At 44.5% G+C, this 60948-nt stretch overlaps 1 protein-coding gene and 1 pseudogene across 1 annotated transcript; one reads left to right on the top strand and one right to left on the bottom strand.

Annotated features, from left to right (window-relative positions):
* Window positions 1–15816: 15816 nt before the first annotated feature.
* LOC123427212 (receptor-like serine/threonine-protein kinase ALE2) lies at window positions 15817–20060 on the bottom strand. Its single transcript, XM_045111204.1, has 8 exons — window positions 19805–20060; window positions 19058–19174; window positions 18842–18931; window positions 18368–18739; window positions 18003–18254; window positions 17358–17741; window positions 16944–17184; window positions 15817–16840 (listed from the first exon to the last, which is right to left on the bottom strand). Exons 1-8 carry the CDS (start codon window positions 20055–20057, stop codon window positions 16102–16104), a joined length of 2448 nt encoding a protein of 815 aa, XP_044967139.1. The 5' UTR covers window positions 20058–20060; the 3' UTR covers window positions 15817–16101.
* A 15663-nt stretch (window positions 20061–35723) lies between these two features.
* On the top strand, window positions 35724–37556 carry LOC123428637 (annotated as a pseudogene).
* Window positions 37557–60948: the final 23392 nt, after the last annotated feature.

The raw sequence follows: 60948 nt of genomic DNA, 5'->3' as shown, positions 1-60948 counted from the left end.
CACCGCAAAAGAAGATTACATCGGATAGATCTCCATGAAGATCATGGAGAACTTTGTATTGAAGATCCAAGAGAGAGAAGAAGCCATCTAGCTACTAGCTATGGACCCGTAGGTCTATGGTGAACTACTCACGCATCATCGGAGAGGTCATGGTGTTGATGAATAAGCCCTCCGTATCCGAATCCCCCCTCCGGCAGGGCACCAGAACGTGCCCAAGATGGGATCTTGCGGAGACAGAAGCTTGCGGCGCCGGAAAAGTATTTTCGATGATCTCTTGATTTTTTATGGGATTTTAGGGAATATATAGGCGGAAAACCTAGGGCAGGGGAGCCATGGGGAGCTCACAAGCCTGCTAGGCCCCCCCTAGGCCGGGCCTGGTGGGCTTGTGACCTCCTCCGAGGTCCCCTGCCTTGGTTCTCAAGTCTCCCGCGTGTCTTACGTTATGGAAAAAATCATTCCGCGAATTTTATTCCGTTTGGACTCCGTTTAAAATTCTCCTCTGAAAAGGGTCAAAAACACGGAAAAAATAGGAACTCGCACTTGGCACTGAGTTAATAAGTTAGTCCCAAAAAAGATATAAAAGGCATACAAAACGTCCAAAGTTTGACAAGATAATAGCATGAAACCATCAAAAATTATAGATACGTTGGAGACGTATCAAGCATCCCCAAGCTTAACTCATGCTCGTCCTCGAGTAGGGAAGTGATAAAGACTGAATTTTTGATGTGGAATGCTACCTAGCGTAGTTGTCCTTTGTAACTTCTTTCACGTGACATGAATGTTTAGATCCGTAAGATTCAAAACAATAGTTTGCTATTAACATGAAAACAATAATACTTTAAGCAAACTAGCAAAGTACTCATGAACTTTCAAAATAACAAGGCCAAAGAAAGTTATCCCTACAAAATCATATAGTCTGGCCATGCTCCATCATCTCACACAACTAATTTAAATCATGCACAACCCCGATATTGGACAAGTAATTGTTTTCGCACTCTTACTTTCTCAAACTTTTTATAACTATCACGCAATACATGAGCGTGAGCCATGGATATAGCACTATAGGTGGAATAGAGTGTGGTGGTGGTTGTGAGACAAAAATGAGGAGATGGTCACATTGACTCGGCGTATCAAAGGGCTATGGAGATGCCCATTAATAGATATCAATGTGAATGAGTAGGGATTGCCATACAAATGATGCACTTGAGCTATAAGTATGTGAAAGCTCAAAAGGATAACTAGTGGGTGTGCATCCAACTTGCTTGCTCACGAAGACCTAGGGCAATTTTGAGGAAGCCCATCATTGGAATATACAAGCCAAGTTATAAAATAAAGATTCACACTAGCATATGGTGGTGATGAAACGAGAGGCTCTCAATCATGAAGAACATGGTGCTATTATGAAGCACAAGTGTGGAAAAAGATAGTAGCATTGTCCCTTCTCTCTTTTTATCTCTTCTCTTTTTTTTATTTGGGCTCTTGGCCTCTCTTTTTTTGGGCACTTTGGCCTTCTTCTTTTTTATTTCCTCAGACGGGACAATGCTCCAATAATGATGATCATCACACTTTTATTTACTCACAACTCTAAGCTTAGAACAATGATGACTCTATAGGAAATGCCTCCAGCAGTGTACCGGGATGTGCAACGATCTAGCTTGGCGTATGATGTTGAAACATCTCGTTAGCTATCTTACGATCATGCAATGGCAATATGAGAGTGGCGGCACAAGTCATGAGACGGAACGGTGGGAGTTGCATGGCAATATATCTCGGAATGGCTATGAAAATGCCATAGTAGGTAGGTATGATGGATGTTTCGAGGAAGGCATATGGTGGGTTTTTGTACCGGCGAGAATTGCGCGGTACTAGAGAGGATAACAATTGTGGAAGGTTCTACTACGACAACAGACCTTCCCTGTTACGGCGCCAGGAATCCTGCTGCTACGGCTACGCCTTTAGGGACTTCCTTGGCAAATATACAAAGGATTTCCCCCGCGGCCTTGGAGCCTTGCGTTGGTGTTCCCTTGAATAGGAAAGGGTGATGTAGCACATCGGCGTTAAATATTTCCCTCAGTTTTGAGAACCAAGGCATCGAACCAGTGGAAGATCTCGTCAAGTCACAAGTACCTTCACAAACACAAAGAGCTTGCACCCAACGCTATGAAGGGGTTGTAAATCCCTTATAGATCGTTAACAAAGTGATAACTGAAAGCTACAAAGTAAACAAGCAAAGTAAAAGTGAAAGTGGAAACGATAGTTGTGAATAGACCCGGGGGCCGTAGTGTTCACTAGTGGCTTCTCTCATGAAAGCAAGTAGACGGTGGGTGAACGAATTACTGTCGAGCAATTGATAGAACCGCGCAAAGTCGTGACGTTATCTAAGGCAATGATTATATCTATAGGCATCACGTCCAAAACAAGTAGACCGACACTTTCTGCATCTACTACTATTACTCCACACGTCGACCGCTATCCAGCATGCATCTAGTGTATTAAGTCCAAAAGAACAGAGTAACGCCTTAAGCAAGATGACATGATGTAGATGGACAATCTCATATCTACGATAAAATCCCATCTTGTTACCCTTCATGGCAACAACATGATGCATGCCTTGCTGCCCCTTCTATCACTGGGAAAGGTCACCACACGGTATGAACCCAAAACCAAGCACTTCTCCCATTGCAAGAATCATAGATCTAGTTGGCAAAACAAAACCCAAGTCTCGGAGAGACTTACAAGGATATCAAATCATGCATATAAGAAATCAGCAAAGACTCAAATATAATTCATAGATAATCTGATCACAAATCCACAATTCATCGGATCTCGACAAACACACCGCCAAAGAGGATTACATCGGGTAGATCTCCATGAAGATCATGGAGAACTTTGTATTGAAGATCCAAGAGAGAGAAGAAGCCATCTAGCTACTAACTACGGACCCGTAGGTCTGAATTGGACTACTCATGAGTCATTGGAGAGGCGATGATGTTGATGTAGAAGCCCTCCAACTCCAAAGTCCCCTCCGGCAGGTCACCGGGAAGGGTCTCCAGATGAGATCTCGCGGAAACGGAAGCTTGCGACGGCGGAAAAGTGTTTTCGTGGATGCCCTCATTTTTTCTGGATTTTTAGGGAATTTATAGGCCAAAGACCTAGGGCAGGGGAGTGTCAGGGGGGGCCACAATCTTGGTTGCCGCGGCAACAGGGCTTGTGGGGCCCTTGTGGGCCCACTGCCTTGGCCCTCAAGCCTCCCGATCTTCTTCTGTTCTGGAAAAATTTATTTCAGGGATTTTATTCCGTTTGGACTCTATTCCAAAACCAGATCTGAAAAGAGTCAAAAACACAGAAAAAAAAGGAACTGGCACTTGGCACTGAATTAATAAGTTAGTCCAAAAAAAGATATAAAAGGTAAACAAAACATCCAAAGTTGACAAGATAACAACGTGAAACCATCAAAAATTATAGATACGTTTGAGACGTATCAGAAGGTGAAAGTGCATCTATACCATGGACTCACATTAGTCATGAAGAACTCACATACTTGTTGCAAAAGTTTTTATTAGTAATCGAAACAAAGTGCTAAACGCATATCCCTAGGGGAAGGGTTGGTAGGTGTTAACCATCGTGCGATCCCGACCTCAACACAAAGGATGACAATCAATAGATCAATTATGCTCCGACTTCCTAACATAGCAGTTCACCATACGTGCATGCTACGGGAATCACTAACTTCAACACAAGTATTTCTAGATTCACAACACCCTACTAACATAACTCTTAATATTACCAAATCCATGTCTCAAAACTAATTGAGAGGAATCAAGACTTCTCTTTGTACTCAATGCACATGAAGATGGAGGTTTTTGTATCCTCTTTGGGTACCTATCACCTTCGGGACTACTTTCATAGCATAAACCAACTACCAAGTAACGCACCACCGTGCTCTAAAAGATCTAAGTGAAGCACAAAGAGCAAAATTATCTAGCTCAAAAGATATAAGTGAAGCACGATGAGCATTCTAGCAAAATCACGATGAGTGCATGTCTCTCTCAAAAGGTGTGCAACAAGTATGATTGTGACACAACAAAAGGAAAGGACTCCTAAGATACCAGACGCTCCAAGCAAAACACATATCATGTGGTGAATAAAAATATAGCCCCAAGTAATGTTACCGATGGATTGAAGACGAAAGAGGGGATGCCTTTCCAGGGCATCCCCAAGCTTAGGCTTTTTGGTGTCCTTGAATTTGGCTTGGGATGCCTTGGTTATCCCCAAGCTTGAGCTCTTTCCACTCCTTATCTCTTTGTCCATGAGAACATCACCCAAAACTTGAAAACTTCACAACACAAAACTTAAACAGAAACTCGTGATAACATTAGCACAAGAAAACAAACTACCACTTCTTTAGGTACTGTAGCAATCTTGATTTCTATTTATATTGGTTTTGGGCTACTGTATTCTCACTTTCCCATGGCTAGTACCCCCCGATATCACGAGAACACGCCTTTTGAAGTCATTCATGTCTACCACGAATTTGGGCGGTTCTTTCTTTGCTCTCACTCATGGAAACACGCATAGCTTTCAAAGTTTCATCCATATTGATCTTGGGAGGATCACATCTAACTTTCAAAGCATCAATATCAACGCTCTTAGACAAATCTTCAATTTTGAGTAGTTTTTCCTCTATGGACGCATTGAAAAAAAATTGCGAGTTGATAAACTCTTTGATATTACTCTCTAGATCAGAGGGTAATCTATTGTAATTTCCATGAGTATTGTTGTAGGAGTTGCCAAAGTTATTAGATGAGTTACTAGGAAAAGGCCTAGGAACATAGTTTCCTCTAAAAGCATTGTTGTTGCCAAAATTATTCCTACCAACAAAATTAACGTCCAAGCTAGCGTTGCTACTCTCAGTCAAGGAAGAGAAGGGCATATCATTAGGATCTAAAGGAGCGCTTCTACTAGCAACCAAATTCATTAACTCATCCATCTTAGCACTTAACGAGTTAATTTCTTCTATAACGTGTACCTTCTTACTAGTAGGTGACCTTTCAGTGTGCCACTGAGAGTAGTTCCTCGTGATATTGTCTAGGAGTTTTGTGGCTTCTCCTGTTGGAATTATGCCCTAGAGGCAATAATAAATATAGTTATTATTATAATTCTTGTATCAAGATAATCGTTTATTATCCATGCTATAATTGTATTTTCTCACCTTCACTGACGATTTGAGTAGATATGGTTATGTCTACTTAATGAAGCACAAGTCTGAAACATTTGAAAAGTTCAAGCAATTTCAGAGTGAAGTTGAAAATCATCATAACAAGAAGATCAAGTTCCTACGGTCTGATCGTTGGGGCGAATATCTGAGTTTCGAATTTGGTGCTCACTTAAGACAATGTGGAATTGTTTCACAGTTAACACCGCCTGGAACACCACAGCGTAATGGTGTGTCCGAACATCGTAATCGTACTTTATTAGAGATGGTGCGATCTATGATGTCTCTTACCGATTTGTCATTATCGTTTTGGGGTTATGCATTAGACACTGCTGCATTCACTTTAAATAGGGCACCATCAAAATCAGTTGAGACGACACCATACAAACTGTGGTATGGCAAAAGGCCAAAGTTGTCATTTCTTAAAGTTTGGGGATCTGATGCTTATGTCAAAAAGCTTCAGCCTGAAAAGCTGGAACCCAAAGCGGAAAAGTGCATCTTCATAGGTTACCCAAAAGAGACAATTGGGTACACCTTCTATCTCAAATCCGAGGGCAAAGTGTTTGTTGCTAAAAACGGAGCTTTTCTCGAGAAGGAGTTTCTCTCGAGAGAATTGAGTGGGAGGAAGATAGAACTTGATGAGGTTGTCGAACCTCTCATCCCTCTGGATGGTGGCGCAGGGCAAGGGGAAACCCCTGTCATTGCGACGCCGGTTGAGGAGGAAGTTAATGATGATGATCATGAAACTCCGGTTCAAGTTCCTATCGAACCACGCAGGTCGACGAGACCACGTGCTGCTCCAGAGTGGTACGGTAATCCCGTTTTGTCAATCATGTTGTTAGACAACAATGAACCTGCAAATTATGAAGAAGCAATGGTGGGCCCAGATTCCAACAAATGGCTGGAGGCCATGAAGTCCGAGATAGGATCCATGTATGAAAACAAAGTGTGGACTTTGGAAGTACTACCTGAGGGCCGCAAGGCTATTCAGAACAAATGGATCTTTAAGAAGAAGACGGACGCTGACGGCAATGTGACCGTTTATAAAGCTCGACTTGTGGCAAAGGGTTTTTCACAAGTTCAAGGAGTTGACTACGATGAGACATTCTCACCCGTAGCGATGCTTAAGTCCGTCAGAATCATGTTAGCAATAGCTGCATTTTTCGATTATGAAATCTGGCAGATGGATGTCAAAACGGCGTTCCTTAACGGTTTCCTTAAGGAAGAGTTGTATATGATGCAACCCTTAGGTTTTGTCGATCCTAAAAATGCTAACAAGGTATGCAAGCTCCAGCGATCCATTTATGGACTGGTGCAAGCATCTCGGAGTTGGAATAAACGCTTTGATGAGGTGATCAAAGCATTTGGGTTTATACAAGTGGTTGGAGAATCTTGTATTTACAAGAAAGTGAGTGGGTGCTCTGTGGCGTTTCTAATATTATATGTGGATGGCATATTACCGATTGGAAACAACGTAGAGTTTTTGGAGAGATAAAGGATTACTTGAATAAAAGTTTCTCTATGAAGGACCTAGGAGAAGCTGCTTACATTCTAGGCATTAAGATCTACAGGGATAGATCGAAACGCCTGATAGGACTTTCACAAAGCACATACCTTGATAAATTTTTGAAGAGGTTCAAAATGGAACAGTTCAAGAAAGGGTTCTTGTCAGTTTTACAAGGTACGAGATTGAGTAAGACTCAGTGCCCAGCAACTGATAAAGATAGAGAGCATATGAGCACCGTCCCCTATGCTTCAGCCATGGGATCTATCATGTATGCAATGTTGTGCACTAGACCGGATGTTAGCCTGGCCATAAGTATGGCAGGCAGGTTCCAGAGTAATCCAGGAGTGGATCACTGGACGGCGGTCAAGAATATCCTGAAGTACCTGAAAAGGACTAAGGAGATGTTTCTCGTGTATGGAGGTGACGAAGAGCTCGTCGTAAAGGGTTACGTCGATGCAAGCTTTGACACAGATCCGGACGACTCTAAGTCGCACACCGGATAGACATTTATTCTTAATGGGGGTGCGGTAAGCTGGTGCAGTTCCAAGCAAAGCGTCGTAGCTGATTCTACATGTGAAGCAGAGTACATGGCTGCCTCGGAGGCGGCTAAGGAGGGTGTTTGGATGAAGCAGTTCATGACGGATCTTGGAGTGGTGCCAAGCGCCCTAAATCCAATAACCTTGTTATGTGACAACACGGATGCCATTGCCTTAGCAAAGGAACCACGGTTTCACAAGAAGACCAGACACATCAAACGACGCTTCAACCTCATCTGCGACTACGTCGAAGGGGAGGACGTAAATATATGCAAAGTGCACACGGATCTGAATGTAGCAGACCCGGTGACTAAACTTCTTCCACGGGCAAAGCATGATCAACACCAGAACTGTATGGGTGTTAGATTTATTACAATGTAATTCACATGGTGATGTGAGGGCTAGATTATTGACTCTAGTGCAAGTGGGAGACTGTTGGAATTATGCCCTAGAGGCAATAATAAATATAGTTATTATTATAATTCATGTATCAAGATAATCGTTTATTATCCATGCTATAATTGTATTGAATGAAGACTTATATACATGTGTGGATACATAGACAAAACACTGTCCCTAGCAAGCCTCTAGTTGGCTAGCCAGTTGATCAAAGATAGTCAGGGTCATCTGACTATGTACAAGGTGTTGTTACTTGATAACTGGACCACGTCATTAGGAGAATCACGTGATGGACTAGACCCAAACTAATAGACGTAGCATGTTGATCGTGTCATTTTGTTGCTACTGTTTTCTGCGTGTCAAGTATTTGTTCCTATGACCATGAGATCATATAACTCACTGACACCGGAGGAATGCTTTGTGTGTATCAAACGTCGCAACGTAACTGGGTGACTATAAAGATGCTCTACAGGTATCTCTGAAGGTGTTCGTTGAGTTAGTATGGATCGAGACTGGGATTTGTCACTCCGTGTGACGGAGAGGTATCTTGGGGCCCACTCGGTAATACAACATCACACACAAGCCTTGCAAGCAATGTAACTTAGTGTAAGTTGCGGGATCTTGTATTACGGAACGAGTAAAGAGACTTGCCGGTAAACGATATTGAAATAGGTATGCGGATACTGACGATCGAATCTCGGGCAAGTAACATACCGAAGGACAAAGGGAATGACATACGGGATTATATGAATCCCTGGCACTGAGGTTCAAACGATAAGATCTTCGTAGAATCTATGGGATCCAATATGGGCATCTAGGTCCCGCTATTGGATATTGACCAAGGAGTCACTCGGGTCATGTCTACATAGTTCTCGAACCCGTAGGGTGTGCACACTGAAGGTTCGACGTTGTTTTATGCGTATTTGAGTTATATGGTTGGTTACCGAATGTTGTCCGGAGTCCCGGATGAGATCACGGACATCACGAGGGTTTCCGGAATGGTCCGGAAACGAAGATTGATATATAGCATGACCTCATTTGATTACCGGAAGGTTTTCAGAGTTACCGGGAATGTACCGGGAATGACGAATGGGTTCCGGGTGTTCACCGGGGGGGCAGCCCACCCCGGGGAAGCCCATAGGCCTTGGGGGTGGCGCACCAGCCCTTGGTGGGATGGTGGGACAGCCCAAGAAGGCCCTATGTGCCATAGATAGAAAATCAAAGAGAAAAGAAAAAAAAGGAGGTGGGAAAGGAGAGAAGGACTCCACCTTCCAATCCTAGTTGGACTAGGATTGGAGGAGGACTCCTCCTCCCTTGGTGGAGCAGCCCTTGGGGCTCCTTGAGCCTCAAGGCAAGCCTCCCCTCCCCTCCTCCTATATATATGGAGCTATTAGGGCTGATTTGAGACAACTTTTGCCACGACAGCCCGACCACATACCTCCACGGTTTTACCTCTAGATCGCGTTTCTGCGGAGCTCGGGCGGAGCCCTACTGAGATTAGATCACCACCAACCTCCGGAGCGCCGTCACGCTGCCGGAGAACTCATCTACCTCTTCGTCTCTCTTGCTGGATCAAGAAGGCCGAGATCATCGTCGAGCTGTACGTGTGCTGAACGCGGAGGTGTCGTCCGTTCGGCACTAGATCGTGGGACGGATCGCGGGACGGTTCGCGGGGCGGATCTAGGGACGTGAGGACGTTCCACTACATCAACCGCGTTCACTAACGCTTCTGCTGTGCAATCTACAAGGGTACGTAGATCGGCAATCCCCTCTCGTAGATGGACATCACCATGATAGGTCTTCGTGCGCGTAGGAAATTTTTTGATTCCCATGCGACGTTCCCCAACAGTGGCATCATGAGCTAGGTTCATGCGTAGATGTAATCTCGAATAGAACACAAAAGTTTTTGTGGGCGGTAATGTGCGAATTGCTGCCCTCCTTAGTCTTTTCTTGATTCCGCGGTATTGTTGGATTGAAGCGGCTTGGACCGACATTACTCGTACGCTTATGAGAGACTGGTTTCATCGCTACGAGTAACTCTGTTGCTCAAAGATGACTGGCAAGTGTCGCTTTCTCCAACTTTAGTTGAATCGGATTTCACCGAGGAGGTCCTTGCATAAGGTTAAATAGCAATTCATATATCTCCGTTGTGGTGTTTGCGTAAGTAAGATGCGATCCTACTAGATACCCATGGTCACCACATAAAACATGCAACAACAAATTAGAGGACGTCTAACTTGTTTTTGCAGGGTATGCTTGTGATGTGATATGGCCAACGATGTGATGTAATATATTGGATGTATGAGATGATCATGTTGTAATAGATAATATCGACTTGCACGTCGATGGTACGACAACCGGCAGGAGCCATAGGGTTGTCTTTAACTAACGTTTGTGCTTGCAGATGCGTTTACTATTTTGCTAGGATGTAGCTTTAGTAGTAATAGCATGAGTAGCACGACAACCCCGATGGCGACACGTTGCTGGAGATCATGGTGTGGCTCCGGTGACAAGAAGATCGTGCCGGTGCTTTGGTGATGGAGATCAAGGAGCACGTGATGATGGCCATATCATGTCACTTATGAATTGCATGTGATGTTAATCCTTTTATGCACCTTATTTTTCTTAGAACAATGGTAGCATTATGAGGTGATCTCTCACTAAAATTTCAAGACGAAATTGTGTTCTCCCCGACTGTGCACCGTTGCTACAGTTCGTCGTTTTGAGACACCACGTGATGATCGGGTGTGATAGACTCAACGTTCACATACAACGGGTGCAAAACAGTTGCACACGCGGAACACTCGGGTTAAGCTTGACGAGCCTAGCATGTGCAGACATGGCCTTGGAACACATGAGACCGAAAGGTCGATCATGAATCATATAGTTGATATGATTAGCATAGGGATGCTTACCACTGAAACTATACTCAACTCACGTGATGATCGGACTTGAGCTAGTGTAAGTGGGTCATGAACCACTCAAATGACTAGAGAGATGTATTTTTTGAGTGGGAGTTTAGCAAGTAATTTGATTAAGTTAAACTCTAATTATCTTGAACATAGTCTAAGTCCACTTTGAATATATTTGTGTTGTAGATCATGGCTCACGCGACAGTCACCCTGAATTTTAATACATTCCTAGAGAAAGCTAAGTTGAAAGATGATGGAAGCAAATTTGCAGACTAGGCTCGTAATCTTAAGTTGATCCTACAAGCTGGGAAGAAGGATTATGTCCTTAATGCTGCGCTAGGAGATGAACCACCCGCTACGGCTGATCAAGATGTTAAGAACGCTTGGTTAACACGTAAGGAGGACTACTCAGTAGTTCAATGTGCAGTCTTGTATGGCTTAGAGCCGGGACTTCAAAGTCGCTTTGAGCGTCATGGAGCATATGAGATGTTCCAGGAGTTGAAGTTTATCTTTCAGAAGAACGCCCGGATCGAGAGGTATGAGACCTCCGATAAATTCTATGCTTGCAAGATGGAGGAGAATTCGTCTGTCAGTGAACATGTGCTCAAAATGTCTGGGTACTCAAACCGTCTAGCTGAGCTGGGGATTGAACTCCCGCAAGAGGCTATCACTGACAGAATTCTTCAATCACTGCCGCCAAGCTATAAGGGCTTTGTGTTGAACTACAACATGCAAGGTCTGAACAAGTCACCCGGCGAGTTGTTTGCGATGCTGAAAGTCGCAGAGTCTGAACTCCGTAAAGAGCATCAAGTGTTGATGGTGAATAAGACCACTAGTTTGAAGAGAAACGACAAAGGAAAGAAGGGTAATTCAAATAAGAGCGTCAAGCCTGTTGCCAATCCGACGAAGAAACCCAAAGCTGGACCTAAGCCTCAAACAGAGTGCTACTATTGCAAGGGTATGGGTCACAAAAAGCACAACTGCCCCAAGTATCTGGCTGATAAGAAGGCGGCCAAAGAAAAATCAGGTATATTTGATATACATGTTATTGATGTGTACTTAACCGGCTCTCGTAGTAGTGCCTGGGTATTCGATACCGGTTCTGTTGCTCATGTTTGCAACTCGAAACAGGAACTGCGGAATAGGCGAAGGCTGGCGAAAGATGAAGTGACGATGCGCGTAGGAAATGCTTCCAAGGTTGATGCAATCGCCGTCGGCACAGTTTCACTTCAGTTGCCATCAGGATTAGTTATGAACTTTAATAATTGTTATTTAGTGCCTGCGTTGAGCATGAACATTATATCTGGATCTTGTTTATTGCGAGACGGTTACTCTTTTAAGTCAGAGAATAATGGTTGTTCTATTTCTATGAGTAACATCTTTTATGGTCATGCACCCTATGTGAGAGGACTGTTCATATTGAATCTTGATAGTGATAATACACATATACATAACATTGAGACCAAAAGAGTTAGAGTTAACAATGATAGCGTCATGTTTTTGTGGCACTGTCGCTTAGGTCTTATTGGTGTAAAGCGCATGAAGAAACTCCATACCGATGGACTTTTGGAGTCACTTGACACGTGCGAACCATGCCTCATGGGAAAGATGACTAAAACTCCGTTCTCCGGAACAATGGAGCATGCCAGTGACTTGTTGGAAATCATACATACCGATGTGTGCGGTCCGATGAGCGTGGAGGCACGCGGCGAATATCGTTATTTTCTCACCTTCACTGACGATTTGAGTATATATGGTTATGTCTACTTAATGAAGCACAAGTCTTAAACATTTGGTGAAGTTGAAAATCATCGTAACAAGAAGATCAAGTTCCTACGGTCTGATCGTGGGGGTGAATATCTGATTTACGAGTTTGGTGCTCACTTAAGACAATGTGGAATTGTTTCACAGTTAACACCGCCTCGAACACCACAGCGTAATGGTGTGTCCGAACGTCGTAATCGTACTTTATTAGAGATGGTGCGATCTATGATGTCTCTTACCGATTTGCCATCATCATTTTGGGGTTATGCATTAGACACTGCTGCATTCACTTTAAATAGGGCACCATCAAAATCCGTTGAGACGACACCATACGAACTGTGGTATGGCAAAAGGCCAAAGTTGTCGTTTCTTAAAGTTTGGGGATGTGATGCTTATGTCAAAAAGCTTCAGCCTGAAAAGCTGGAACCCAAAGCGGAAAAGTGCATCTTCATAGGTTACCCAAAGGAGACAATTGGGTACACCTTCTATCTCAAATCCGAGGGCAAAGTGTTTGTTTGTAAAAATGGAGTTTTCTCGAAAAGGAGTTTCTCTCGCGAGAATTGAGTGGGAGGAAGATAGAACTTGATGAGGTTGTCGAACCTCTCATCCCTCTGGATGGTGGCGCAGGGCAAGGGGAAACCCGTGTCGTTGCGACGCCGGTTGAGGAGGAAGTTAATGATGATGATCATGAAACTCCGGTTCAAGTTCCTATCGAACCACGCAGGTCGACGAGACCACGTGCTGCTCCAGAGTGGTACGGTAATCCCGTTTTGTCAATCATGTTGTTAGACAACAATGAACCTGCAAATTATGAAGAAGCAATGGTGGGGCCATATTCCAACAAATGGCTGGAGGCCATGAAGTCCGAGATAGGATCCATGTATGAAAACAAAGTGTGGACTTTGGAAGTACTACCTGAGGGCCGCAAGGCTATTCAGAACAAATGGATCTTTAAGAAGAAGACGGACGCTGACGGCAATGTGACCGTTTATAAAGCTCGACTTGTGGCAAAGGGTTTTTCACAAGTTCAAGGAGTTGACTACGATGAGACATTCTCACCCGTAGCGATGCTTAAGTCCGTCAGAATCATGTTAGCAATAGCTGCATTTTTCGATTATGAAATCTGGCAGATGGATGTCAAAACGGCGTTCCTTCACGGTTTCCTTAAGGAAGAATTGTATATGATGCAACCCGAAGGTTTTGTCGATCCTAAAAATGCTAACAAGGTATCTAAGCTCCAGCGATCCATTTATGGATTGGTGCAAGAATCTCGGAGTTGGAATAAACGCTTTGATGAGGTGATCAAAGCATTTGGGTTTATACAAGTGGTTGGAGAATCTTGTATTTACAAGAAAGTGAGTGGGAGCTCTGTGGCGTTTCTAATATTATATGTGGATGACATATTACTGATTGGAAACAACGTAGAGTTTTTGGAGAGCATAAAGGATTACTTGAATAAAAGTTTCTCTATGAAGGACCTAGGAGAAGCTGCTTACAATCTAGGCATTAAGATCTACAAGGATAGATCTAAACGCGTGATAGGACTTTCACAAAGCACATACCTTGATAAAGTTTTGAAGAGGTTCAAAATGGAACAGTCCAAGAATGGGTTCTTGCCAGTTTTACAAGGTACGAGATTGAGTAAGACTCAGTGCCCAGCAACTGATAAAGATAGAGGGCATATGAGCACCGTCCCCTATGCTTCAGCCGTAGGATCTATCATGTATGCAATGTTGTGCACTAGACCGGACGTTAGCCTGGCCATAAGTATGGCAGGCAGGTTCCAGAGTAATCCAGGAGTGGATCTCTGGACGGTGGTCAAGAATATCCTGAAGTACCTGAAAAGGACTAAGGAGATGTTTCTCGTGTATGGAGGTGACGAAGAGCTCGCCGTAAAGGGTTACGTTGATGCAAGCTTCGACACAGATCCGGACGACTCTAAGTCGCAGACCGGATACACATTTACTGGTGACGAGCGATATGTACTGATCCAATTTACTGGTGAGATCTTTTTTTAACACATTTACTGGTGAGATGGTGAGCAGTATAGCTCACACCGCTTCCATCTTGTTCTCTAGTATACGAGTCCTAAGGGTATTTTGGGACGTAAAACTTTCAGCCCGCCGGCGTGTGTGTCGACCTGGCCTACCCCGCCCTCTTCCTCCTGCCGCAAACGCAAGACACTCGAAAAGGACTCGCCGCCCAACACCTCTGCTCCCCTGGACTGCTCTCTCCGGGTCGTCGTCTTCATGAAGGTCCCTGCCTGCGCCATGCGTCGGAGGCCGGGGAGATGTGCGCCCGTCTACTCCGCCGACCTGCCCTAAAGTAGCACACGCCGCCTCACCCCAGGTTGGCCACCTCGTCGACTACAGCCCCCTCGTCTCGCCCTCGGCTACTGGACGGCTGGGCCGGTAAGGTTCACGACCTCTAAATTGACGTCTGCCAGGGGCGGAGCCCAATGGGCCAACAGGGTAGAAACTCGGGAGCAACTAGTTAGGGAGCGCTCCCTCGCGAGCCTTTCAGCGATCGCTTCCGCGCGCCGCCACTTGGAGCGTTTCCAGCCGCCGCCACGTGTCGCGCTCTGAGCGTTTTCTTCAGATTTTTTTTTATTTTTTCGTACGCGTTTTTGCCTTTTTTGAATGGTTTTTTTCCGATTTTTTTAGTGTTATGGTTTTTCACCGGTCTTTCGTAGCTTTCGGACGAAAAAAAATTATTTTTCCTCGCGAAAAAACGTGCTTTTTTTACGTGAATTTTCTGTTTTTTTACGAGAGGCACGGTTTTGCCTTCACGAGAGGCACAGTCGTGCCTCTCGGAAAGGAAAAAAACGCGTTTTCATTTTTCTGCGAGAGGCACGGTTTTGCTTTCACGAAAGGCACTCCCGTGCCTTTCGGAAAGAAAAAAAAATGTGTTTTCTGTTTTTTACGAGAGGCACGGTTTTGCTTCCGCGAAAGGCACGGTTTTGCCTTCGCGAGAGGCACGTCCGAAAGGAAAAAAAGCGTGTTTTCTGTTTTTTTTTGTGAGAGGCACGGTTTTGCTTCTGCGAAAGGCACGATTTTGTCTTTGCGAGAGGCACGCCCGTGCCTCTTCCGAAAAGGGGAAAACGCGTTTTTTGCTCTCTTTTTTTCCGCAAGAGGCACGGTTTTGCTTCCGCGAGAGGCACGGCTCTCGGAAAAGGAAAAAAGCGCGTTTTTGTTTTTTTTTCTATCACGTGAGGCACGGTTTTTTCATCCGGTTTTTTTCTTCCTTTTTTTCATAAAAAAAAGTTCGTCAAACCTATCAACATGGAATCTAGTTTTGAAGATCTCGACACGAGAAAGTCAACGGTGAAAACGGTTCGAGATTTGAACGCACGATTTAGGAGATAAAACATTTTGAAAATACGGATCTACGAAAAAAAGAAAAACTCACACGTTGCATAAATGACACGCATGCTGCGCCACTTGTCACTACCTGTGATGGTGGAAGTGATCGTTGAAAGGTGTATTCGCTGACTAGTGATTTCGTAGAAACTCAGTGTCCTCGTCTGAAGCTTTAACTTTGCAGCTCCTTGAAGAGTGAGGCAAGGTGCTTAGTTTGCGCGCTCTCGGAAAAGAAGGAAACAAACCTCTGGCCCAAAACGCATGCACGACGCATCATCCACTACTAGATTAGAAAATGATCTAGAACCAGTGCAGGGGTTCTTGGCATCAAAATCGGATGGGATCGGATCGGATCGAGAAGAAGCATCACCTAGCGCGGGCTATACAATTACAGAATGGGATGGAATCGCTACATCCAGTCGCCCTCGACGCTGCCGTCGTCGGAAGGGCGGTGGCCGTGCTCGCTAATGCTGCCCCTCAGCCGGTAGAAGTTCCTCGCCCTGGTCCTCAGCGGGCCGGACCAGTCGTACGCCGCCAGGGACTCGATCCTGTCCAGCACGGCGCTCGGCGTCGACCGCGGCCGCCGCGCCGCCGCCGACGACGACGACTCCTCCGCGGGGTCCGAGCTGTAGCCCGCGACCGCGCCCGGGCGAGGCGCCCCGGGGACGCGCGGCCAGGACGGCGCGTCGCTGTCGCCGTTCCACGAGCAGCTCCCGCCGCCGTCGTTCCACGGGGACTCCCCCTCCTCCTCCGTGGGCGTGGCGCCGCCGCCCAGGGAGCCGCTGCAGGTCTCGTCGTTGCCGCCGCCCCCGCCGCTGTAGATCAGCTTCAGCGCCTGCACCACCTCGCCCATGAACGGCCGCTGCGCCGCCTCCACGTGCACGCACATGGACGCGATGGCCGCCGCCTTGCCCAGCTTCTCCATGTCGCGGCTCGCCGGCGGCAGCGACGGGTCCACCAGCAGCTGCAAGCCTTCCCGGTTCGTGAGCAGCGGCCGCGCCCAGGTGACCAGGTTCTCGGACCCCGACGGCTGCGTCATGTCCACCGGCTTCCGGCCGGAGAGGAGCTCCAGGAGCACCACCCCGTAGCTGTACACGTCGCTCTTGACAAGAAGATGTCCCGTCATTGCATACTCCGGGGCAACGTACCTGCAAATGATCCATGATCCGTTTCAAAACTCAACAAGGATTCAAAGAAACTTAGCGCGGTGTACGACTCTACAACGATGGCAGTAACAGCAGGACATCTTACCCGAAAGTTCCCATGACCTGAGTAGAAATGTGCTCGATTCCTTCTGATGCTTCCTTTGCCAACCCGAAATCTGCAACCTTGGCAGTGAAATCGTTCTCGAGTAGAACATTGCTAGCCTTGAAATCACGGTGAATAACATGGGGATTGGCGTCCTCATGCAGGTAGGCCAGACCCCTTGCTGCACCCAGGGCTATTTTCATTCTTGTGTCGAAGTCAAGTGGGCCATATATCTTATCCGAACCTGAAATATCGAAACAAAAGTATATTACATGTTTACAGTAGAAAATTTTCTGAGGTTTTTATATGCCAACAAAAAATACCAGATCATATGTGCATATGGTGTTGTACACTTTGGAGGTAAAGTTTCTTCAACACTACGAAGTGATGTTATGCAGATTAACATAGTTCACATACCATGCAGGTGAGACTCCACACTTCCGTTTGGCACAAGCTCAAATACTAGGCATCTCGTCCTCCGTTCAATGCATATACCAATCATCTTGACGAGATTGCGGTGATGCAAACGACTCAGCATCTCAACCTCTGCAATGAACTCACGATCTCTGTTTTGGTGTTTCCCTGTGAGCAATTTGACAGCAACCTCAACCCCATCTTGAACTATGCCGCGATAAACACGCCCATACCCTCCTTCGCCTATTATCCTGTTGAAGCTAAATTTGTCTGTTGCCTTCTCAAGCTCAGAAATTGAGAATGTCTTAACCGTGGGCGGGCAGGTCGCTATCGTCGAAGGAAAAGATGCTGTCGAGCTAGTCCTACTGGAGAATGATGACCTCATACCTGAAACAGTCAGTTAGTAACAAGGTGTTATAACGAACATTATCTGGACACTAAACGATCTGAAAATTAAGCTTTATTGTCCCTGGTGCATATTCGCTAGGAAATTGTAGCAAGATCAAAATTTATAAATTCAAGGCTTGGTGTTTAATTTTCAGCTTAACTAATTTAAGTACAAATTGCTATAATACAGTACAAAGTGTAGTGTATTCCTGAAACAGACAGAAATTAGAAGTGTAGTTGATGAGCTGCTACCAAAATTACCTGTTTTTCTGGTGTTTGACGAATTTGAATCATGGCCAATTCCATGAGGCTTTCGGCGTCCTTTGTATTTGCATATGATGCAGATGCCGAAACATGTCAAAACAAGCACAACAGCTGACAGAGCAATTATGGTGACAATTTTGGAGCTAATCTTCGGATGACTTCCATTGTGTACATTTGCACCAAAGGGATACTCATTGCTGCTTATTGGAGCCAAGGATCCTGGGATATTAGGTACTGAAGAAGGAAGGCCTGCAATGTTTTTGTGTTTTTGTGATTAAAATTTTAATCACGAAACATATCTAATGGGCCATTATGCTAGCGAAATGGACGTGTCAACACTCAACAACAATCATGTCACTCACCTGGATAATGAACATATGTTATGTCATAATCACCAAAAATAGATGGCTTTATAGGAACTTTCTTTCGCAAAAACCTGTTGCTAATCAGTAAGGCCGAAGTCCTATCGAACTTCTGACCTAGTGGCACCAAATCAATGGTGACCGTGGTCTTATCCGGATCTTGAATACTTCCCCCAGCCCCCATTATCCGAACTTGACTCTGTTTCAGGAATGTACCTGCTGCAATCTCGATTTCTAGCTCATCAACTCTAGGGAACAGCTGGTACGGTGCCACACTAAGATCGAGCTGGATTTGCATAGGATATACACAACCACAAGGGGAACCAATTGGAGTAGAAGTGAGCGGAGCGTAACAAGTTATTCCACTGCAATCTGTTCAATTTTCAGTGACAGGCAGGCATATTAGTGTTGTCTCATTTTTCAGTACTAATAGTAAGATGTGGTCTCTATTGGTCTTAGGAGAAAAAGTAAAACCTTGTCTTTCAAATGACGGCGAAGAAGACGGTGGGGCAACACGAGGTCGTTTTCTGTGATGCCTATGCACTGGGTGGTTAACAGAGGCGCCTGATTATCCAAATGACAGATGGGTTATACAAATGATTCTAAATAAACACAGAAAAGTATGTGATTGCTATGCTGCACCTGTAATTACCATCAATATGCAGAGACCTCATGAGTAGTCCTATTTACCTTGAGGTCCGGGAGAAGGGGCTGGTGCAGGGGAAAGATCCGAATGCCGATGTGTTCTACTCCATAATCCAAGTAAGTAGGCCGTGATGGTTGTTGAGCTTGCGGTTCCCAGCGGCACTGCACAGGGCAATGTGTTTAATGGACTCGAAAACGGAAACGCAGGCGTGTTCTCCCCATCGGTTGGAGCTTGGCATTATGCATAAAGTCGAGTGGGTGCCGCGGAGTGCAATGACAGCTGCTGTATGCAGGAAGATGAGGACCGACCGAACGGAACCTGCCAAAAAGGCCAAAACCCCTCGCCAGCATTGCACCAAAACCTAGAAATTTCGGCACCGACGCCTGCTGGCACCGCCGATGCAAGAAATCCGAACCGCAAATTTTTGCGTCGAAATTACAAGTTCGATGTACCAGGCCTGATTTGGTTCATGGAAAGCAGAGAGAGGGGGGAGGCAGGAGACGGCCATCTCTGCCTTGTCCGGCCAGCCTGGATTCAGATGCGCTCAGGCAAATCGCAGGAGGAGCAGCTAGCTCCATGAAGCAAACGGAAAAACCTTTTCCCCGCGCAAGTGGGGGGCTTGCGACGCACGCCATGGCCGCCGCTTTTCGCGGGCGATCCCGCTGCAGGGCCGGCGAGCGCAGGCCAGAATTCCACCCGGCATTGCGGCTCGAATCCAAGAAAAAGGCAGCCAAAACAACCCGCGCAAGAAGAGCAGAGAGGGGAGGGGAGAAAATCTCGAGCGCACATACCATACACGGAGGAGAGCGCGGCGAGGAGGAGGAGCAGGGCCGCCCCGCGCGGCCGCATCTCCGCCGGAGCACGGTGGGCGGCGCGGGCTCCCTCAGGGCGCCGCCATGCGGGGATCCCGCCTCGCGCCGCTAGCTCTGCTGCTCTGCTCGCGGCCGAAGCTCTCTCTGTTTTTTTCTTCTTCTCCTCCTCCTTCTGGGCTCGGGTCTTTTTGGTTCTTCGCATTGAAGTGATGCGCTGGTCCCGAGGGGGCATTAATTGGCGGGTGGGAGATGCATCGGGGTCTTTGAACCCTTTTCCGAATGCGCGTGTGTGCGTGTGTGTGGGTGTGTGTTTTACTGTTGGATGGATGGGTTTGAGTTGACTGGCGCGGCCGCACGTCACCTGCTCTTGCCGTCCACAGTAAATTCTCTTCTCGTTCGAGATTCGAAAATTTTCATCTTGCGCCAGATCCTCCGCTTTCGACGGCTCTGGTGAGAGCTGGATTGAGGGGTGAGGAATCAGGAGTTACTCTGAAGCCATCGAGGCGGGATCTATGAAACTTGGCATAGTGTCATTGAGAAGGGCGTTTTCGTGGTCGAGCTTTATAAAAAAAATTATTTGTTAAAAAAATTTGAAATTTTGATTTAAAAAAATCTAGAAAAGTGCAATTATATAAAGATGAAATGTATATGTGTGTAAAAATTCAGGATGAAATAACTTTAGGTATGATATGTAAAAAAAATCTGGACTTTAAGGATACATAGTATCGTGAGTTAAAAAGCCTTAGATTTTTTTTTTGCACGGTCTTCATTTCATCGTATTTCGTCCTAAAATTTTACACACATGTGTCTTATGTCTCCATGTATATCTTTATTTTTCAGATTTTTTGAATTGTAAAAATATGAATTTTGAGTTTTTCAAAAACTCGCCTCCATGAAGGCCGAGCTCCAAAAGGTATTTTCGAGTGGCATTGACCTATTTATATCTAGGCTCCTCTAGATGGGATTGCATACCTTGTGTATTCACTATTGACACCATTCTTCATGGTACTGGTAAAAGTTTTGATGGGAGTCAACATTGTGGAATTTAAATAGTGACAACAATGTTCCTTAAATTGTTTGGATGACATGAATTCAATCTTAGATTTTAACCATGGTTCCATGAGGATCCGTCAAGACTAAAAGATCACATGCACCACATCATATCTAACACCTCTGATCTATCCAGAATCTTATTGCCACTCTTATTACAACAATTAAAAAAAACACTTTAATAGTATCTCTTCAGCTATCTTGTAGGCAACCATCACCTTTTCTTCTTCTTCGTATGCTCTATCGTCCATATCGCAGGAAGTCCATATAGTTTCGCTCTTACATGCGATCTCCATTTTTGGTGTGATATGAAAAGGCTTCATGGACTTCCGCAAACTCTTTTCTAATATCTTCCACATTGGTGCCACGAAAATAATTACTTGACCGTTCCATCCCCCTCTAGCTAACTTGAGTGTCTCCAAGACACAACCAAACATGCCCATTGATGGGTACTATAATTATCATGTGATGATGGTTGATGTCGAGCATTGTTCACAAGCATCGGTTTCATGTCGTCCGTCAGCTCTAAACATGGTTACGTTCACGACTCCAATCACCGCCATCATACGTTTGACCACCATCCTTGACCTTCATTCACTGCCATCACGTTATTTCAGTTCATGGATTTCATCCTCAGTTTTTATCCGTTGTTCTTATCCTCATCCTGTTTTGAAGAATTATAAGATGACAAATAGATCAACGTTTGAACTCGAGTTGAACATGTTGCAAACTATTGTTCACAAATTCTAGTGGCGCATCCGAGCAGAAATGCACCTCTCACTCATATCTAAAAATGTAACCCTTTTATCTTGCCACTTATCTGTAACTCCTTATAATTCAAGGAGTTAAAGGGTGGTTGTTCCTAGTTGGTCTCTTCAATTTCACTCCTTATAAGATAAATTGCTCAATTCTTCATACATTTCAAACAATTGCACCATATTCCATCAATCTTTCAAATGATTCAAATTCACATACACACCAAATCAATCATAAACATGCATATAGTTCATATCATTGAGCAATTCAAATTAAAAGACATATGCATGGAGTTCATCTAAAAGGCAGCAAGTCGATAACTTTGATCCAAAATCACTACAACATGGCATGTCTTGTCATCGATGGGTCCCTACCGAATGCACACTACAGGAACTCAAGCACCGTCGCCACCAAGGAAATCAACGCCATCTCCAAAGCCACCACCATCATCTCCTTGTCCACCCCATCCCCGCGGCCACCGCCACCATCCCCACGACCAGCACCACCATCCCCCGTTTGGTTCATGATCTCTACATGAGTGAGCTTAAAATACTATTTTGTAGGATCCAAAGTATGTCTAGAGGGGTGATTAGGCTACTTGACCAAATAAAATTTTAATATTTTCTCAATTTTATCGGTTGACAAGTTTTAATGAATTTTCCAAGTCTAGTACAGCCTACACATAAAAGTCTACGACTATAGCAGTGGAAAGTAAAGTCATGCAAATGTAAGTAGAGTATAGGGATATGAAGATCAAACACAATAAAGACACACATATTTTTGGTGTGGTTCCCATAGGTGGTGCTATCGTACGTCCACGTTGATAGGGACTTAAACCCATGAAGGGGTAACGGTTGTGCGTGAGTCCATGGAGGTTTCCACCCACAAGGGGTCCACAAAGAAGCAATGTTGTCTATTCCACCATGGCATACGTCCATGAAGGACTAGCCTCACTCGAGGTAGATCTTCACGAAGTAGGCGATCTTTTTGCCCTTACAAACTTCTTGGTTCAACTCCACACGATTTGGAGGCTCCCAAGCGACACCTAACCAATCTAGAAGACACCACCCTCCAAAGGTAATGGATGTGGTATGGACAATGAAATCCTTGCTTGAATGCTTCAAAAGACAATCTCGTCAACACTCAATCACACTCTTGTAGCATTTGGCTTGGTAGAAGATATTGATTGGGTGGAAAGCAATTTGGGGAGGCTAGAAATCAAGATTCGTATGGTTGGAGTGGAAGATCTTTATCTCAACACATGAGTAGGTGGTTCTCTCCAAGAAAATGAATGATGGAAGTGTTTGCTTGTTGTGAGTGTTCTCTCTACGAATGAGAGGGAGGTGGAGGCGTATTTATAGCCATCTCCAAAAATCCAAATGTTACAACATTATTGCCCAACTCGATGGAACCGAAGTAAAAAACTCAGTTGCACCGACTAGTGCAAAATGCCCTAACTTTTGGGCTCTAGGTGAGACCGATACCAAGCATCTCAATGAAACCAATTCAGCTAGCCTAGGCAGTTCCAGTGACTCGGTGGCACCGAAATGCAAAACTCAAAAACTCTGAATTTAGGAGTTGGGCAACAACAAGGTGGTCACTGCTTTTCGGCTATACCAAAGTGAATCTCGATTGTACCGAGTTGCTAGGGTTTGGCTTGGGTTCTCTGTAAGGAAAACTCAATGGGGTCGAAATGGAAAGTGTTGGTGGCACCGAATTTGATCATTTGGGTTTTGGACAAAATGTTTTGTGGGAGAATTTTTGAGGTTTTTGGTGGTAAATCTCTATGAACATTGAGCAACGAGATCATCATAGATAGCTCGTCCCTTTTTAATAGTATTGGCTTTCCTATGGACTCAAACGTGATTTCTCACATAAAGCAAAATGTAGAGTCTTGATGCTTTTGCCACTTGGTGTTCCTTGCATTTAGGGAATCCTCCTCACACTCATGGCCAATCCATTCATTGAACTTTTCCTGAAATATACTTGATAGACTCATTAGTTCAGTGAACTATATGTTGTTATTAATTACAAAAACCACCTAGGAAGAAGTTGTGGTTTCACTTTTGTCGTGGCATCCAACATGGTTGGGTTCATGAACATGATATTATATTCTTCGGCCTTTTCTCTTTCACAAGCCTCTCCTCTTCGGGTGCAAGCCTAAGCTCATTTTCCTTCACCTTCCTCTGTTCAACCGCCAACTTAGACCTTCATATATCGTTCTCCAAGGACTTGAACTCATTACACCTTGCCGCATTATGTTGTGTGTGTTCGTACATCAATGCTTTTTTGGTTTCAATCATAGCCAGAAGCTCTTCCTTGTAGGCGCCAAAATTTCCTCTCGTCTTCCTCTCTTTTGCAATCTTGTTACCATACGAACCTCTTGTTAGGATTTACATCCTCCTCGTCATTGGCTTCAACGGATATGCTAATTCTCGACCTGTTTAATGTGGTCTTGGAGTTCCTCCCAATCCACTTCTAAGCGTTGCAGTGTTCTTTGTAGCAATGGTGCAATGTGATACCCTTGTCGTCGTTCTTCTTGTTGTGTTGCTTGTATAAATCTTGAATGATAGGTACGTCATTATTTTCACCCCACTCGGTGGTGAATGATTGACTTGATTAATACAACTAGACCACTGGTTGCATTGCTCTAGGATGGTGCCCCAACAGTGCCCTTTATTGCGGCTTTTCCCGACACACGCGATGTTGCTATAGTACTCTTCAATCCTATCCCAAAACTTGTCCATTGATTGATCAGTGCCAACTAATACATCAAGTGACATGTTCATCCAAGAACGACACAAAGTAATGTCTTCTTCTTGGGAATTGTTATGTGTCCTTAATCTCTTTACACTTCCTTGTGTCTCCATGGGATCATATATCTCATAGGACTCCTCCTTATCCTCCTTCTCCATTTCTGGACCATCATCCTCCTCGGACTCATCTTGTGGAGCAAACATCGGCTCTTCGTAGTATAGGTCATCAAGGCCAATAGTGTGCGATTCCTCCAATTGAAACAACAATTTGGTTGCATTCAACCCCTACACACTACAATTAACAACAACAAGATCAACACCCTACACCCGCAAGCAATCATCAATTTATCGCCCAAAAATCAAAGGCACAAAATTTTACCTCTTTGTCATTTCATCTACCACTTGACGACCATGGTCCTTGCCAGCGGTTGCGGTGACTGAACCCGTCGAATGAGGGGCGTAGGGGTGGCTCGAGATGGAGTATGAGTCGTCGGATGAGGACGAGGTGCCCGGGTCACCTTCTTCTTATTCACATCATCCTCGATAAGCGTCTTCATGATCATCATTGACTGTACACGGAAAAGGCGACCTGTCGTCGTCACGGTCGTTGTGGCCTTGCCACTGCCTTGCTGCTCTCCTTGGTTGATGGTGCGGTGGCCTGGAGCAAGTTTTTTGTTCCCAACCTCTCCCTTGCCGCTCTCCTTGCTTAACGGTGCAGAGTAGTGACGTCAGCTGTGCTTCCCTGGCAATGGCTCCAGAAAAATGATGATCCTGCAATCTCTAGTGTTAGCTAGACGAATGCTTATAACAACTAACCTTCGCCTGCAACGGCACCAGAAGAATGCTGCTAGCACTCCCCGGCAATGGAACTGGAAGAATATTGTTGATGGCCCACCAGCGCGTGGGTTCGCAGCAGTTTTCGAGGGTAGAGTATTCGACCCAAATTTGTAGGTAAGCCTTAGGAGGTGAGAGTATACTCCCAAGTATCAGCAGCTGAATGTGTCAGATTCAACCACACCTGAAAGATTAGTATCTGCAAGCACAATAGTGACAGCGAAGTAGCGGGTATCGGCAGTGTAACGAGCAATAGCAGTGGCAAGGAACATCAGTAGCAAGTGGCAACAGTAGCAAGCGACAGTAGTAGCAACAGTAGCAGCAGAGCAAGACAAGTAACAGTAGTAGCAATAGTAGCAGCAGAGCAAGACAAGTAACAGCAGTAGCAACAGTAGTAGCAGCAGAGCAAGACAAGTAACGGCAGTAGTAACAGTAGTACAAACTCATAGGCATTGGGTCGGTGATTTGTTTGGATGATATTCATCATGCAACAGCTATAACACGGAGAGATAAGTGGCTAGCTCCCGTTCGTCAATGTGATGTAGGCATGCATTCCGTGTGTCGTCATACGTGCTTAGGGAAAAGAACTTGCATGACATCTATTGTCCACCCCCCCCCGTGGCAGCGGGGTCCAAAAGGAAACTACGGGATATTAAGGTTCTCCTTTTAATAAAGAACCGGACCAACGCATTAGCACTTGGTGAACACATGAACTCCTCAAACTATGGTCATCACCGGGAGTGGTTCCGGTTATTGTCACTCCGGGGTTGCCGGATCATAACACATAGTAGGTAACTACAACTTGCAAGATCAGATCTAAAACACACATATATTGGTGACAACATAATAATGTTAGATCTGAAATCATGGCACTCGGGCCCTAGTGACAAGCATTAAGCATGGCAAAGTAGTAGCAACATTAAATCTCAGAACATAGTGGATACTAGGGATCAATCCCCATCAAAACTTACTCGATTACATGATAGATCTCATCCTACTCATCACCGTCCAGCGAGCCTACGAATAGATTACTCACGAACGACGAAGAGCTTCATGGAATTGGAGAGGGAAGAAGGTTGATGATGACGATGGCGATGATTTCCCCTCTCCGGAGCCCAAGACGGACTCCAGATCTGCCCTCCAGATGAAGAACAGGTGGTGGCGGCGCCTCCGTATCGAAAACGCGACGAAAACTTCTCTTTTTAGTTTTTCTGGGACGAAAAACAACTTATAGAGCTGGAATTGGGGGCGGCAGGTGCCTGTGGGCCCCACAAGCCTGCCCACCGCCACCATTGGGTTGGTGGCGAAGAAGGGGCTTGTGGCCCACTAGCCCACCCCCTCAGGTGGATTCTGGCGCAGGTATTTTTGATATTTTCCAAAACTGCTCCCCGTAAATTTTCACGACGTTTGGAGAAATTTGATTTCTGCACAAAAATAACACGAAGGCAATTGTGCTGAAAACAACGTCAGTCCAGGTTAGTTCCATTCAAATCATGCAAATTATAGTCCAAAACAACGGCAAAAGAGTTTGGAAAAGTAGATACGTTGGAGACGTATCAACTCCCCCAAGCTTAAAACCTTGTTTGTCCTCAAGCAACTCAGTTGACAAACTGAGAGAGAAAGAAAAACTTTGACAAACTCGGTTTTATCTTGTTGTTGCAACTATGTCTAACTCATAACCAGAATTTCAGCAAGATCACAAGTTAACCACATAAGCAAATGACACAAAGGTCTCACGGTAAACTAATATCAATTGCATAATCAGCTAACGAGCAAATAATAATGAGTTTCAAATACCAACACTTCAATCAAAGCAAGCATGAAGCAATATGTATAGGTGTTATCTCGCTAGCTCTTTCCGAGACCGCAAAACATAAATGCACAACACTTTCAAAGATCAAGGGCTGACTAAACATTGTAATTCATAGCAACGAAGATCCAGTCATAGTCATACTCAATATCAATCAAAAGCAAAGCATAAAAATGACAGAGGTGCTCTCTAATTGGTACTTATATAAGAGGAGGATGACTCGACAGGAAAATAAATAGACATGCCCTTCGCAGAGGGAAGCATTGATTTGCATAAGTGCCAGAGCTCAAGCTTTAAAAACAGAGATAATAATTTTGGGTGGCATGCTTTCATTGTCAACGCAATGACCAAGATTTCTCAATATCTTCCATGCTACTCATGCTATAGGCGGTTCCCAAACAAAAAAGTAAAGTTTTAACTCCCCCACCACCAATCAATCACACTCCACGGCTAGCCGAATCCTTGGGTACCGTCCGTACTAACATCAATCCGGGGGGAGTCTTGTTTTACAGTTATGTTTTCAATTTAAGCATGGAACTGGGCATCCCAAATACCGACCCCTTTCTTGTGAATGACTGTGAATAAACACATGTCGAGGATAACACTCCTAGCATGAAAGATACCAATAGCCCTCTGTCACCATATGAGCAGTTCGGGCATGCAAAATAGATTTATTTCTTGAAGGTTTAGAGAATGGCACATGCAAATTTACTTGGAACGGCAGGTAGATACCGCAAATAGGTAGGTATGGTGGACTCTCATGGAAAAACTTTTGGGTTGATGGAAGTGGATGCACAAGCAGTATTCCCGCTTAGTACAAGTGAAGGCTAGCAAAAGACTGGGAAACGACCAACTAGAGAGCGACAACAGTCATCCAGATGCATTGAGTTTGACTAACATTGAATGCAAGCATGAACAGGATATAAATCACCATGAATACGAACATCATAGAGGCTATGTCGATTTTGTTTCAACTACATGCATGAACATGCACCAAGTCAAGCCACTTGAAACATTCAAAGGAGAATACCATCCTATCATACTACATCATAGTCATCTCAAAATCTATGTTGGCATTCAAGACAAATCATTATAAGCTCTGAGCTAAATAAGCATGGCATCAGAAACTATGATCTCTAAGTTGTCATTGCAAACATGGTTCTCTCACAACAAAGCTAAATCTGGGTTGACAAGCTAGTCATATTTACAAAAACAAAATAGATAGAGTTCATACCAGCTTTTCAGTCTTAGTCACTTCATCATATATCATCATTGTTGCCTTTCATTTGCACGATCGAACGATGAAAACGATAATAAGCGCATTGGACTAAGCTGAATCTGCAGGCAAACACAAAGGAGAAGACAAGATAATATGGCTATTTGAAAGCTAAACAGGTAAGCATGTAAGAACCACTAAGCATTGTAACCAATATCTTCTACCTTGACACAAAGAAAAAGAAAACTATTTACACGGGAAAGCTCCCAACAAGCAAAAGAAGAAAGAAAAATCTTTTTGGGTTTTCTCAAAAGGACACAAAACAAGAAAACAAGAGAATGAAAAGAAACTAGCATGGATAATACAGTGGCAAAGTGTAAACACCGGCTAACAAAATGAAAGCATAAGCATGAATGTAAAGTCGGTGAGAACACGTACTCCCCCAAGCTTAGGCTTTTTGCCTAGCTTGGTCTACTCCCATGGATGATCCTGGCGAAACCCAAAGTCATAATGAGTGTTATACGGGAGTGCTGCAGCCAGTGCCTGAATAGCTGTCTCGCGAAGTCGAGCAGCCGTCGCCTCCCTCTCATACTCCTCTGCTTCTCCTATGGTTATGTAGTATCTTCGTTTAACCTGAGAGTCAAAGAAAGCAGGAGCAGGAAGGGTAATATGGAAAACACGCTGCCAAGTTAAATATCAAGCGGTATAGAAGAGATCCATGATCTCTCTCAAGGAACGGGTAGCGTGTTAGAGCGACACGATCAAGGTAGGCTGTATGGAGAGGAGGGTCTTCTGGATGGCTGGATACTCCCAGAAAATTTGCTAAGCATGTAGCATAAACTCCGCCAAAGAAATCCCCCTCACTGGCATTTTTATTCAGCCTCCTTGCTATAACAGCTCCCATATTGAAGCTCATGTCACCTGTTACTGCGCTCTTAAGGTACTAAGGTCGGAAGCGCATAGGTGACAACGTGCACCCTTGCCGTTAATGCACCTACCTATGAAGAGGGCAAGGTAGTGCAAGGCAGGGAAATGGATGCTTCCTATGGTGGCTTGTGTGATATCTCTGGTTTCTCCAACAGTTATACTGGAGACAAAGTCTCTGACAGAAGACTTAGGAGGATCAATAACACTACCTCCATCGGGTATCTTGCAAATCCTATTGAAATCCTCCAGACCCACGGTATAGGATTTATCGTACAAATCAAACAGTATGGATGATTCATGCCCAGCTAAAAATTTAAATCTATGCACGAAAGAGACAGTGAGCATAACATACTGTTCACATTTATCTGAGAGGAATTCTTCTAACCCGGCATTGCGGACAAGTGCATCAAACTCATCCTTGAAGCCTGCTTTGATCATGAACTCATCGGAAGGCCATTCACATGGTTGCACCGGTGCGTCCCTTAGTTGAAAAGGTTCGGGCTCCCGAAAGGAGAGACGAGGACCCTTCTTACTTGAGGAACCACCATGAAACTTCCTCTTGAACATAATTTACTTTTGCTGAAATTTTGAAGTTCAAGAGAAAAGTGAATAAAGACCCACCACACCTTGTAGCAACTACTCCTACTAGTGCCTAGAGATCGTATCACGCGCTAAAACTACTTGGGACCAACTAAAATCAACTTTTATAGCTCAATAACAGGGTCACCAAGGCATCAAGAATTCGCGAAGGATAAAGCACTAGAGCAAAAACTAATTGGACCAATGGAGGAGTCACTTACCAAGGAGTAATTTCCCCAAAACAGTTTGGAGAATGGTGCTTTGAGCAAGGAGATCGAAAATCACAGCCAAATGAGCAAGAACACGGGTTTGAGCTGCGAAACAATTTTTTCTGAAGGTGGAAGAAGAGGCTGAGAGCTGGAGTGAGTGGAGAGGGTGCCTGTGGGCCCCACAAGCTTGCACCCCGACACCAGGGGGGTAGGTGGCGGTGGGGGGGCTTGTGGCCCACTGGTCAGGCCCCGTGACCAGCTCTCAGGCTCAGAAATTTTCAAAAATTCTAGAAAAAATCATACTAAATTTTCAGGACCATCGGAGAACTTTTATTTTTGAGGTATTTTTCTCCGGGACGCTAGAACAGAAAACAGGAAAAGATAAACTAATTCCATCATTTTTCTTCTAAGCAACAGAAAATGAAGACTCAAAACAGAGGTATGTGACTCTGTGATTCATCCGTTTCATGGTCATCACAAGAAATTCGTCAATGGGATTGATCAAGTCCTTATGACAAAACTTTCTCAAATCGCAAGAGAGAACGGAGAATTTTCGAATAGCCACTAAGTCACCTCAAGGGGGATATGGATCTCCCCAACAAGCAAATCATACTTCATCTTGACACGAGGAATAGGGCATTCAAAGCTCCCAATGAGAATTGATGAAGTCTTTTCGATAGCATTGATGCAATGTACTGGATATCGTTTCTTCGGAAAGTGCACTCTGTGCTCATTACCGTTGACATGGAAAGTGACATTGCCTTTGTTGCAATCTATAACAGCCCCTGCAGTGTTTAAAAAGGGTCTTCCGAGGATGATAGCCATGGCATCGTCCTCGGGAATATCCAAGATAACAAAGTCTGTTAAGATAGTGGTATTAGCAACCACAACAGGCACATCCTCGCAAACGCCGATAGGGAAAGCAGTTGATTTGTCGGCCATTTGCAGAGAAATTTCAGTGGGTGTCAACTTATCCAACTCAAGTCTACGATAAAGAGAGAGCGGCATAACACTAACACCGGCTCCTAGGTCACATAAGGCAGTTCTTACGTAGTTTCCTTTAATAGAGCAAGGTATAGTGGGCACTCCGGGATCACCAAGTTTCTTAGGAGTTCCACCTTTGAAAGTGTAGTTGGCAAGCATGGTGGAGATCTCAAGATCTGGTATCTTCCGTTTATTAGTCACGATATCTTTCATGTACTTGGCATACGGAGACATCTTGAGCATATCAGTTAACCACATCTGCAGAAAGACGGGTCTTATCATCTCAACGAAGCGCTCAAAATCCTCATCATCCTTTTTCTTGGATGGCTTAGGAGGAAAGGGCATAGGTATCTGAACCCATGGCTCTCCTTCTTTACCATGCTTCCTAGCAGTGAAGTCATTCTTGTCGTACTTCTTAGGTTGTGGATTATCAGGATTAACCGTAGGTTCAATCTCCACATCCTCATCATGGCTAGGTTGAGCATTATTATGAACATCGATGTCCACATTGTCACCAGGTTCGTGTTCATCACCTGATTGTGTTTCTGCATCAGACGCAGAAATATCATTAGGTTCTTCAGGTGTGACAGTATTTGGTGAACTGGCGTGCAGGTTTCTATCATCCTTCTTCTTCTCTTTAGGATGACTAGGTGTATCAGCATTGATTCCTTGAGAATCTTGATCAATTCTCTTAGGATGACCTTCAGGATACAAAGGTTCCTGAGTCATTTTGCCTCCTTTAGTAATGACTTTGACAGAGTTGTCATTTAATTCATTGAGCAAGTCATTCTCAGCTTTAAGTACTTGTTCTTCCTGAGTAGTAATCATAGAGGCATGTTTACTCAGAAGCTTCAGAGCATTGACATTTCTGTCTACACAAGCACTTAGATGGCTAAGCATACGAGCACTTTGTTCCAAATGTCTGCTAACATGATCATTGAAACTCTGTTGTTTGGCAACAAAGTTGTCAAATTCATCAAAGCATAGGCTAGCAGGTTTATCAAAAGGAATATCACTCTCATCAAACCTACGCAGAGAATTCACTTCTACTACATGTATCGGATTCTCGAGACCGTGGATCTCTTCGATAGGTGGTAGATTTTTGACATCTGCAGATCTAATGCCTTTCTCTTGCATAGATTTCTTGGCTTCTTGCATATCTTCGGGACTGAGGAATAGAATACCTCTTTTCTTAGGAATTGGCTTAGGAGGTGGTTCGGGAATAGTCCAAGCATTATCATTGATCAAGAGGTTATTCAGTAAGGTCTCGGCTTGTTCTACAGTTCGCTCCCTAAAAACACAACCGGCACAACTATCTAGATAGTCTCTAGAGGCATCGGTAAGTCCGTTATAGAGGATATCAAGTATCTCGTTCTTCTTGAGAGGGTGATCAGGCAAAGCATTCTATAGCTGGACAAGCCTCCCCCAAGCTTGTGGAAGACTCTCTTCTTGGAGTTGGGCAAAGTTGTATATTTCCTGCAAGGCAGCTTGCTTATTATGGGCAGGGAAATATTTCTCACAGAAGTAATAGACCATCTCCTGGGGACTACACACACATCCAGGAGCAAGAGAGGTGAACCGGGCTTTAGCGTCATCCTTTAGAGAGAAAGGAAACATCTTAAGGATATAGTAGTGGCGGATCTTCTCCTCATTTGTGAAAAGGTTGGCTATTTCGGATAGTTTGGCAAGATGGGCTATGACCGTCTCAGACTCATAACCGTGAAAAGGATCAGATTCGACTAGAGAGATTATCTCAGGGTCGACAGAGAATTCATAATCCTTATCGGTGACAAAGATAGGCGAAGTGGCAAACTTCGGATCATTTTTCATCCTAACTTCCCGAGATTTTTCCTTCCACTTGAAAACTAATTTCTCAGCGTCATAGGCATCCTTACACGCAAGAAAATCCTCAGCTATCTCTCCCTCCATAACGTAACCCTCAGGTATATCAGGCAATTCATATCTAGGAGAGCTAGATCTAGCAGGAGCAAAAGCACGTTCTATCTCAATAATATCGGTAGTATCAGAAGCATCACGAGCATTGGCAGTAACTCTAGCAATATGAGCATCAAGGAACGCTCCCAGTGGAACATCAGGCAAAGGAGTATCTCTAGCAGTATCAAGCATAGCATCATCAGGCAAAATAGCATCTCTAGCATCATCAGGCAAAGCAGTATCAAGCATAGCATCTCTAGCAGTATCAAGCATAGTATCAGGCATACTATCAAGCATAGCATCTCTAGCAGTAGTATCACAAGCATCATCAAGCACATGCGACATATCAAGATTTCTAGCAGGAGGTGATGTCGCAAGCTTACTCATAACTGAAGGTGAATCAAGTGCAGAGCTAGATGGCAATTCCTTACCTCCCCTCGTAGTTGAGGGCAAGACTTTGGTCTTCGGATCCTTCAGATTCTTCATAGTGATCAGCAGATATAAATCCCAAGTGACTCAAAGAATATAGCAATACCTCCCCGGCAACGGCGCCAGAAAAATGCTAACGTCAGCTGTGCTTCCCTGGCAATGGCTCCAGAAAAGTGCTGATCCTGCAATCTCTAGTGTTAGCTAGACAAATGCTTATAACAACTAACCTTCTCCTGCAACGGCACCAGAAGAATGCTGCTAGCACTCCCCGGCAATGAAACTGGAAGAATGTTGTTGATGGCCCACCAGCGCGTGGGTTCGCAGCAGTTTTCGAGGGTAGAGTATTCGACCCAAATTTGTAGGTAAGCCTTAGGAGGTGAGAGTATACTCCCAAGTATTAGCAGCTGAATGTGTCAGATTCAACCACACCTAAAAGATTAGTATCTGCAAGTACAATAGTGACAGCGAAGTAGCGGGTATCGGCAGTGTAACGAGCAATAGCAGTGGCAAGGAACATCAGTAGCAAGTGGCAACAGTAGCAAGCGACAGTAGTAGCAACAGTAGCAGCAGAGCAAGACAAGTAACAGCAGTAGCAACAGTAGTAGCACCAGAGCAAGACAAGTAACAGCAGTAGCAACAGTAGTAGCAGCAGAGCAAGACAAGTAACGACAGTAGTAACAATAGTACAAACTCATAGGCATTGGGTCGGTGATTTGTTTGGATGATATTCATCATGCAACAGCTATAACACGGAGAGATAAGTGGCTAGCTCCCGTTCGTCAATGTGATGTAGGCATGCATTCCGTGTGTCGTCATACGTGCTTAGGGAAAAGAACTTGCATGACATCTAGTGAACACATGAACTCCTCAAACTATGGTTATCACCGGGAGTGGTTCCGGTTATTGTCACTCCGGGGTTGCCGGATCATAACACATAGTAGGTAACTACAACTTGCAAGATCGGATCTAAAACACACATATATTGGTGACAACATAATAATGTCAGATCTGAAATCATGGCACTCGGGCCCTAGTGACAAGCATTAAGCATGACAAAGTAGTAGCAACATTAAATCTCAGAACATAGTGGATACTAGGGATCAATCCCCATCAAAACTTACTCGATTACATGATAGATCTCATCCTACTCATCACCTTCCAGCGAGCCTACGAATAGATTACTCACGAACGACGAAGAGCTTCATGGAATTGGAGAGGGAAGAAGGTTGATGATGACAATGGCGACGATTTCCCCTCTCCGGAGCCCAAGACGGACTCCAGATCTGCGCTCCAGATGAAGAACAGGTGGTGGCGGCGCCTCCATATCGAAAACGCGACGAAAACTTCTCTTTTTAGTTTTTCTGGGACGAAAGACAACTTATAGAGCTGGAATTGGGGGCGACAGGTGCGTGTGGGCCCCACAAGCCTGCCCACCGCCACGGCGGGGGGTGGTGGCGGAGCAGGGGCTTGTGGCCCACTGGCCCACCCCCTCAGGTGGATTCTGGCGCAGGTATTTTTTATATTTTCCAAAACTGCTCCCCATAAATTTTCAGGACGTTTGGAGAACTTTGATTTATGCACAAAAATAACACCAAGACAATTCTGCTGAAAACAACGTCAGTCCAGGTTAGTTCCATTCAAATTATGCAAATTATAGTCCAAAACAAGGCCAAAAGAGTTGGAAAAAATAGATACATTGGAGACGTATCAAGTAGTCATTAAACGCCTAATACTTTTATTTGAATATTTATTCTTAATAACTGACACAATCTCGTGCGACGGTAAGTGCCATCGGTTAGGTAACTGGCTCTTGATGCACGTCATGCACCGGCCAAGACCGGCCAAGACGTACTTTGGACACATCCCCACATCTACATGTCACAAGAACAACACAATGATTTTCTTTCAAAGCACAAATTAATACCATTAAGACCCCGATCAGAAATATTGTATAATTTTGTAAGAGTAAGCTCTCACATTAGTGGACAAATGGCTAGCCACAATTCTTGTTAGTGGCGGACCATTTTCACACAAAGCGATCATTATTTTTTCAAATATTGCTAGTGTCGGCTAAATTGATACGTAAGCTCTAAACTCTTAGTGCTCGCGTGGCTATTTTTGGACACGTCACAAATCTATTGTCCCAACACTACTCACCGTTTGGTAGATAGTGGTGGCGTTGAATTTATGTGCACGTTGTAGCTAACTAAGTAGTGCTGCCAGTTATTTTACGATGGAAATAATATTTCCACTTAAACTAGTATTTAAATATTATACTAGTCAAAAAATAACAAATATTTTATATTATATTTTTGACATCATTATTGCTACGAGATATAATTTGGCATATTTAATTATGTTAAGTCTTTCTTTAATCTTAATTAGTCTTTTTTTATTTTGGTCGTTATTATCCATGGCGTTGTATTTTAGGCCCGCGCCAGCAATGGCTCATATGAGTAAACTCCCACGCCTTAGTAAAAGACCTAAGTCATCGCCACCCTTTCATTTGAACTCCCTTCGATCAGCCGCCACCCGTCACCTCCTATGGCCAACAAGGTTCAATCCTCTTCTCCCCTCCCATTGCATCTCCTTCCTCTCCACTCGCACCTCCACCGTCCACGCATAATCCATATGTGAGATTCATATATAAGTTGATTTAGAATTGCTTTGTGTGGAAATTTTAGTACACACACACACACACACACACACACACACACACACATATATATATATATATAATGGATTGCTTTGTGTGATGTAGAATTGAAATTTGATTCCATGTATTGCTTTGTGTAGAAACCAAATTTTAATAGTGCATTTTGAGTAGAAATCTGATGTAGAATTTATTTATTTGTGTCTCCCTCCGTGGATTTTGTTTATTTATGTAGACAGTTACTAGTGTAGAATTATATTTAGCGTCGTAGCATTCGATTATACTTGGTATCGGTTCACTAGTCTAGAATTCGATTATATACTTAGTTTCAATATGTCTTGTGTATAATGACGCAACCACCACCATGTCTAGAATTCAATTATATACTTAGTTTCAATATGTCTTGTGTATAATGACGCAACCACCACCATGTTAAGTGTGCAAGTCAAGGTGCACAACCAGCCTTGAAACTGCCACATTGTTTGGCATTTACTTCCAGAGGTGTTTTGTTCTTGCAGTGATAATAAATTATATGAACCTTCCAATAGTTTGTTCTTTTATTTTTGTTGCTATTTCCACTAATGCATTGTATTTTTTCTTACACCGATCGTTCCTTGCAATGTTAGATTGGATTTCTTGAGCTCATTAGTGGAGACATTATCATCTTTAACTGAGATTGGAGGAGATGAATGGGATCATTTCATCGCCCGCATGCATCTCACTTGGGGTGAATTGATCAAATTCTCCTTGAGAAGACAAACTCCAAGGCTAGCCGTTATCTATCTCAACTCGGAGGAAGAAGATAAGGACCCACTTCATGAAGCACTATATGCCTAAAGAATGACCGGACTCTGTGAAGATGAAACAGACAAGCTCTGGGAAAAACTTTCGCCACGTGATGACTACGTCGAGATGCCATTCGTGACCCGCGTGACACGATCAATGGTTAACCATCATGTCATGGTATGTTACTTATTAGTGTACTAACTTGATGATACGCTTAGTCTGTAGAATTTGATAATATGCTTAGGATGTAGAATTTGATGATATGCTTAGTGTGCTAATGTGCTTATAGTATAATAATATGATATGCTTAGCATATTAATGTGATGATATGCTTATAATATAGTAATGTGATATGCTTTAATAATGTGGTATATTGATTATAGTGTAGTAATGTGATGATATGCTTAGTGTAGAATTTGATGATATGCATAGTGTGTAGAACTCGATGATATGCTTAGTATAGTAATGTGATATGCCTAGTATATTAATGTGATGATATGCTTATAGTGTAGTAATGTGACATGATCATCATATTTGTTTTTTCAGAAATTACCGAAGAGGCTATGTGAGAGTTGTGGCATCGAGCCGGATGAAGCAGGCATTGCTAGACTACGCATTACCACAAGGGGCTCTATCACCACTTGTACTTACGCGGTGGACACGGACGGTCGCACTATCTTCAGTGCGGCTGGATGAAGCAACTTTCTTGCTCGCAAGAATCTTCGGGCTGGACAGACCGTCTTAGTCGCTATCAGAAACACCACACGCCATGACTTGAGGATGATGATCGCCATCGACCTCTTGTAAAGCTATGATGATCGTCATCGATGTGAAATGAACTCCTTAGAAACTATGTTAGTTTGCTCGTATTTGTGAGGATTGTCGTTTATTAAATTGCTACATAGCTATAGCCTTTTTTACCACATCATAACTAGTCTTTTCGGCCCTACTGTCATACCCATGCCTACTTTTTGCGGGTGATATCCATGCCTATTTTTAATACTAGTGTTTACACCCCTAAACTTGCTAAAGGTCGAGTTGAGAATTGAAATTTAATTCGTTAACAAAGACTTGTAAACGACTTTGTCATATTGCACATCCTCATTGGTTCGATAATTCAAGGCCACTCCTTGGGAAAAGGCATTGAACCTTCGCTACCGAAACCGAAACACAAAGGGCATCATGGTGTCGGCGGCGAGAATGGGTAATGACGGCGGCGGGAAGGGGTAGTGGCTCGGGTGGGAGAGAGAAGTGGCCGATTTTTTTACTCTAGGAGGCGTTGGTCGAATATATTTGAGAAGAGTTTGGCTGCTTTTTGTTGCGAGCTCTTACAATTGTTACTCCTCCAATGGTTTGAGCCGTCGTCTAGATGCAGTTAGCTTCTCAAAATGAGGAGTTAAAGATTTTTAAAGAATTGGTTAGAGATGTTCTAACCATGACCAACTTCCAACCGACAAATCCGTTAACCGAAATAGAATAAGGGGAGAAAAGACTTCAAATGTTGGATATCCTATCATGTGCTTCCATTTCAAAAGAGAAATAAATGTTTTAGATCCTATCTTTTGTCTCCGTTTCGAAAGGATTTTTGTTTTTTTTGGATCGAATAGGTGATTCCACTCGAGAGAGTGGTGTGAGCGCAGACGCTATGTGATCTGTGATCCCACCGTGGAACTATATAGCAAAAACAATAACTGTACCATGGTGGATTTGATCTTCACGAGCGATGAACGAGCAAACACAGCGGTGCCACCACCCGTGCCATACTAGATTTTGCCAGCCAACGCCGACGACGTCATCCCGGAGAAGTAATCTTAAAGCAAGTGAGTAAAAGCAGCAGGCCCACCACCTCATCCATTTCAAGCTGGTCAAGGACAATCAAGTTCGTAAACTTTCAACCACACCAAAACAGTTTCCCAATCACGCAGAAGAAAAAAGTGTGCCAGCCAGCTAAAATACTACTCCCTCCGCTTCAAAATAAATGTCTTAAGCTTAATACAATTTTGTATTAAAGCTATTATAAAATTGAGACAATTATTTTATGACGGAGGAAGTACTACATATTACTTACTCGTACCATTTACTTACTCGTACTATTTACCGACCAATCAAGACAAGATTTTACCGACCGCAAATGAAAAAAGAACAATTTTGTGCAGTAAAACATGAGAGTATCGGTGACAAACTGTATCTCGGAGCAATGCAATGTTGCTCCGAGGTCGTGGTTAGTCGAGTTTGTAACATTGACAAACTCCCTCGAAGAATCGAAATCCATGGCTTCAGGACACTGGGTACGCTGCTCAACACGAACTGCCAGCTTCATTTTGACATCAAGAATGAATACTAGACTACTGTACGACGCAGCGCACGCTCACAGCTTGTGAGGTCAATCACCGAAGCCAGCAGAACACGATCGCCCCGTGGTCACTGGTCAGACGTCAGCTCAGCCTAGAGGAAACAGGGGAACGGCACCGCCGAGCAATCCATCCATAATCCATTGCCCCTTGTCGTTGCCGTTCCTGAAAGGCACCGCCGGTGAAGCGCTCACGTCTCGCTCGCTCGATGGAGTATGTCGGGGTCAGTTCCGGCCGAGGTAAACTTGCAAGGCAGGAAACGTCGGCGCTTTACTCCACTCCACTCAACTCCACTCATCCTTCCTTCCGCCGTCTGGTGCCGGAATAAAAAATGGCGAGTGGCGGTCAGGGATCGCACCGGCGACGAAACTCGACGAGCGCAGCAGCCGCCGCAGCGGAAGGCGCGTGGTGGATGGATCGACGCGCGCGCACGCGGTCGCGAGCAGGGGGAAAATATATGAGAAAGTATAATAATATAGCCAGCTGCTGGCTATAAGTCATTGTCATGTTATCTATAGTTTATTTTATAACCAACATGTATAATAGTTTATTGTAAATGTGTATTATTATTTTTATTATATGATCCATCTTTCATACTCACGAAATGCCTAGGTGCACGTGTTAAAACTGGCTCTTAGCTAAGAGCCCGCTTACCTTCATTCTCCTCTTCTCTTTCCTCTAACTAAACAAAAATATGTTAGTATATTTCTTATATCCAGCTGACTCAGCTTTATTGTACTGCTCTAAGGCGGATTTCATCGTCTCAGGTGGCAGAAAACAGAGCCGACAGCGCGTGTTGCCGCCAGCTTCACCTGAACTGAATCTGGGGTGAAAACAGACGGCCGACCGCGTTAACCAAAATGGCACACTGACGATAACGTGTGTTCATCATACGTTCATGCATGTGCCAACCATAATCCATTCTAATGGTGGTTAAACAAACAGATAATGGCATCATCGCAAACCTGGGGATGAACTCAAAGCATTTACCTCTACGCGTCGGACCTGCCGGAGCACTCAAACCGCAACCACCGGCTTGAAGTCGCACTCGAAAAGCGCCGGATTGCCCGTATCTTGAGTAGACAGCGGACAAGCAGCGCTAAGCTACGAAGTGATGACCGTACAGCGCGGAGGTTGCGATCGATCCTTGTAATCACTAGAGCGTCGAGGGCTCGCGTTGCTGCGCCCGTCCATTTTGATATTATAATATTAGTGATTGATGCAATTATATCTAAATGTACTAATTTAATCATCATATAATCATATATTATATTTTTGAGGGTAGTATATAATATAACCTATGAATCATGTTCTTTTTATCAGAAATTCAACTGTAGGTGTGTGCATCTCGTGAGCATATTAGTTATTGGTGGAAAACAAATAGTTAAGCTGATTATTATACTCCTAGTAGTCTCGTAAAAAAAAAATTATACTCCTAGTAATATGTTTAGATGTTAAGAAGGTTGGCAATAGTTTGATTTTGTATAAGAATAGTCGCTTCTTTTGGTTTTATTGGGTCCCCATGTATTAAGTGTCAAACTTTGATCATAAATTTAAATAATAAAATATATAATATATGTCAATATTCTTTTAAGTACAAATCTAATGGTATACAGTTTGTAGCATACAAATCTAGATGATCAAATTTGACTAAAAATACAAGGGGGGATAGGGGAGGGGGAGCAAGAGAGACCAAGTAAGATTATGAGCATCTTCTCAAAAAAAGGAAGATCGCGAGCACTACATGGATATAACTATAACAGCCAACAAAACGGTTGTCAAACACATTTCCTGTAAAACCATAAATCACAGCGCTACAGACTATCTAAATGCAGATATTAATATACTCACGACAATCTAGGTATAACTCAGGTGATTTCTACTCCTACTTAGTGAACTTCTGCTTTTGAAAGACATGGGTGTGCCTTCTTCCTGTATTCCGTAATCATTGTATGTTCAGATTAACAACAAATTTTGGCGACAATAATTATAAGCAAGGAATGAGGAGGAAACAAAAAATAATAATTACACGTTCTATTTTTATATCCATACCTCAAGAGTTATGCGTCGATGGATAGGGTTTCCTACCACATAACATATAAAGATAAGTAACTGAACAAACTATCGGACAAAGCTTGTACTTAAACGATAGAGTGAGACATGGCTTTGTAACAAGCATAGCAGAAGGAACATAAATTGACAGATCTGAAACCACCCTTTTATTTTTTATTTGTTAATAAAGTGTTTTTTTTGCTTCATTTTCAATAGCTCTGTATAGTTTCAACCATTCATGTATTAAGTTTTTTTTTAAATATCATCCGACATCACACTTGTGGTATTATACATCACATCAAGATTCACGTCATAACATAATGAACCATAAAGTGATTTAATTTGAATGGAAAATGAAGAATACAAGCATTCATATTGCGCAAATTACCAGGTTGCCGACATTTTGATTTTATCCAAACCGACTCAACTTACTTTAAGTTAAGGAGAAAAATAGAACAATGGCACTAACATTTTGTTTTTGTATATAGAAACCATTCAACTTACTGCCACTAACCATACTATAATTAGCGGATCCATTCATCCAATCTGTTTCCCCACGAAGGCAAATTAATAATGTGTGCAACCGAATAGGGGGGCTGAACCCTATTTATCAAACAAAGCTTAGTGGAGTCAAACTCATCTCATAGCTCTAGCTGTATTCTGGATATATTACCTGGGGTGATGCACAACGAAACTGAACCTTGCAATCTAGTAGCTGCAGTAGCTTCTGATTTACCTGCTCGGACTTCAGCATCCGCGCCGTGAAAATATACTTAACAGGTCATAAAAATAAAAATGGGTGTACATCATGTTCATCCTACGCGGATCCGGTCACAGGTACTAATCATTTGTTATACTCAGTCTGGTCAGCATCTGCCACCTGAATTCCATTGCGTCCGCTGCAAAAATTGAAATAGCATGGATTTTTGCCAGCTTTGCATTACTTGTAAAGGCCACTATCAAATAGAACAAGGATTAAGTGCAAAGACAAAGAGTACATAATGTACAAAAAAATGTTCAGCTTTTCATGTGAATTCACTCCATACAGAGATGTGCTCCTAACTAACATTCATGCTACATAAGGCCCCATTTAGTATATCTGATCAAAAGCCCAGAGCTAATGAACTCGACACTTACTCAAATTATGCTCCACCACCTACTCAAATTCCATTCCACCACATCATCTCTCCCGTTACTACATATATGTTGACCGCAATTATTCCTCTCCTCTGTCCATAATAACCATCTTCTCTCTATGTTCCTAACCCTCCAGATTGTGGCATGGACAAGATACTACACAGATGTTTGGTGTATCACAAAATGGGCGACACCTTATTGTAGTCCCACACATGTTTCACTGAAAATTTTATGATATGTTAGATCCAGCCCTACACGATAAATTGCTTTCCTATACTACTTCTCTACCCCAACTTCTAACTCTTCTTTTCTATGTTCAGAAAATGATTTCATAATAACATCCTAATTTAGAGTACATGTTTTGCTCTAATACGTAAAGCTAGTAAGAATATAGATTAGCCTGAAATCAATTGATGATTGACCAAAACTGAAGCAAAATCCTGAAAAAGAAACCAAGCACCATACAGTAGCAGTTAATAAAGAATTTCTTTGACAAAGCAAATGTACATTGTACACTCATGTACACGGTTTTACCTAACTGGTGGGGATTTTGTATAGCCCAATCTGATTAAGGGGTGGATTTTGGTGACCTAAAGCTTTGTGGAATATCTCCAGCATGAAACAATAGTCACCACCTGCGCGGAATAGGAATGGAAGGATATTAGCATGGATGGAAGAAGAGATACAGGAAAGGGGGAAACAAAGATAGAGGCCAACCTAATCGAGATTCAGTTTAAAAGAAAAGGAGCTACAACGGTGATTGAGAGGGAGAGGCGAGGGGGCATATATATAACACAGATCGAATAATTAAGATACAGATTTTTATGACATATGAATTATTTTTATCATCTGAAAATTAAGGGCCCCTCGTAAAACTATTGACAACACCCTCCTAAACTATAAATTAAAGTTGACAGTAAAGATGTTCACTGGTGAGAAAGTACAAACGAAGTTCAGAAGAATCAGTTGATGTCAATGAACTTCAGAATCTAAAGCGGCGATCCAGGACATACTCTTGGTCACATCAATTTGCAGTACCCAAACAAATTTTGAAGCAACACATTCATTGAAAAAAGCCATGAACAAAACAGAGCTAGGATGGAAGATCTCTGGCAGGGCATCCTCCTGATTGAAGTTGCTTGCGCATCCCTCGACTGTACGGATTGGGAGACGGCGACGGGCCAAAACGAGAAACGATGGGGGCGGCGTCCCTACAGACCGACAATAGGCGGTGGCGGCGGCTTCCAAGATCTCCGAGGCGAGGCCGTAGGAATGGCATGGAGTCACTGAGGGGAAGGGATAGGTGGCGCGAGGCGGCGGCGAAGAACCGGCGGGCGGCTGCCGGCGGCAAAAGGAAGAGGCAACGTGTGGAGCGTGCTCCAGCTCCGTTCCATATCATCCAGCTGCCTCCCTCCATCTCTCTCTCGCTGGCAGCAAATAGCGGCGCTAGGCCGAGATCAGGAAGAGGCCCGGTTTGGTTGATGCATATGCCGAGATCGTGGTCGTCGCCACTGCTGCCATCAATAACCTTTCTTTCTCTATTTTTCTCTCTGATCTAGGTCTATCCCTAGGCGCGACGAGAGGTCGGGGAAAGCGGAGCGGGCGTGGTAGGAGGGGCATCGAGCAGAATCACAACCGTTTGTTTGCGATCCGACGTTAACCCGCAACAATGAACGAGATGCATTCGATTCGGCCGCTGGAATAGCGGCCCAAGTACAGTAGGCCCAGGAACGGCCCAAGCGGGAGGTAATCGTGCATCAGACAGCTGATAACTATCAAGACACGGGATCCGACGACCAGAAACGCAAATCGCTGTCAAGCCTCGCTTTAGGTTCAGTTTTACTGTCCTTAATTGGCGGATCCCAAGTCCGGGGATCATAATTTCTGCGACCTACAACTGAACCCGCACATGGATATGGACACGCACGAGCGCATGAAGCGAAAGGTACTACGCGGTACGTGCATTAGGCCAAATGCACAATTCAAGAGGCAACAGAGGGGGCTGAATAGACCTAGCTGTACTTGGTTTCGGCTCACCGACTCGCTCAAGCCATCTGATCTGTCGATTCAAGATTTCGGTTGGGGATACGATTCAACCGTGCAAGAGCAAACACAGGGTATTAGAGGCGATCTAAACGGACGAAAAGCGGATAAAGTGCGCTTCCACATTCTGAAATAATCGGATTGACCGTCTAACGGGGAGGTTGACCCAAGTGTGCCGGCATGCAAAAAAAATGCTCACACGAAATAAATTTAAAATAAACATAATTAAATATAAGCGATCAAACGTCGGCCAAAGTCCACTTAAACATAATTAAAACATTAAAGAAAAGTCTGCGCCCGCCTTCTGCCGCCTAGTACGCTGCCAGGGCAGCCTCCTCCGGCATGTGCTGGGGCTGCGGCATTGCGGCTAGCCGCGCGTGCTCCTACTCCTCCTCCTCGAGCTGAAGCGCCTCCGCATCGCGCTGGAGCATGGCCTCGTAGCGCATCTGCTCCTGACGAAGTCAGTGCGCCTTCCAGCGCTTGAGGTGAGCGGCCTCCTGCTCCGGCGTCACAGCGAAGTGGACGGGAGGCGCCTCACCCACTCGCGGTACTGGCCCGTCCACGTGTAGGCCTCCTCCGGCCAAGTGGGTGGAGGCGGGGAGCGCTTCCGTCGTCGGCTTAGGCTGGATGGGCGGCGACGGTGGCGATGGCGATGGCGACACGAACAGCAGGGTGTGGACAGAGTCCCCCGCCGCCGACAGGGCGAGGGCTTGCTCCAGCCCATCCCACCGCGCGTCCTCCTTGAGGCGGCTAGCCTCCAGCGCTTGCTGCAGGGCCTCCTCGAGGCGGCTATCCTCCACCACCCACTGCAGGGCCTCCTCAAGGGCGGCCTGGTACTCCGTCTCCGCCTCCATGTCCTCCGGCTGTACCTGTGGGGGCGGCGGTGGGAACGGCGGCGGGACGGCGTCGACAACCGAGCGTCATTGCTCCTCGTGTTCGAGGGCGAACCAAGCCTCCTAGTTAGGATATTCGGCGGCGTACTCAGGCAGCCGACACTGCTCCGGTGTGAGCTGCGCGCGGCGCCGACGCAACTCGTCGTCGTGCGCCCGCTGGCTCCGTGGATCCGTTGGCACCGGGATCTGCTGCGGATCCAGGTGCGAATGGTGCGGCAGCGTGACGTCGGGGTAGGGGAGAGGCTGCATGTACTCCTAGTGCCACCACGCTTGGTGCACCGGGATGTGCAGGCACCGCCGTTCAGGGCGGAAACGCACCGGCGATGGAGGAGGAGGAGGGGGAGCACGGGAGGACGAGGCGCCGGGGTGCCCTTGCCATTGTTGCTGCCGAAGATGCCCATGGCGGGCTAGGGTTTCCTGTCACGGGCGAGGAAGCAAAGGGAGTGGGGGCAGATGTGGACGGGAGAAGTGGATGAGCCCCCCCACCCCCGTTGCCGCACGCGTGCTTAAAAAAGGAGCTTCTCGAGGCTGACAAGTAGGCCCGCTGTCGGTGGTCGTCATAAATAAGACGACCGGTGGCGGTTGGGTGGCCTACAGGTGGGGACGCGGCGGACGCCGAGGAGACACGCGTCGCGTCCGCGCCGATGTATTCCAGGCACAATTTTGGGAAGGAAATGGGTCGACGCGGATGCGAGGTGGACGCGATTTGCGTTTGGGTCGGTGCGTTGGCCTCCGCTTTTGTCCGCGCCGACCCAAATGGACGCAGGCGGACGAAATGGGTCGCCCCATTGGAGTTGCTCTTAGTCCATTCTATGAAAGGTGTTGGAGTACCTCCTGGAGGCTCGAACAAGCATGTCGATCTAGGACGCGTTTGGTTGCCGCATCGATTTTGCCGTATTTGCATAGACTTTTCAAACGAAACTCGTTGAAAAAAACAGCTTATAAACCACCATCTACATATTGTTGGTTGCTCGTATATATGTTAGCTGCATGAATGAACTAATTTTAACCCGTTGTTTGGTTGGCCGCATTTCATTAGACGTACATAGGACATGTTATTTAGTTGCAACCTACATTACGTTCTCTCACCATTTCTCACTAATGATAACCTTACCACACACGATCTTAACAGTTTCACTCCTAGCTACGAAACAAATAATGGTTCATCCTAATTACTATCAAATGACATTACACATTATTAAGAGTCAAATGGGTGAATGGGGAAAGTTCATCATCCATCCTCTTCCTCTTTTGTTGATGTTGTTGTTCCTCTTCCTCTTCTTGCGTTGCTTCTTCTTCTTCTTCTTCTTCTTCTTCTTCTCCAGATCCTTGTCTAGCCTATGTTATCGCACATTGTATGTGCCCACTCTAGCCTTTTGGTCTGCCAGACTTTGTTGTCAAACGCCTCCACACCATGGCCATCGAGATCAACATCGTTAGGCGTCACATCTTCCTACTCATGCGCTAGTTCATCACAAACTTGTTACAAGATTCAGTTATGTTGAATGCAATATGCAAGAAGAAGTTTAACTTGGGTAGGGTAAGGGTGGAATGACTTGTGATCCAGGGTCTTGAACCTGTTCTTGAGAGCTCCAAATGCCCTCTCAATAGTTACTCTAAGGCGGGAGTGTGTGAGATTGGACAACTCCTGTAGAGTCATACAATAGTTCCTACCAGAGAACTCGTTCAGATGGTACCTGGTTTTCTTGAAGGGTGGAAGAACATCTCGTCGACATGCATAGCGAGCATCTCCTAGATATAACTTGTCACCAAGGATGTTGATACCATCAGGACGACTCATGTTGTCACTGAGTATGTTAACATCATATGTTGATCCTTTCCAGCCATCCAACACATATATGAACTTCAGATCGACGTCAACAATAGCTAGCACATTCTGACTTGTGTAGTGATTCCTCCCCGTGTATGTTGCAGCTTGTGACCTCAGACTCTAGCAGTGACATGAGTACCATCTATTGCCCCAATCCAATTGTGAAATGATAGTACAAAATTGTGTTAGTGCTCACCTTGAACAATCCAAGCATATCAAGCAATGAACTACATACTCCAGTGCTCACCTTGAAGTATGGATACCATCTTGGGCTAGTGCGAATCTTGGTAGGAGTCCGAGCAGTTGGTGAGTTGATCATCTCTCCTCTGAGCTCCCAAACATCATGCAACACTTGCTTGAAGTACATTGAGATGGTATCCATTGATATCCTCAATGTGTTGTCGATAACCCTGAAGCTCTGGTTGTGGCCAATAACATGAAGGAACATGGCCACTTGCTCTTCCACACTAGTGTGGATACGATCTTCTAGCACGCCCCTACTCCTGAAGGTCTGGACAAGTCTGGCAGATGGTGCTATTTTTATTCTAAGCATCCAGAGAGCCTCTGTGTCGTTGCAGTTGTATATGTGGTTTAGATTGGCGATCCTCTCATGCTCCCGCATAACCATTGGATCATATCTGATGAAGGTTTCTCACCACGACGAACAACTCTCTTGTGCATGAACATGGCCCATGCCCAAATCACAACTATCACTGTTACTGCCTGAACTACCAGTGACATCTGTGCGTCCATAACCTAGCCCACATTGAGTGTGCTTTGAGCCAAGGGGAAATCAATCACATACCTTTCCTAATGGCCTAACAACATACCTAACATAGGGATAGGGGCGTTGCTTATCGGTACCGAAGGGGGGCATGGATGATTCAAGGATGAGAAGACGGTGTCCAAATGGAAGGGGAGCAGCAGATCTTGCTGCCGGATCTGCCGATGATGTTCCTGCTTGCACATATTTGAGTCACCGTTGTCACTGGTGGTGAGGTGCTACCTCTTGAGCTTGCGTTGGTTTTTCCCTTGAAGAGGAAAGGGTGATGCAGCACAGTAGCAATAAGTATTTCCCTCAGTTTGAGAACCAAGGTATCAATCCAGTAGGAGTATCAAGATGAGGCACCAATGTACGTGCGCAAAAACAAACAAACTTGCACCCAATACTATGAAGGGGTCGTCAGTCCGTTCACGATTATTTGCAAGGTGAGATCTGAAAGGTGAAAAGTGCAACAAAATAATTTTGTGGATCTGAAAATATGAGGTGAAGTAGACCCGAGGGCCATAGTGTTCACTAGAGGCTTCTCTCATGATAGCAAGTATTACGGTGGGTGAACGAATTACTGTCGAGCAATTGATAGAATCGTGCAAAGTCATGATGATATCTAAGGCAATGATCATACATATAGGCATCACGTCCGAGACAAGTAGACCGATACTTTCTGCATCTACTACTATTACTCCACACATCGATCGCTATCCAACATGCATCTAGTGTATTGAGTTCATAACAAACAGAGTAACGCCTTAAGCAAGATGACATGATGTAGAGGGATAGATTCATGCAATAGATATAAACCCCATCTTTTTACCCTTGATGGCAACAACACGATGCGTGCCTCGCTACCCCTTCTTTCACTAGGTGAGGACACCGCATGGTATGAACCCAAAACAAAGCACTTCTCCCATTCCAAGAATTATAGATCAAGTTGGCCAAACGAAACCCACAACTCGAACAGAATTACAAGGATACGAAATCATTCATATAAGAGATGAAAGGAGACTCAAATAATATTCATAGATAATCTGATCATAAACCCAGAATTCATCGGGTCTCGACAAACACACCGCAAAAGAAGGTTACATCGAATAGATCTCCATGAAGATCATGGAGAACTTTGTATTCAAGATCCAAGAGAGAGAAGAAGCCATCTAGCTACTAGCTATGGACCCGAAGGTTTGTGGTGAACTACTCACGCATCATCGGAGAGGCAATGGTGTTGATGAAGAAGCCCTCTGTGTCTGAATCCCCCTCCGGCAGGGCACCAGAACGGTCCCCAGATGGGATCTTGCGGAGACAGAAGCTTGCGGCGGCGGAAAAGTATTTTCGTGGCTCTCTCTGGTGGTTCTGGATTTTTAGAGAATTTATAGGCGAAAGAAGTAGGGCAAAGGAGCCACGTGGGGACCACAGGCCTGCTAGGCGCGCCCCCTAGGCCGCGGCTAGGGGGATTGTGACCTCCCCTGGGGTCTCGTGCCTTGGTTCTCAACTCCCCTGTGTATCTTCTGTTACGGAAAAAATCATCCCGCAGGTTTTATTCCGTTTGGACTCTGTTTAATATTCTTCTCTGAAAAAGGTCAAAAACACGGAAAAAACAGAAACTGGCACTTGGCACTGAGTTAATAGGTTAGTCCCAAAAAAGATATAAAATAGCATATCCAAAGTTGACAAGATAATAGCATGGAACCATAAAAAATTATAGATACGTTGGAGATGTATCATGAGGCTAGAGGAAGTGGATGTCCTAGAGGTAGTGGCGACGAAGTAAATAGGTGGGTGAGCCTAGATTTGGCGTCATGTCACCGCGCCCAATTTCGATCTCCTGCCATCCCCAATCGCTTTTCCCTGCTCCCCGCATGCAAGCTTGTGCCGCACTCATCCTCGCTTGTTAGAAACTGTTGATTTCGGCAGTTTCTAGCGAGCCAGGCTATGGGATGATTTAAGCTTCATGCGGATGCGAGCTAACCCATTCCATTCACAAACCAAATGCACATTTCATGGCACAATTAGGCCCAGTTGCAATTTTGTGGGCAACCAAACACGCCCCTAGTTAATGCCATACCTTTTGGTTGCATAGCAATTTGTGGGTTGGTAATTCTTCAGTTATATTCGCGTAACCAAAAGGGTGGATGACTAGTGGGCCTCGTTACATGTGGATCCAGAAAAATGCTACTAGTTTTTCACGTGCCTCGCGGATACTAGATGTCGGTGTGCTTATGCCTAGTGGGAAGTTGCGGATGAGACTCTTGCGATGTTGTTCGAAGCTGTTTGGTCGGTGTTCATCGGTTCGACAACCACCACCCAACCTTTTGTTGCCGCTAGATCATCGCATTACTCCTATAAAGGGTATTGGTTGTCGAGTCTGCAAGTGTCGAGTGGGGGTGTGGCAAGTTGGCCATGAGACACATGCACTATTATTCGATGTCGGTGGGGCCACATTTGTTTCCTTAGCGTATGTGAGGGCTCTGATGGTCGGGGATGTGAGACAGCTGAAGCCATGTCTCCTTTTATCTTCCTTTGTGTGTTGACTCTTTGGTGTTCCCAAGCCCGGTGGGCATATTGATACGTCTCCAACGTATCTATAATTTTTTTTATGGTTTCATGCTATTATCTTGTCAAACTTTGGATGTTTTGCATGCCTTTTATTTATTTACTAGGACTAACTTATTAACTCAGTGCCAAGTGCCAGTTCCTGTTTTTTCCATGTTTTTGACCCCTTTCAGAGAAGATTTTGAAACAGAGTCCAAACGGAAGAAAATCCCCGAAAAGATTTCTTCTCGAACGGAAGAAGATCGGAGAACTTGGGAGCCAAGCCAGAAGAGCCCCAGGGGCCCCACAAGCCCCCACCCCGTGGCCAGGGGGCGCCATCCAAGCTTGTGGGCCCCCTGGAGGTCCCCTGACCTAGATCTTGCGTCTATATATTCCCAAATATTCCCAAAAAAATCAACAGACGATCGCAATTACTTTTTCGCCGCCGCAAGCTTCTATCTCCGCAAGATCCCATCTGGGGCAAGTCCTGGTGCCCTGCTCGAGGGGGGATTCAGATACGGAGGGCTTCTTCATCAACACACCTCTCCGATGATGCGTGAGTAGTTCACCATAGACCTACGGGTCCATAGCTAGTAACTAGATGGCTTCTTCTCTCTCTTGGATCTTCAATACAAAGTTCTCCATGATCTTCATGGAGATCTATCCGATGTAATCTTCTTTTGCGATGTGTTTGTCGAGATCCGATGAATTGTGGATTTATGATCTGATTATCTATGAATCTTATTTGAGTTTCTTCTTATCTCTCTTATGCATGATTTCATATCCTTGTAATTATCTTTGAGTTGTGGGTTTTGTTTGGCCAACTAGATCTATGATTCTTGCAATGGGAGAAGTGCTTGGTTTTGGGTTCATACCGTGCGGTGACCTCACCCAATGACAGAAGGGGTAGCGAAGCACCTATCGTGTTGTTGCCATCAAGGGTAAAAAGATGGGGTTTTCATCATTGGTTTGAGATTATCCCTGTACATCACGTCATCTTGCTTAAAGCGTTACTCTGTTTGTCATGAACTCAATACACTAGATGCATGTTGGATAGCGGTCGATGTGTGGAGTAATAGTAGTAGATGCAGAAAGTATTGGTCTACTTGTCTCGGACGTGATGCCTATCTGCTAGATCATTGTCTTAGATATCGTCATGACTTTGCGTGGTTCTATCAATTGCTCGACAGTAATTTGTTCACCCACCGTGATATTTGCTATTATGAGAGAAGCCTCTAGTGAACATATGGCCCCCAGGGTCTACTCCACACCATATTTTCAGCCTTACACTTTTTACTTCGTTGCACTTTCCGCTTTCAGATCTCACTTTGCAAACAATCTTGAAGAGATTGACAACCCCTTTGAAGCGTTGGGTGCAAGCTTGTTTGTGTTTGCGCAGGTACTTTGGACTTGACGAGGCCCTCCTTCTGGATCGATACCTTGGATCTCAAACTAAGGGAAATACTTACTGCTCCTGTGCTGCATCACCCTTTCCTCTTCAAGGGAAAAACTGACACAAACCAGAGAAGTAACAAGAAGAATTCCTAAGCGCCAGGGAAGGACTTCTGTTGCCGCAGCACATATTCCCATGGGTTGTTTTGTGCAGGGTGAGCATATGTGAATACGTTTATGCTAGGTGTGCGTATGTCATGTGGGTTCTACACTGGAGGTGTGGTTCATTTAACTCATTGGGTTTCTTTCATTTGCTCCCTAACTCGTGTTATTCTTCTCTCTTTATGTGTTGGTTCTCCACCTCTAGTCTAGTCGCTTGCTATCAAGGATTGGGTCATCATGCGGGCCCCGTGTCGCATTGGTTGGGGATGTTGCTCACTTAATCAACTTAGTAAAAGCATGTTGATACGTCTCCAACGTATCTAGTTTTCCAAACACTTTTGCTCTTGTTTTGGACTCTAATTTGCCTGATTTGACTGAAACTAACCCGGGCTAATGTTGTTTTCAGCACAACTACCTTGGTGTTATTTTGTGTAGAAATAAAATTTCTCGGAATTGGACAAAACTTTTTGTGATTTTTTTTGTGATTTATAATGAATTTTGGAGCAAAGACCCACCGGAGGGGCTGCTTGTAGCCCACGAGGCAATAGGGCGCGCCTTGTTGTGTGGTGGGGCCCACGAGCCTCCACCGACCCTATTTCCGGTCCTATAAATTTACATATTCAAAAAAAAAGCAAAGAGAGGTTTTCATCGCGATCTATGAGACAGAGTCACCGCCACCTCCTCTACTTCCTCTGAAGGGCTGATCTAGAGGCTGTTTTTGGCTGCGGAGAGGGGAATTTGTCGTTGTCGTCATCACAAACCCTTCTCCATCAACAATTACATGATGCTTACCATCGAGAGTGAGTAATTCCTTTGTAGGATCGCTGGTCGGTGTGAGGGTTTGTATGATATTGATCATGTAATCCAGTTAAGTTGATAGGGCTTGATCCCTAGTATCCACTATGTTGTGAGATTGATGTTGCTACGACTGTGCTATGCTTAATTCTTGTAACTAGGTCCCGAGTGCCATGATCAGACCTAAATTACTGTGTTCTCCCTAGATATGAAAAGTGTTTAGATCCTAGCTTGCATGCTATATGCACCTATTACGTGTCTTTATCCGCATACCCCAAGGTGACAATAATTTGGATTATTGATACGTCTCCGTCGTATCTACTTTTCCAAACTCTTTTGCCCTTGTTTTGGTCTCTAATTTGCATGATTTGAATGGAACTAACCAGGACTAACGCTATTTTCAGCAGAATTGCCATGGTGTTGTTTTTGCGCAGAAATAAAAGTTATCGGAATGACCTGGAAATTTACGGGGATTTTTTGTGGAATATAATAAAAATTACTGGCGCAAGAATTAACGGAGGAAGTGGAGCGTGGAGCCCACAAGCCCACCAGGCGCCCCCCTGGCCGCGCCTGGCACGCTTGTGGGGCCCACGAATCTCCACCGCCTCCAATCTCAACTCTTTTTAGTCTCTTTCATCCGGGAAAAAAATCAAGGTGAAGAGTTCATCGCGTTTTATGATACGGAGGCGCCGCCACCACCTGTTTTTCCTCTGGAGGGCAGATCTCGAGTCTGTTCTAGGCTCCGGAGAGGGGAGATCGTCGCCATCGTCATCACCAACCTTCCTTCATCGCCAATTCCATGATGCTCTTCACCATTCGTGAGGAATCTCATCGTAGGCTTGCTGGACGGTCATGGGTTGGATGAGATCTATCATGTAATCGAGTTAGTTTTGATGGGGATTGATCCCTAGTATCTACTATGTTCTGAGATTGATGTTGCTACTACTTTGTCATGCTTAATGCTTGTAACTAGGGCCCGAGTGCCATGATTTCAGATCTGAACCTATTATGTTGTCGCCAATATGTGTGTTCTTGATCCTATCTTGCAAGTTGTAGTCACCTACTATGTGTTATGACCCGGCAACCCCGGAGTGACAATAGCCGGAACCACTCCCGGAGATGACCATAGTATGAGGAGTTCATGTATTCACCAAGTGTTAATGCGTTGGTCCGGTTCTTTATTAAAAGGAGAACCTTAATATCCCGTAGTTTCCATTAGGACCCCGCTGCCATGGGGGGGGGTGGACAATAGATGTCATGCAAGTTCTTTTCCCTAAGCACGTATGACTACATACGGAATACATGCCTACATTACATTGACGAACTGGAGCTAGTTACATATCTCTCCGTGTTATAACTGTTGCATGATTAATGGCATTCGGCATAATCATCCATCACCGATCCAATGCCTACGAGTTTTTCCTACTAGTCCTTGCTACATTACTTTGCTGCTACTGCTGTCAGTGCTGCTACTGTTACTCTGTTGCTACTTCTGTTACTTTGTTGCAGATACTAAATCTTTCAGGTGTGGTTGAATTGACAACTCAACTGCTAATACTTGAGAATATTCTTTGGCTTCCCCTTGTGTCGAATCAATAAATTTGGGTTGAATACTCTACCCTCGAAAACTGTTGCGATCCCCTATACTTGTGGGTTATCAAGACCATTTTCTGGCGCCGTTGCCGTGGAAGCCAAGTCGTGAATATTCTCCCGTCAATGTGCTATTTTCTGGCGCCGTTGCCGGGGAGGCACAGCTATATTCTCTGAGTCACTTGGTATTTACGTCTGCTGGTCACTATGAGGAATCCTAAAGATCCAAGAACTAAAGTCTTGCCCTCAACTACGAGGACATGTAAGGAACTGCCATCTAGCTCTGCACTTGATTCACCTTGAGTTATGAGTAAGTTTGCGACACCACCTCCTGCTAGAAATCTTGATATGTCGCCTGTGCTTGATGATGCTACTTCTGCTTCCCATGATGCTTGTGATGATGCTATGCTTGATACTGCTTTGCCACTAGGTGCATTCCTTGATGCACAAATTGCTAGAGTTGCTGCTAGATGTGATGATACTTCTGAAACTGCTGATACTATTGAAGTAGAACCTGTTGGAAATATGCCCTAGAGGCAATAATAAAATGGTTATTATCATATTTCCTTGTTCATGATAATCGTCTATTGTTCATGCTATAATTGTATTAACACGAAACAGTAATACATGTGTGAATAAATAGATCACAATGTGTCCCTAGCAAGCCTCTAGTTGGCTAGCTCGTTAGTCAATAGATGATCATGGTTTCCTGATCATGGGCATTAGATGTCATTGATAACGGGATCACATCATTGGGAGAATGATGTGATGGACAAGACCCAATCCTAAGCATAGCACTAGATCGTATTGTTCGTATGCTAAAGCTTTTCTAATGTCAAGTATCTTTTCCTTCGACCGTGAGATTGTGCAACTCCCGGATACCGTAGGAGTGCTTTGGGTGTATCAAACGTCACAACGTAACTGGGTGACTATAAAGGTGCACTACGGGTACCTCCGAAAGTGTGTGTTGGGTTGGTACGAATCGAGATCGGGATTTGTCACTCTGTGTGACGGAGAGGTATCTCTGGGCCCACTCGGTAGAACATCATCATGAGCTCAATGTGACTAAGGAGTTAGTCACACGATGACGTGCTACGGAACGAGTAAAGAGACTTACCGGTAACGAGATTGAACAAGGTATAGGTATACCGACGATCGAATCTCGGGCAAGTTCTATACCGACAAACAAAGGGAATCGTATACAGGATTAATTGAATCCTTGTGTCACGCCCAAGATGGGACCCTATCCTCAATTTGGCATGAAGGCCTCGTCAGGGATAGAAGCGCATCTCGTCGTGTCGCAAGAATGGATATCGTCACAAGTACATGTACTGAAAGGAAGAGATATATATACAGAGTTGGCTTACACTCGCCACAAGCTATATCAGAGTCACATCAGTACATTACATAAACATCAAGAGTAAGAGCAGGGTCCGACTACGGACGGAAACAAACGACAAAAGAAGAACGACGTCCATCCTTGCTATCCCAGGCTGCCGGCCTGGAACCCATCCTAGATCGATGATGAAGAAGAAGAAGAAGCAACTCCAAATGAACAATCAACGCGCTCACGTCAAGTAACCTGTACCTGTACCTGCAACTGGTGTTGTAGTAAACTGTGAGCCACAGGGGACTCAGCAATCTCATTTCCAAAGGTATCAAGACTAGCAAAGCTTAATGGGTGAGGTATGGTTAAGTGGTAGATTGCAGCAACGACTAAGCATATATTTGGTGGCTAACTTGCGAGTACAAGAAAATAAGAGGGGGGTGATCTACCATATCGGACGTGAACTAGTGATGATCAAATGAATGATCCTGAACACCTACCTACGTCAGACATAACCCCACCGTGTCCTCGATCGGAGAAGGAACTCACGAAAGAGACAGTCACGGTTACGCACACAGTTGGCAAGTTTTAATTAAGTTGACTTCAAGTTATCTAACCAGTGTTAAACAAAGTTTCCACGTTGCCACATAACCGCGGGCACGGCTTTCCGAAAAGATTTAACCCTGCAGGGGTGCTCCAACTAGTCCATCACAAATTACCACAAGCTGCATAGAAATCCTCAATCACGAAGCTCGCGATCTCGTCGGATTCCCTAGTGGAAGACCTCAACTCTGAGAATACCCAAAGCATCACCGGAATCCCGATGCACAAGATATCTCGTCAACGGTAAAACAAATCCAGCAAGGCCGCCCGACATGTCGACGATCCCGATAGGAGTCGCGTACCTCGTTCTCAGGACACAACGGATGAGCGATGGTTACCACGCCAAACGCCGAGTTGCCCCGGGTAGCATTAATAAGCTGCTCTGTTTTGGACCAACACTCATGAGGAGCACTGCCCCGGGGGTTGATTAAATTATCCTCGGGGTCCGGAAAGTCCCTATGCAATTTTATTAGGTGATTAGGCAAATGTAGTACCAATGTTGGGCCTTGCCAGACCAGCTTTAATCGAAAACGAATTATCAAGGGGGTCCCCATAACAACCCCGATCGTGTTAGGAGCGCTCGTTTATGGAACATAACACCGGTAGCCGGAAACTAAGGGGGCAAAGGTGGAACCAAACACCAGGCTAGAAAGGCCGAGCCTTCCACCTTATACCAAGTATATAGGTGCATTAAATTAAATAGCATTGATATGGTGATATAACAAGGAACCCATGCTTTCACATGGAAGCAACTGCACCTGCAACTAGAAACGCTAACAACAAGGTTAAGCAAGCGGTAACATAGCCAGTCAGTGGTTTGCTAGGTTGAACAGGTTGAAGATTTCATGGCATTGTTGGGAGGCTGATATTTAACAAGTGGTAGGCAACGAGACATAAACGATAGAAACGGTAAAACTAGCATGGCAATGATAGTAATGGTATCTGGGGAAATGGTCATCTTGCCTGAGAACCCGCTTGGAAAAAGAATGACTCTGTGAAGCAGACGAACCGATGTAGTCGAACGGGTCCTCACAATCCGGCACGCTGCGGAACCCTAACGAGACGAAGCAAACCGGAAACACAAATCAACACACGGAATTCACCACACGATGCACAACACATGTGATGCATGAGCAGCTGAATACACGCAAGTCACGGCATGACAATTCACACAATCAAACACTACACATTAAGTGAAGTTCAATATGCAACGAGTTGCATATTGACGAAACTCCACGCTTATTTATTTAGTTCTATCCCGATTAGGTACACGACAATATTAAGTGTGGGTTAACATGGCAAGAGGTGAAGCGTAATTAAACTACATATCTAGGCATTTTAAATGAGGTCGGAAATGTCATATAGCACCTCCGAAACGACCTCACAAGTTAATTTACAATTCTGTCCAGATCTGAACTAATGCATTTAATTGGTTGTTAAACAGCAAAACAAATAGGTTCACGTGATTCTACGCGTTATTTCAAGCAACCTACACATAAAGAACATCTCCAACGGTGAAAAGACCTCGATGACGCCTAGAGGGGGGGGGTGAATAGGCTATTTAAAAACTTCTTCAGATTTGGCTTCAACCTAATGCGGAAATAAACTAAGAGGGTACTTGTCAAGCACAAATCCTAAATGCACTAGGCACTGCAACGTGTATCAACAACACGATCTACCAAGATGGACACAATGCAGTTACTAACAAGCACAAGTAAGTTACACAAACTTACTTGAGCTATATCACACGACAAGTAGGTAAATAACACAAGATACTAGATCACACTATATCACATGATATATCAAGGGTTGCAAGTATATACGTGTGGACATAGAGGGTATGCTTGAATGATTAATCTTGTACAAGAAATAGCCAACACAATATAATGAGCACAAGCAATATGCAATGTATGTATGCTCAAAACTTGCTCAAATCACAAATAGCTTGTGTTGAGAGAAGGAGAGGGAGAAGATCTATCTTTTGATTGGAACAACTCTCAAAGGGGCTCACAAATGCTCTTGGGATCTAAGATTTGGAATGAGCAAATGTGTGTGAGGTGGAAGTGTGTTCTTATGAGGATAAGGCTGTGTTGGGCAACCCTCTCACGAAGTGGGAGGGGGGTATTTATAGTGGGGAGAGAAAAACAGCCGTTGGGGACACTTTAAGTCACACAGGGTCCGGACGTCCGACACTTGTCGGACGTCCGGGCGTCCGCGAGGGGCCGGACGTCCGACAAAGGTCGGACTTCCGAGACCTGTAGGAATGACTAGAATTTATCTGAGTTTATTAGCGGCCGAACGTCTGACAGGGGTCGGTCGTCCGAGGCCTGTAGATGTGCCTGAACATATTTGAATTCATCAGCATACGGACGTCCGGAGTGGCCCGGAAGTCCGTGTTATACAGCACAATTCCTACTGGTGGTAGGTTCCGGATTTCCGACGGGTGTCGGACGTCTGGCGCTCGGACGTCCGGAGGGAGCCGGATTTCCGAGCAATAGAACTCAACTTCTACTGGTGCAGGCTTCCGGATTTCCGGGACTTGGCCGGACATCCGGGCCTCGGACGTCCGGAGGTAGCCGGAAGTCCGAGTTATATGGCTCTGGTTTCTCTAGTGCATAGTTCCGGAATACCGAAGATGGTCGGCTATCCGGGCCTCGGACGTCCGGAGAGAGCCGGAAGTCCGAGTTATATGGCTCAGATTTCTCTGGTATAGGATTCCGGATTTCCAAAGCTGTCGGTCGTCCGGCCCTCGGACGTCCGGAGGAGGCCGGATGTCCGAGGCACTGGTTCTGTTTTTAGATAACAGTAGAGCAGTGGAGATGTGGTCTGAGCAGAAAGTGAAGTTGTAGTTTGAGCAAGTTCATCGCAAAACCTGTGATCCCCTCTTAATAGTGCGGGATCCCTAAGGACTCAAGAATCATAAAAGAGTACTGATGATCCATACTTGAGTGTATACTTTTATTCGCTGATCATCACTCCGCACAACTAACGTCAAAGGAACTGATACCTTTGAGTTAGCCCTTTCACCTGAGCTTGATGTTGTTGTTCCTTCTTGGCTCAAGTTGAAAGCAAGACATGTTGAAGTCTTCAAGTAACTTTCCCATACACAATGCAGAAAGCCTAGCTTATGTATTCATCTTCATTTGTCCACCAAGTGAACATCCACAAGAATCAAGCATGAAGTTCTCAAGAATGCTTATCTTGATCTTGTCCTGTCCACCATGTGTACATCCACAAGAATCAAGCATGTAGTGCTCAGGAATGCTTATCTTGATCTTGTCCTTGTTAGCACATGAGGTTGTCCTTGTCAGCACATGATCATTGACAATAGTTTCAATGATATATTCGTGCTGATCCGCTTGAACTTGCACACCACAATCTTGATGACGATCACCACTTGACGTCATCCTTCATGGGTTGTATGAGATCTTCCTTTTGACGCAAGCCCAATGGAAACACACCTAACCCCCACATAGGAGTCTCACAAAGACCATGGGTTAGTACACAAACACGTAATGGACAATGCTTACCATACCATGGGATCACTTGATCCCTCTCGGTACAGATCCCTCTCGGTACATCTTATACGCTTTGTGTGTTGATCATCTTGATTTGCTCTTAGTCTGAGATCTTGATCAACCTAGTGTTTCTATGACCATTCTTTGGATAATACCTTGAATAACATCTTGGTCAACATATAAACTCCTTGAACCCAACAGATGGACTTCAAGAAGTGCCTATGGACAAATCCTATAAATATAACTTAAGGCAACCATTAGTCCATAGGGATTGTCATCAATTACCAAAACCACATATGGAGATATATTATGCTCTATCAATCTCCCCCATTTTGGTAATTGAAGACAACCATTTCAAGAGAGTTTATATAAGGAAATAAGCATAACCAAGCGCACACATACAAGGTAATAGTGCATGTGAGCAAGATGTAAATGCTTACGCAATAAAAGCGAAACCCTCTAAACAGATCCAAAGTAGACTCTCTAAACTTCTCCCCCATTGGCATCGATTGCCAAAATGGACGAAAAGTTTAGAAAGCAAATATAGTAGGTGGTCCTCCAAAAAGTGTGTATTTCTCGGCAAATGAGTGCAGAAAAATACACAAATACAATGATAAGTAGTTGGAGGAAAACAAACTATATTAAGGACCTAAAGATTGCAAAAAGAATCGTATGCCACAAAGACATACAAAGATAGAGGCAAGCAATCAAAAGATCCCAGATGGAACAAACAATCATATGGTCCTTTGAACCACATGAATACAAGATATTATGATAAAGGCAACATAGTGCTTTATCAAAAACTAGAGAAGCTCCCCATGATTTGTGCACTAATATGAGATTTTTGTATTTGACACAGGTGCACAAAATAGGATCGTTGCTCCCCCAGAATTAATAGAAACACACAACGAGTGCAAGAAGATAGATGAGACAATAGGCATATCAATTGCACAAAACTAATGGTTGAGCAACATGTAAAGGAAGCAACTTAAGAATAAGCTCAACCAAAGTAATGTGTGTGAGTCATGGCAAAGCACTTGAGAAGACTTAAGATAAGGATGAGCATTGCTCATCAACATAGTCTTGATGAATATGAGATGCAAAGTGCAAGACATATCATTCCCACACACACATACTAGAAAATGGGTTCACAAGCTTACTAATAAACAAAATAAGAACCAACGCTTGTGACAAC

Source organism: Hordeum vulgare, chromosome 2H (genome assembly GCF_904849725.1).
Source record: "Hordeum vulgare subsp. vulgare chromosome 2H, MorexV3_pseudomolecules_assembly, whole genome shotgun sequence".
NCBI lineage: Eukaryota > Viridiplantae > Streptophyta > Magnoliopsida > Poales > Poaceae > Hordeum > Hordeum vulgare.
The sequence above is the reverse complement of the archived record's forward strand: the minus strand, read 5'-3'. Positions and strand labels throughout refer to the sequence as shown.

What these genes read in the sequence shown, in the direction of transcription:
- LOC123427212 (XM_045111204.1), bottom strand. Translation starts at nt 20,057, where the DNA reads ATGCCCCCTCGGGACCAGCGCATCACTTCAATGCGAAGAACCAAAAAG. An exon ending in GCCGTCATTTGAAAGACAAG is followed by an intron (nt 18,740 to 18,841) that starts GTTTTACTTTTT and finishes AAAATTGAACAG; the next exon opens with ATTGCAGTGGAATAACTTGT. An exon ending in TGTGGAGTCTCACCTGCATG is followed by an intron (nt 17,185 to 17,357) that starts GTATGTGAACTA and finishes TCGATATTTCAG; the next exon opens with GTTCGGATAAGATATATGGC.